This window comes from Vigna unguiculata, chromosome 1, assembly GCF_004118075.2.
Source record: "Vigna unguiculata cultivar IT97K-499-35 chromosome 1, ASM411807v1, whole genome shotgun sequence".
NCBI lineage: Eukaryota > Viridiplantae > Streptophyta > Magnoliopsida > Fabales > Fabaceae > Vigna > Vigna unguiculata.
In genome coordinates, this window is record NC_040279.1 from 40,850,508 (window position 1) to 40,922,596 (window position 72,089).

The window sequence follows — 72,089 nt, forward strand, 5'->3', positions numbered from 1 at the left end:
ACATGTAATAGGTAATTCAGTTACTTAATTGAATTCTCCAAATTTCACACTCATATTAACTTATTCATGGAAGATGAATTCTCCAACAACTAGATAGAGAATTGTGCTACTCACACGAAGTTTAACACAGACATTTAATACTTATCAACTCGATTAATTCTTTAATTATACATATTCCATTCAAATTATTTTGTAATTCATACTTTACTTATATTTTAGATCAATCCTAATTGAGTATGACAAAAGATTTATTATCTTGTAAATATCACTGGAAAAAAATCATTAAATAACAACTATATTTATATATAAAAAAATTAATCATTATATTAACTAAATTAAAAACTATTTTATAAATCAAAAGTTATTTGTACTATTTAAAATAGTTTAAACTAAATTTTTTTACTATTAATAAAATATTATAATTCATTTTTGAATTAAAATTTAAACTGATTTCTAATATTAGTTACTAAATATTTAGCTACTTAATTCTATATTAGTCTATAATTTAAAAATATAGACTAATTTAAAATTAATAATAGTAATTAAAATTTTGATGATTAATATTAGAGATTAATTTAAACTCTAAATTATAAATCAATTATGTTTTTTTATTAATAACAAAAGCTATTTAAATATCAATAATTTTTAATTTATAAAACAATCACTAATTTAGTTAATATAGTTAATATAATAGTTAATTATTTTTATCTTTAATTTAGTTGTTATATTTAATTTATAGTATATTTCTTTTTTCTCATAGTTTGATTCAGTTTGTCACTTTCCACGTGTAGTCCTCTGAATTTCCTTTGGACCATCTGGGGCATATAAAATTTATGATTTATCGTCAATAATCATTCTACAGACTGGGTTTAATCGTAATAGGTTACATCATCTTATACGTTATACATTCATCAAATTACTCATCTTCTACACCTTCATTTCCACGAACCTTTGTTGCACTGTTGCAAACAACAATGGAAGTCACATGAGTTTGTGAAGAAAAGTTCATACTACTACTCAGTTTCCGACATGGTCAATAGTTTGACATACTTATATTCTTCTATAAAATATCACAAAACAATGCATGTTTAGTCACATGGTCAAATCAAATATATTCACACGGTCACCTTTTAGTTACAGATAGAGTTCTAAGGTCAGATATTTCCAGCCCAGTCAAGTCAAGCAACATTCTATATATTACGACATTTTATATCGCACTCAAATTTATATTTTGAGAAAAGAAAATTATAACTGTGAATAAAATGTTACAAATGAAAAAAAAAATACATTTTTAACAAGTTATTGTATTCGTACATGGTATACCTCAACATATTAAATTATATAAATTTACTGCATTATTTTAATTTTTTTCACTAAAGTAAACTTTTCCCTTAAGAGAAACAAAATCCAAAAGCAATACTAGATAGATTTGTCAAATTCCTAATGGTCAAACATATTCTTTACTTCATATTCATATTACTCTGTCCCATTTGTGCCCTACGAGATCATCAACTATTTGGATAAAGCAATTGTTGTGTACCGTTCCCATTGGTCATAGCTGAATGAATTAATATATCTATAGATTAATTCGTAGTTATATCATGTATAAATGCACACGATATTTTTATAATATTATTTGTATATTTTCTTTCTATGTCATAATTTATTTTTTTCTCTAGTTAATTTTATACAAATAAATAAATTGTAAGAAGGTAATCTCTTAATTCAGTCCATATTTGTTGCAGGAAATTAAGCAACACCCGTGCGGTCAGAGATTTGAAGCTTTGCGTTTACATTTTACATAGTTTCATGAAAAGCCCGTGCACCCTTGAACTTTTTCGCAGCCAAAAAGGAACAATGCACTGATATCATGGTGTATATATACAAGGTACCACAGTCCTCATATTTTGCATGTTATAAATCATCTCTCACATTTGTTTTTCTACACATCAAGTCTACCCCACACGGCAATCTAGTACTTGGTTTCATTAATTAAAGTTGAGTACGAGGTTCTGTAAATGTCAGTTGAAGCTTTTGCAATGGCTGGTATGGATTACATGGAGAACACAATCAATGTTGGTGCATTGGAACAGAGCTTGAAACAGTTGCAGGCACCGCAGGTTATAATGTCTGAGACTAATGAGCAAAGTTTAAGTGGCGAGGGTGAGAAAGGTCATTGCAGCAGTTGTTTAGGGTTGGACAGTGAGATGGCGATGGAGTGGGTGAAAATGAAGATGCGCGAATGGGCCATAGCTGTTGCTTCAGACAATCACACCAAAGCTGAACTTAGGGTTTCGGAGATTCTTCTTATAATGGATAGTCATCATTTGATGCACGCCAGTAATTAATTAAAAGCGATTTTTTTTTTCTTTTTTGATCGATTGTATTCCATTTGTTCTTTATAGTTGTATGGTCCCAAATATTCTTTTCATTAATCAGCTTTGTTGTGTATACATGAAGAACTTTTTGTTGCATTTTTATGTTGTAGTTACATTTCAGTTTCTTCAATTCAATGGTTGAAAAAAGTATAACCGTGTAAACTCGTGAAAAAACAATGGAAGAGAAAGGAAGAAAACTGGGAAAATAGTTTGTTTTAAAATAATTAAATAAAAGAATTATAATGATATTATAATTCCTAATTTTTATTTTTATAAAAGAAAACGGGGAAAATAGTTTGATTTTTTTTTAAATAATGTAATTATTTCTATTAAATGATATTAAAGTCAGATTTTAAAGTATTACGTGTTAAAATTCAAATTTATTAAATATTAAAGTCTAATATATTATACTTAAAATGTGTCTTGTATCAAAATCAAAGATTTTAAAATAATAAATAATCAAAATTTTGACACATAAAACTTTCAAATTATGCTAACACTAATTTAAGATAAAGGACCACATTAAATATTTTATAAAAATAGAAACTCAATTAAATAAAAATCAAATATAATAACTAAAACAAATTAAAGATTTAGATACAATAACTAAATTACTAATATAAAAAAAAAAACCATACTCCCAATTATTTGTTATATATTTCAAATAAAGAGTAGTGGTGCTTGTAATCATCAACCCGACTTGAAGTATAGAATAATATTCATTTCATGTTGTATATATTTATGTCATATAGAATTGTATGTAAAATGGAATTCAAAAATTATAATTATTTAACAACAACATTATATATATACTATATATTATGTTTGGAATCATGGTTGTATAATTATTCCGGTGAAAAGGACACATAATTATAAGTCTTCCATAAATTCAAGTGACTTATTGAGTTATACATATAGTAAGAATGCTAAAATCAACTTTTTTTTTCTATAAGTTTATACTGTTTTCCTTCATTTTACTCGATCTTGGTGAGTACTTACTAAATATTAGTGCATCCAAAAACTTGAATAGAAAAGGTCCTTCCTCTCCATTTATTTGCGAAATTGGTCACATTTAAAATTACGTTGTAGATATGCATAGACAAGCACGGGTTTAACATGCATGTTCTTGCATGGCGTTTCAGGCATTGACCGAATAACGATGTTGGTGTTATAGTGACAGATGACGTTATTGCTGATCCATGAAGCAACAGTATATGAGAGATATCACGTGTGGAATTGGAGACTCTAAAACAAGTGAAGTTATTGAGCCATGCAGCATCCGTGACTTAGTTTATTTTTAGTTGCCTAAACCTAAAAAACCCTTTGTATAAATTGGTTTTGCGGCTATCGAAGCAATTCACATTCACACTTAGCATCGTTTTGGAAGCATGTCTTTCGAAGCTATGGCAATGGCGGGCATGGATTACAAAAAGTGTGGCATTTCTTTGGAAGAGTGTGAGACCCTTTATCCACACCAGTCTCTGCATCTTCTGGTAGAGCCTCATCAATTCCCTAATTTGACTGCAGAAGCTGTCAAAGCAAAGATCCAAAAGTGGGCAAAAGCTGTTGCTTCATGTTCCAACCAACACACTGTCACAAATCACAAATAACTCCATGCATTTTAGCTTAAGCTTATAACCTACACCATGTTTAATTCCCTACCATTAATCTGTAATACTTATTTCTTCTTATTGTATTATGTTGATGCAAATTGAAGCTTGGAAATTAACAAATCTCTTGTCTTTATTTTATTACTCTTTTTCTTTCCTTTTACCTGTACTATTTTATATTGTTATTCGTGTAAAATTGATTATTTACTTTTTTATTATTACATATGTTTATTATAAGAAAAATAATTTTTTAACAACTAAATTTTAATAACATTCTTTTGTGACCTTAACCAATTTAGTTTTCATAACTAAGGTAGTAGAAAAGAGGGTGGAAATGTACTTCTTGCATTTTGTTAGGAACAAGACAATAAATAGCACAAGAATTTAACGTGGTTCCACGTACAATGTGTATATCTAGATCCACGACTATACTAGGAAGTACTTTTATTTTTGGTGTATCTCAAGCTTTACATATGATCTCTTATATAGTAAAAGAGAGAACCACATCTCACAATTCTTAGCGATGGGACTAAATCAAACACCATAACAAGTGGTATCAGAGCCGATGGTTAAAACTGGCTCAGACGAGCGCAGGTCCCTGTATCGAAAGTCTTCCTAGAAGGAGTTCCAGGTAAGCGTGTCCCGTTAAGATGAACGACGGTACGAGAATGGATATTCGTGGTTGGAAATGCTTTCGCTGGAAGGAGAGTGTACCAATGTGGTTGAAGGGAATCACCCTTATGGGGGAAATGGTTAAGAATCCAAGTGTGAGTTTAAGTCTCACATTGACTAGAAATGAGAAAGTAGAGCACTATATAAAAATAAAGACTCATAAACCCATTACCTTAAAGGTTTTGGGTTGGGAGTGGTGTTAATGCCTTATGTGGCTATACTCAAATCTCATTGATGTTGTATCTCCCTAGTGAAACTCCGTCTGTAAAACCTTACAAATGATATCAAAGCTGATGGTTAAAACTGATTCAAATGAACCTAACACATTTGATATCATAATATGAACTGGTTTTCAGTGGTAAGTTGTCAAGCTTTGTAATCAAGTCAGTATGAGAGAAAGTTAATAATTATAATTAGTTAATCACAAAGTTCAAATGTCTTTTTTTTCAAAAAAAAGAGTATGATATATATATATAGGCGATAATATTAGTTACCTATGTAATAGTAAGATTGAGTTCAAAAACTAAGATGAAATATTTGCAAATTTTGAAGATTTGGTTAAATTTATTTAGTTTAGATAGTATGATGTGTCATGTGTTTTTAGGAAGCAAAATGATGATTATAGTTTCAAATAATAATATTTTAGAGAAAAGTTATACTCACTTCCTATGTAAGTTATCATGTTAGAGGTAATGATAAATGGTACTTAATGTCTTGTTGTTTTAAAAATATATATTTTTAACACTCGTATTTTATTTAATTTTTAAATAAACGTTACATATATTTTAATTTTAATAAATTATAATTATCTTCTCATATGTTTTAACTAAAAGAACATTTATCTCCCCTACTTTATTTTAAAATATTATATAAACTAAAATTCAATAAAATATTGATCGATATATATTAAAGTATCATTAAAAGTGATAAGGTGGTTTAGAAGTAAAATTTGATATACAAATTTCTTAGCAAAAACTACAAATCATCTTATGCAATTTTTTTTTTTTTATATAAAAACTACAAATCTTTCCAAACAACTTTGGTAGCAAAAGTTGCAAACCTTTTCATAGATTTGTTTTGGCCAAAATTTCATATCTTTCTGTGAGACACAACAATCCAAACCTCTTTTACGTTCCAAAAACTTGACAACATTTAAATCAATTCTTTAGTTTTAAGAAATATTTTACTTTTTTTCGTTCTTATTATCCGATGGAACTGTGATAAATAAACACTTAAAAACTGACATTAATAAAAGAGAAAAAAATTCAATACATTTCTCTCTATATTTAAGATCCTTTCTTGCAAATAAGAAAATACAACTGCTAAGAGAACTTAAAGATTCAAAGGAAGAATTATTTTTCTCTCTTAATTTTTTCTTTCGAGCACTACAATAGTTAAAATAAAAGGAAATGATTTTGAGGCGTTAATATTGTTTCTTTTGTAATTAAAAAGAACTACTAGAGTAGCAATATATAACCCAAAAGTTTAGCATTAAACTGAAAATGCATTATTTCAACTTCATAATATTTCAACATTCTAATATAAAGTCGTAAAGTTTGATATCAATTAAAATATCTACACACAAGAATCTTAATTTAACTAAAAATATTTTTTCAAATTTCAAGTAACTTTTTAATTATTTTAGCCAAACACAACAAATTGAAATAAGTCTACCGGCAAATAATTTAATTACTTACACTATTTTCAGTAATTAAAGAGATAATTCCAAATTTTAATAAGAACAAATAAGCTAAATTCAATAGTAATTTGCATTCTACGTACTAAATATAAATATACCGTGGGTTAAATATATTTTTTATTCCTTAATTATAAGAAAAATTTGAATTTGTTTATCTTTAAAACTTTGACACGATTTAGTCTTAAATTTTAGAAATTTGTGATTTAGACATTTGGTTCTTGCTAGAGTGTCTTAAAGACACTGTTTAAGGTGTAATTAATGAACATTGAATTTTGTAAGAGTTCATCGTTAAATGTGATATTAAATGAATTATGACCTTAATAAATATGAGTGTAATTTTATTTTATTTAGATGACAAAAATGTCCACAAGTGTTATACATATGTAATTGATAATTTATTTGTTACCTAAAAAAAAGTTAAAAAATAATTAAACAATAAAATAATTATATTTTAATGTTATTAAAAATTAGAAATAATTAAACGTAAAAGAAAATTAATTAACAGAAAATTAAATATTATTTTTAAATAAAGAATAATTAATATAATATTCATTAATTACACCTTAACCATAACTTAGAACACTAATTAACATTTTCCAACCATTTTACTAATATTTGTTAAAATTATTTGACGTTTTAAATATATTTCTGAGCTAACATTGGAGTAGAAATATGTGAAACGATGTGAACAACTCAAATCTTATCATAAAACATGTTTGAAACGTCAAGTAAATTTAATAAAATTTAGTTAAAAAAATTACATTTACATATTTCTAAACTTGAATGACTAAATTTTGTCAAACTTTTAAATATGAACTAATTTCAATTTTTACCGAAAATTAAGAATTAAAATTATATTTAACCATGTATGATTAACACACCTTAAAATCTCAGAACTGGTTACACCATGCCATTCCTGTGTTGGCATACATATCCCTCGGCATTTATTTCCAAATTGATCACATTTTAAACTTGGCTTTGGTGCACAGTGGAATAGTAAGTAGACTGACATTAACGACCACCACGGCACGGATATGACATGTTTCTTGCAATTGCATGCCCTTCCATTTCGGGCATTGATGAATAGATGTGAGCTTCATGAGTTATATGACGTAGTTGCTGACCCAAGTTAAGTACCAAAAGTAGGTCTAGATAATGACACGATAATCAAATAAATATCATTGTGATAGATTTTGAATAAAATTCATATTATTTAAATTTAATATAGCATTACAAAAGGATACATTTTGTATTTGTTTATATACTATAAAATAATCTTATCTAATTAATGTTGGATTTCTACCACCAATTTTTTTTTCTAATTCCTAGAATTTAGGGACACAAACAATCACATGTAAAAAATGAATTTGCCCGTGCAACACTCGTGAATCGGTCAGTTTTCACAAATTAAAGCACAACAACCTTAGTTTCCTCTGCTATATAAATTACTCTCATGGCTAGCTGCTACCTCAAATCACAAATCACAAATCACAAATCACAACTCTCACTTAGCATTCTCATATTGTGTACCCTCATCTGATCCCTGTTAAAAATGTCCATTGAAGCTATGGCAATGGCGGGCATGGATTACAAAGAATGTGGCATCTCTTTGGAAAAGTGGAATCCCCTTATCCCACAGCAACCTCCTTTGTATCTTGTGGCAGTGCACGAGGAATTGGTTAATTTGCGTGCAGAGGGGATGAAAGCAAAGATCCGAACATGGGCAAAAGCCGTTGCTTCAACTTCCAAACAACAAAGTGTCACAAATCACCAGTTCAAACTACTTGTCTTTAGCTAGTTTTTTGTAGCAACAAAAAGAAGCATAAGCTGGACCCAGAAATTTAAACTACCATGTTTAATTTGCTAGCATTAGTAAGCAATTTATACAGCAGATCGATTTGGTGCATACTATTCCATATTTTTCTCAGTTTCTGGTTTTGATTCTGCAAACGATACTCCTTAACCAATTCTTTTATACAACTTTTTTTGGTGTAGAGATTATTGAAGCAAGTAACAAATATCAGACATGTCTAAAGAACAATTACTCCAATCTACCAACTTTGTTAACCCTGGTTTGTTTTTGCATAGATATTTGACCTCACCACAACTCTCTGCTTCCAGTAATTTCCTAAGAGAAGAAAGGTTAAAACCTCGTTTAAATAAATGAAAGTCATAATTTTCAGAATATGAAGTTTATTACCTATATTTTTACACATGGAAAACAATAACCCTATGTCTGTTTTCAATCGGATTAACTTCTTATGAACGGTGGTAGTGTGCTACAACATCAAGTGTAATGGTCTAAATTTCTCATCTTCCTCCTGACAACTCAATGGCATCTTGGTTATTCATTGAATCTTCTCCCCACTTCATTCTTCTCTGTAGTCTCTCGTAATCTTGCCTCGTAGCAACCTCCACATGCTGCCATTCTTCCCATCTTTGGGCAAGCCCTTCTCCCTCTAACATTCTTACAACTTCTGACATCGCCGGTCGATCCTCCGGCGACGCTTGTGTGCAGAGCAATGCAATTTGTACAATCATTTCAACCTCTCCTATTACGTAATTTTTCTTCAGGTTGCTGTCCACAATAACATCTAGCCTTTTCTCCCGTTGCAGTTTCTTAACCTATACCAAACAAAATATGGTAAAAATAGTAACCAACTGGTATAGCAGAATAATTCAGAGCTTATGTAAGAAGATAACTAGCACAAGCACAACACAAGCACATGTCCTTAACCTTTTGATCATCAACATTATAGAATGTAAAACCATGACTTAGAAAACATTATAGACATAATCAAGGCACCAACAGGCATGCAACAACTTCCATGCATGTCGACACTTATGAGAAAAAAAGTGATGCTAAAATGAGGTTGTCTCACATGGTCAAGCAATAACACGTCATCCTCCTCTTCCAAACGTGAAAAGTCAATAGCACGTTGACCTGTAACAAGTTCCAAAAGCATAATCCCATAACCAAAAATATCAGTCCTTTCTGAAGATTTTCCTGTGGACAAGTATTCTGGAGCTATATGACCCATTGTCCCTCGAACTTGAGTTGTCACAGTAGTATTTCGAACATCAACTAATTTTGCCAAACCAAAGTCACCAACAACTGCTTCAAAATCTCCATCTAGTAATATATTAGCTGCCTTCACATCCCTATGAATAATCCTAGGATTACACTGCTCGTGAAGATATTCTAGGCCACGAGCTGTTCCTAGAGCCACTCGTTTTCTAGTAGGCCAATCCAAAACGGGTTCCCCAGGTCTGAGTTCTGCACCAGTGTCAAAACAGAGAAATTTTCACTTAAAATGCCAAAATATGAAAGCAAACTTAAAGACAATGCAGAGGGTCAAGCTACCCTCAAATTAAAATATTGCCAGACAAAGATACGGAATTCATAAATCGGACACGGTTACATTTGATGTCACATCAGGCTTTCAAACATGCAATGTTACTAAATACCTCGTAGACGATAGGCAACACTTAAGTTTTGCATGAAGGGATAAACTAAGAGACGTTCTGTTGGAGTAGTACAAAAACCAATGAGCCGTAACAGGTTCCTATGGACAGCTACACTTATCAACTCCACTTCACGCTGGAAGGCAGCGTCACCCGCAGGACTTTCATAATCAGTTAACCTTTTGACAGCAACTTTTGTACCATCTGCTAGAACACCTTTATAAACCTTTCCAAAGCCTCCTTGTCCTAATATATTTTTCTCGCTGAAGTTGTCTGTAGCTATCTGTAGTTCTTTCCAGGAAAATCTTTTTATTTGACCAAATGTAATTCGGCGATCGACCTCACCTGAAAATACATGAGAAAAAATATATTCAAATAGCTTGTTAGCAAGAGAAATTTTCAAAAAATGGTAAAATAGATAGTTCATATCAACCATAGTTTGAAAAATGATGGTAAACTAGAAAGCTTGACCGTTTCTTTGTTTTATTTATTTTTTCTTCAGCTCTTGAGCATACATTGTCCTTGTCTCGGTCTACTTCTCTTCTTTTTATAAAATTAATGTTACACAGTATTTCAACTAGTTGTCACAATTAAAAGCATTACAAGATAGTTCAACCAGTTAATTCTTCATTCATCTCACAAATATTTAACCATATGCCAAAATGAAGGAAAAGCATAGCCAAAACATATTTGCAACACTAAAGTTTGAAGAACTAAGCCTAATCAATAAAAAATAATATTACATTAATTAGACAGATGCTCTAAAATAGAAAAAATATTACTGCAGACAGACAGATGCTACACACATTAATACTGGATACCAGTATTTTTTAAAAGAAAAATGCAATTCCAATAAAGAGATGGTGCATTAAGAGCTATGGAGTGCACCATTCATAAAAACTAATCTAAATGAGGACAACAATGACTTATGTCATAAATTCACGATTTTATAGCATTAGATCAACTTTGAGCAGAATGTGCAGGCAGTTTCACCGGATCAATAGCTACTAATTCTGAAGCTACAGACAATCTACAAAAACTTTGTGAAGGCTGAAAAAGGAACACAAACCTGGAACATCTACAAAAATTTCACGCTTGCACCCCTTGTACCAGAAGAACAGCAGACAACCAAGAAAAAGAATAACAACTAAACCTGCAACTATTCCAACTATGAGGCCTACTTTTGTTTTATGAGACGAACCTGTCAAATGAAGGAAAACTAGTTTTCAGCTTGTTGCCTGTAAATGGAGGGGGTGGGAGACGGAAAACACTTTACAGATCAAAACAGTATTAACAAAAGTAACCTTGAACTGCATTATCAGATGAGCAAAGATGATGATAACTCACTCCACAATTCAAATTATTTCCAGTGAAACTGCAATGGGCAATACAGTGGAACATAAATAAGCCTATTTAAGCAACGGATGAATTTTTTGTACAAATTTATAGTTTTATCCAAGGACACCATAAACATGAAAGTTAGATGTGTGACGACACAACAAAGAACAAGATACCAAATAATTCCAAACAAGCAGATATTAGTGAGACTTGTATGAAGGATAAAATGATGGACAATCAGCTTAGGTTTGAACATGTACAAAGAAAGCCACTAGAAATAAGGAAAGTAGATTTCATGGCTTTTAGCCTTGAAAAAAGGGATAAAGGGAGACCCAAAAAGACATGGCAGGAAATTATGGAAAAGTATCTCATATTGAATAATATCACTGAAATTTTGGTTTGTTACAAACTCAATTGTATTGTACAATCCATGTATCCAACCTCACCTAGTGAGAAAAGGCTATTATTATTGTTTCCTTAACAATGGTCCTTAGGAAACCTGATCAGTATTTGCCAATGAAAAATTGTATTTCTTTTAATGTGACAAAAAATTACCACCTTAAACTTCTGCCATTCAATATTATATATTGGGTATATGGAAAAAGTCCGGCAATGAGAATTCTAAATTAGGTTGGAGAAATTGAATAAGTGATGATTACAAATCTTTCAAAGGAAGATCAAAAAGTGGAACCAGAAAAGACCATTAGAATCATAGACTACCATTTCGTTATGTAACAATGTTGAATGAAATTGATGACATAGGTTCTTTAGGCATCCACTTTCCAAGTGTTTGAACCTTTTAGGTATAGTCCTCGGTCGGGGATACAAAATTACTGTCAAAAAAAGTATTTGACGAATTTCACATTTTGGTTTTAAGGTATCTAATTCTAATTTACTGTACATACTTGTATGTAGGAATGCTGAACAACCGCTCCGGAATCTTCCCACTAAGATCATTTGAATCTAGCAAACTGTAAAAGAGAAGTTTGAACAATCCATCAGATATCAAATGATAATAAAATGTACTTGAGATCAAAATACGAGTATAAAAAATATTAACATACACATTGATCAAGCTTGGGAGACTGGCAAGTGATTCTGGAATAGTTCCATTAAGATTGTTTTGACTCAATGTCCTAGTTGAAGACCAAAATTAGATACTGCCGGACATTACAAAAGTAAAATAGATGCTAAGACTCCATACTTACAAGAATTGAAGCTTTCTAAGACTACCAAGTGAATATGGTATTTCACCAGTTAATTTGTTGTTTTCCAAATCTAATCTGACCAAGCTTGTAAGATTTCCAAATTCTTTTGGAATGTCACCAGTGATGTTATTACCTTGCAAAGAACTTCACGGTAAATGTGTAAGAAAAAAGGTGAAAAAGATGAACAATTGAAAGCGTGAAGAATAAAATCACAAAATTCACCAAAAAACATCATATGGTTCTTGAAAAAACAACCAAAGTTTACATAATTCCATACACACTACAAATGCTATATGCATTTTTCCATTCACTTTCTTAAATTAACAATTAGAAAGCAGGAACCCTACTGATTGATTTAATAGTGTACTACAGTTCATCAGATACACAGAAGATAGTAATATTCAACGGTAAAAGGTTTTAATATAACCATGTAATTTAATGAATCTATGCCTCAACACTTAAATGAAACAAACCAAGAACGTTGAGGCTATGAACTGAAATATGGGACAGGGCAGAGGGAGAAGGCAGTTCTGTGGATCTTTCATACTAAATACTTACAGAGTTTCGAGACTTTTCAGGGATGCTATTCTTGGTGTCAACGATCCTGTGAATCCCATAAATTCTAGTGAACTGCAATGAAGTAATATGTATAATTATACGTTATGAATGAAATATCTAGGTACCAATGAAGTTGAAGCTGTCACAATCTTCCTCAAACTAAATATTCAAAAGAAGAGAAGGGTTAGGAACATACACTCTCTTATTAGTTATATTTATTGAAAACTACAAAATTAAAAGAGAGATTGTTGAATAAGATATAGAATCCATAAAATTTTGTCAATTTTAATAAATTTCAACTAGCAAGAGAGAGTATATTCACAAGACTAAACCAGAGAAATTGTTCTTAGCATTTCTCTTCAAAGAAAACACAGCCAGTGGATGTTTCCAATATTATAATAAGAATATCTTACACTCGAATAACGTTGTTATTCTGGTCACATTCAACATTTGACCAAGTACAAGGGTCAACTAGATTTTTATTCCAGTTTGTAAGCTGGCTGGGAGAAGCATTCAATGATAACTTCAACGCATACAGCGCATCTTCTGAAATGAACATATAAATTATACATCTATTAAAGACTGAAAGTCCAAATCCACTTGCAACTTCGACAAAAACAGAAAGGCAGATAGATGTAAAATCCATAGCATTTTCTACTGCAATATTATAAAAGTGATAAGGTTATCATATGTCGTCAACGAACATGATAAATGATGTGCAAAGGTACAGGTTGCTCACACAATTCTCGGATAATGATTCTATCCAGTAAGTACATGATCCCAATTTTCAAAGTTTCATTAATTTCCAAGCACTGCTAACAAATAGTTTATTCCGTGGTTGAAGTAGGATCATTCATATGGAGCATATTTAAATAAATTGAAATAACCCAAATGATTTTTCTAAAAGATAAATGAAAAGGGCAAAATGTTGATGGATCAAAGTGCCACCTGGTCAACCAAACGTGACAGTAGTGTAACAGAAAGGATTATGAAGAAATTAAATCTCAGAGAGGCAGAACAATAATACCAGTGTGCTTAAACATGAATGAATCTCAAATTTCTATTAAGTTGAAAGCCAGACCATGACAGAGAAAAGGAAGTGAAGAAATAAAAACTACAGCTAAATCTTTACATAGCTTAAAGATTAACAGGAATAAGTTTGAACAGCAGATTGAACCTTGTGAATCAAGCCCAGCCAACGCAGAAGAGCACACACTAGTCAATAGCAAAAGAACAAATGCCAAATCCATTTTTCCACTCTCATCAACCACTCAACCAGTGACAGAGTGCATTATGCTCAAGTACCACAACATAAATCTTCATCTGTCTAGTGTAGAACAAACGAAACACCCCACTAAGTTGTAATCGGTGAAGACAGACAGTAAATATCATACAGAGATAAAAGGGGACAAATGAAGAAGATTGCCGGAACCAAGATGCGATATGAGACAGACGTGTCAAATGACCAACCGTGAATTTTCAACCATCGATGGAAAAAGCTTAAGTACTAACAGATAGGGGTCAACCACCAAAAGAGAGAACAAATGAAACCAGGAACAGAAGTGGAATCATTTACAAGACAAAAATTAAACATGGTTTGAACCGGTCAAAGTCAGTTTTTTGTTTTTCACTTTTTGTTAGTAAAATAAATAAAGGGGTAGCTTTGTGGAGATGATGAAGAGAAGAGATAACACCTGAGTAAAGTTGAAATATATAAACAAGACATAGAAGACACAGAAATTGTGAACTGAAATAGAACCTAATGAAAAAGGTTTCTGATTAAAATTGAGTGAGTCTCAGCATAAAAGAAATTATACTGTGGATTGAAATTGAAGTGTTGATTTCGTATTTTACTAAATTAACTTCCAGCAGTGATGTTATACCAGCAATTTGGGCAAAAATAAAACTAATAAATTAACCCATGGAGGATAAAATGAAAGAGAGAACAAAATAAAGAAAACCCTAGATATTACTATGATACTGGATGATGAGATTAGCATAAAGCAATCCAATGTGCTGTGTCCACTAGTCGGTAGTACTTTGAAAACAAAGACCAATCATTGTCGTTCAATCACTATCATTGTCCCCATTTTATGTCAAAGGCCAGTCTTTGATTTCTTTTTCTTTTTCTTCTTTTGAATATTATTTAATTAGACGGAAAACAAAGAGAAAAGAAAATATGCGATATAAAGACTTTTTCTTTTATTCAATTGAAGATAAAATGGAAACAAAAGAAAAGTTAACTCCAAGATATATAAAAAAAAAATCCTTCTTACCCTTTTAATTATAAATTGTTAACGTTTGTGATTTTTTCTAAAATAAAAAAAAAAGTGAATATTAAAAACTAGTGTGCCAATAGCACCTATTTATTAGTTTTCGTTATTTTCTCTCTTATTTATCCTATCACTTATCATATTCTTGTATTTGTCTACATTATATTTGTCAATAGACATGTATTTGTGGAAGGTCAAAAGTCAAAAAGAAAAAACTACTGTCCCAGTACTCCTGCCCTTTTGAACATCAGTGATGTTTTTGGACATAATGATTATTCTGTTTTTTAATCATGCCATTAATACTAGGGGTGGCAAACGGGTCAGCTCGGCCCGTTTTGGCCCGGCCCGTATGTGGTCCGTCAAAAAATGGGTCGGGACGGGCTGACCCGTCAAACAGAAACGGGTCAATATTCATAACCCGTTCTGTATAGGACGGACTAACGGGTCGGGCCGGGCTGGCCCGTCTAGTTTTTTTTTTTAATTTTTTTAATTAGTTTTCAAATTTTTTAATTTGTTTTATTTTTTAAATTTGTTTATATATACATATAAATTATTATTAAAGTCATATTTAATCAAATAAAATATTATTTTAACTTTTAATTGATTAGTTAATGTTTTTAATTAGATAAGTTAAAATAATTATTAAATTTACATATTAAATTATTCAATTATAACTAATAATTCAAATTTAATTAGTAGGTGTTAATGATTTAAATTACAATACTATTATATATTTCTACATTTAAAATATATAATCTAAAAAATTAATTTTTTTAATTATTTTTATTGTATTTTATTTTTTTAAAACGGGCCAACGGGTCAGAACAGGCCAGCCCGTACTTTGCCCCGTCAAGTTGACGGGCTGGACGGGACGGGTCAAAACGGGCTGACGGGTTGAAATCTTCAACCCAGCCTGTTCCTTTTAGCACAGGCTGACGGGCTGGCCCGTTGGGTCCAACCCTTTTTGCCACCCCTAATTAATACATGTTAGAAGTGTTAATGTTCTTTTAACATAATCTCAACCAACCAGTATTTTCAGTAAAAAAGTTGTAACATGAAAAATGATGTATCTAAGTTGTTTCTTTGTTTTGTTAAATAAGAGTAACATGAATAAAATAAAAATTGATATACAGTTGCGGTTACTATATATTTTTGCATCATGTTTTTCATTTTCCCATATACTTTGTATTTAGGATTATGGTTAGGTTTTTCATGGAGAAATATAAATAAGATTTGCTACGTCGTGATAGACATGTATGGGATATCGACTCTCGCGGTAGATACATTATTATTAAAGTGTTTAATTTGACAAACATTTTTTTATTTTTAATATAATTTTAACAAGATTCTGACACAATTTTAATAACAAAAAATGTAATAATTTTTTTAAAAATCATAAATTTTATATAAATTTTTATTATGATTATAAAAATAAGGATAAAATCTTGTATAATAAATATTTTTCGTTTTTTTTAAATATTAGTAAGATAAATTAAATTTATTATTTTGTTAGTTAAAAATTTGAAATTAATATATATATTATTTTATGTTTTTTCAATTTAATTATCTCTCCATATCGTAATTCGGACTTTATCTTTGTCAACGATTTCATTAAAGCAAGTGACTTTGTGTAATCTTCCTAAGATCAGTGTTGTCTTTTAGAAATTCAAGTTCATTATTGAATTTATCTTCCAAAAAACCTCTTCCACATTAGTGCTGAAAGATACAAAACTATCCGACCTGCCGGATTCGAACCAGCGACCTAAGGATTTCAGGTAGGAATAACCCACTACAGTCCTCCGCTCTACCAACTGAGCTAAGGTCGGTTGTTAGAAGAGATGTTTTCAACAGAATTAATATTTCTAGTAAATAATGAAATTGATGAAAAGAAAGCTTTTAGTTAAACAATTTAAGTTAATTAAAATATTTAATAATGTAAAATTATTAGTTTTTAAATATTTTATTTTGATTACCTAAATTATAATACATTTTTATTGAAATTGAAAGATAAAACATTTTCCGACCTGCCGGATTCGAACCAGCGACCTAAGGATTTCAGCTAGGTATCACCTACTACAGTCCTCCGCTCTACCAACTGAGCTAAGGTCGGTTGGTGAATAGTAAAGAATTTTATATTTAAAATCTGAGTACTTGAATAATGCCTGGGTTATTATTACCTATTTGTTCCATTTTGAAAACGATACCTACAAATACAATAATCTAATCTATTCATTTTGGCATTAATTAGTTCTACGATTTAATTAATAAATAAATATTTTTATTAACAATAAAATATTTATCACAATAGAGATAGAAACATATATTATTTTTCAATAAACCATTACATTGCGCGTTATAGTTAACGTTATGATTATAATATTTTTTATGTTGTGATTATAATATTTATTTTTTCTGTTTTTGTTTTTAAAAACATTTAGTGCAAGCTTTCCCACTATTAATGACTTGATAAATCTATACATGTAGTTTCACCAAAGTCCATGGGAGAAAAGTTAGAAGTTTCACCACAATCCATAATAAAGAAAATATGAATGGAACAACATCCATGCATTAAGAAATAAATAATTACTCTTTGTTTGTGAATTCAACATTCTACACGTTTGAAACTTTTTATTTAAAAGCTTTAAAACCATCTAATAAAGCAGTTTTAATGACAATTTAAAATCATTTCATTTTATTTGAAATTAACCAAATTTATTCTTCAATTAAATATTATTCTTGATTTAATATTAAATTTACAATGTATGGATTACAAAATAAGAAAAGGCACCACTATATGAAAATTTTGATGTTAATTTTTGTTTTTTAAATGAAATTTTATAAAATAAATTTCAATATTAATTAATAAATCATGAACCCTAAATAGTGGTATATCATAAAAAAATAAATTACCGAGCCATATAAAAAAAAATAACATAATTTTTTAAAATTAAAATTTGCCATACAGAAGTAAATGACATTAATTTAATTTCAACATAAATATCTCCTTGTGAAAAATGCATTTTTGCATTTAAAAAAGTGAACCAAACCCAAATAGTGGCATCATTAGGGTTCTAGAAGGAGCGTTGTTGCTAAACCAAAAGAAAAGGTGAAAGAAAACTCAACCACGAGGGAGGTTTGTGTAATCCTCTAAAGCAGAGGAAATACGAGTGTTCTATTCTCAACACTGTATCCACATCCTCCCACTCCTTCTCACACACTATATCCTCTTCTCTTCGCTAAAACCTTGCTCAGCTTACGATAGCAGCAGCGGTTAAGGTTAAGCGCCACAGGTTCCTCTTCCTTTTCCATTGTTCTTGTGTCTCAGAATTGTGATAAAAACATGTTTTTATTCATCCCTTCTTCCTAGATTGGAGTATTATTGTCAATTTTGCTTCTTGTTTTTATTCCTCACAACAAACCAACCTGTTTTTTAGACCACTAATTATTTCTTATCTCTTCCTGTGCGTGGAATTTAAAGTGTTGTCTACAGTGTATGTTTTTCTTCGTTCTTTTCTTGTATGCTGTATTGATTATTGAATTCGACCGTATTGTAATTCGTTACTCATCACCAGGTTCACTTAAGTATAAAAAAATTGCTTCTTTCAGCATCATTTTATTGTTTGTCTATTTAGTTATTTGTTTGTTTATTTTATTGATTGCAGAATTTGATTGAAAAATTTTGTATTTGTTGGCAGATTGTATTGCTGAAAATATACTAGATGGCAATTTCTACTTTTGCTAGTACATCAGCTACTCAATGGGGAATTCGACCTCAGATTTTTGCGGGATCGACTGGGATGGGGAAGATTGCATCATTCAAGAACAAGTTAGTCCTATTATTTAGTATTTTTTGACTAATCTTGTTGGCTTGTTGCTCTTGCATAGCTAAAGGAGCTAAATTACTTTTAATATAGTTTTTATCTATTTCATATCTAAAGGAGCATTATTTTTATATTCTACTCGACACTAGATAATGAATTTTGGAAATGACTTTCCCAATCGATACACACGATATTTTCATCTTCGTTCTTTGAGCTGGAGAGTGTAATTAAATTTAGTCATTTTCCTTGCAGTGTCTCAAGCAAGCTAAGCTTCATGTCTGCCCCAAATTCAAGCTTCTTTTCCCGAGATTCCTCGCGTGCACTTTTTGACAAAGTTTCTTTGCAAAATTTACATGGTCGCCGGGGATCAAGGTTGATAGTTAGAGCTGATGCTGTAAGTTTCAAGTACTTATGCATTTCTAAGCCACTATGATTTCCTTTAGTTTCTCTATATAATTTTACCTTTTAAAGATGTGTCTCCTTAAATTATGGAACTCTCATGAACATTCAATATTGACTCATTATGTATTGTGTGCCAATGTGCAGGATTACTATTCTATCCTTGGGGTCTCAAAAAATTCTAGTAAATCTGAAATTAAGAGTGGTATTTTTTCTATGGTCCTTTCCTTTTCAGATTGATGTGCTTATGCCTCTACTGTCATTGATTGATATGTTCAAATATATTGTTTTACTCTACTTCATGAATGGCTAATATTTAGTGTAGCAATGTAAAGGAAAATCAAATAGCCTTTCAAAACAAAACATCTTTGACTGAAATGGTGTTAAAGTAGTTTATAACTCTTTCAAAATATTCTTGCATCAAATTTTAAAACATAAAACGATTTTTTATTCCATTTTAGTTTTAAAAAGCATCTTTCATAGCCACTGTGGCCATGATATACAGCCCATAACAAAAAGCCCAAATAGATTACTAAGAGACCTGATAACTTGAAGGACTTTATTTAACTGAAATGGAATGTATGAGCTGTCCCTTGATAGATTTGGTTGTAACTGCCATTTGTGTTTATGCTCTTTTGTAGATTATAGATATTCAGTTCCTTCAAATGTACTCAGCCAAGGATTGACTGATGCAAACAGTTTAAATACTGCCATCATGAATGAAAGTAGGCAGTGGAGAATCATTCATTTATTATTAGTATTAGTTATAAGGAGGTTGCCTTGGCCTTGAATGCTAGAAATATAACAATCTTCTACCCTCCACCACAACTATCATTGCCTGACACTCCATTTCTACCATGATGATGTCTACCACCTTATATGCTTCCTGAGCATCATATCACCTGGTGTCATCGCCTCCACCATCAACCCCAGTTTCTCTGCCACATACATGTATAAAGCATGGACAAAAATATTTTAGGCCTATTAATTTGTCAATCGGTAGATATCCAGATTAGTTCCATCAGAATTGTAATGACATCGTCCGTCTAATTTGTCCTTCATCAGAATCAGAATTATATACCCCTTGTTGTACACCCTGTCACTTCCCACTGATATTTCTCAATCATTATAATTCCTTAATTGTATTGGACAATGATTTAACTGATTCTCAATGCCTTCCTTTGCTCTGCTGACAATGATTGCTTATACTGATAAGAGGTTTATTTCAAAGTGGTTTTGTAGATCATTGAGAAGTATTGGGCCACTCTTCAGTTATTTGTGGGTTGCGTCTCCTATTATGTTCTATTTGGCTAGACATGGTTTGTAAAACCGGAAACCACAAACAAGTAAAACTGGTTTTAGTGATAAAATATTTGAAAACCGAAAACCATCCTAGAAGGTAACTAAAACTCTCAAAGAAATCTACCATACTTAGGTTGGGATCTAGAGTAATTACACTACTAAAATTTGTAGGATTTATTTGTGTAAAAGGAATTTATGCTTTTTTGCTAAGACTTGAGCGCTTGTTTTTTCGGCTCGCTTTATTTTGCGTTTTTGGATGTTGATTGTCTGTTCTAACATTACAATATCATATTTCTCTATACTTTCGACTTTTCAGCATATCGGAAGCTTGCCCGGAGTTATCATCCTGATGTGAACAAGTGAGTTCTTTTTACTTATTTCATATTGAACACCACTGGCTTTCTGATACCCTTTGCTTTCTTTGTTCCTCACTCTTTCTTTTTTCTTTTAAAATTTTAAAGGCTTTTATTTTGCTGTTGATATGAACTAAGTGGTTTGGGTGTCTTTGATATAAAGCCCATGACTTGTTCTTTTAAAAGTTTGTTTTTTTTTTTTTTGCATTTTTCCTGATTTGCTTATTTGATAAAGTTTTTTGCCAAGAACCTCTTCACATCAAAGTCAATTTTACTAGTTGCATAGTCTTGTGTTGTCTTCGTGATCATTTGGTTAATGTTGTTTGAACTGTTATGGATGTTTGCTTTCTGCTGCAGAGAACCTGATGCAGAAAAGAAGTTTAAAGAAATTAGTAATGCATACGAGGTATAACTACAGCTTGTTGAACACAACTTACTCTTTTTCATGTCTTCTCATAATTGATCTTATGTAATTCAATTTTGTTTTTTGCAGGTCTTGTCAGATGATGAGAAAAGATCCATATATGATACATATGGAGAGGCTGGTCTTAAAGGTTCAGGAATGGGCATGGGGGTAAGTTGTCTCCAAAAACAATTAAGACTTTTACTTTGTTACCATATATTCCTGTTTGTCAACTGGCCATCTTTGTAATTTCAGGATTTCAGCAATCCTTTTGACCTGTTTGAGACACTGTTTGAGGGCATGGGTGGCATGGGGGGCAGCAGAAGTTCTTGGAATGGAGCAGTTGAAGGTGAAGATGAGTATTACAGTCTTGTTTTGAACTTCAAAGAAGCTGTTTTTGGGGTGGAAAAGGAGATTGAGATTCGGCGATTAGAGAACTGTGGAACTTGCAATGGTTCAGGGGCTAAACCAGGGACTAAATCATCTAAATGTAGCACTTGTGGTGGTCAGGGTCGGGTTGTTCAATCGACGAGGACTCCATTAGGCATCTTTCAGCAGTCTATGACTTGCTCTTCTTGCAATGGAGCTGGTGAAATTTCAACACCTTGCAATACATGTTCTGGGGAAGGTCGAGTGAGGAAGACAAAGCGGATAAGTATCAAGGTTCCTGCTGGTGTGGATTCTGGAAGCCGGTTAAGGGTCCGAAATGAAGGTAATGCTGGAAGGCGTGGGGGTCCTTCTGGTGACCTCTTTGTTGTTCTTGAAGTTATCCCAGATCCAGTGCTTAAACGGGATGACACAAACATTTTATACACATGTAAAATATCTTACATTGATGCAATCTTGGGGACTACTGTTAAGGTTCCTACTGTAGATGGCATGGTGGATTTAAAAATCCCAGCTGGGACTCAACCAAGCTCAACACTTGTTATGAGTAAGAAAGGTGTTCCCCTGCTGAACAAGAAGAATATGAGGGGTGATCAATTGGTTAGGGTGCAAGTTGAAATCCCCAAAAAACTGAGCAAAGACGAGAGAAAACTTGTTGAGGATCTTGCTGATTTAAGCAAGGGCAAGACTGCTGCCACCAGTGGTAGGAGATAACTTATTGAGGAACCTGTATTCCTTTGTATTTCTAGTCCATTTCCTTTTATGGATGCTTCATTCTTGACCTTGACTCAACTCAGGGTTGCTATTAATTTAAAACTGGGGTATGGGTGAGCTTATGTGGTAGATGTAGGTTACTAGTCATTTTATTTTATATAGGCAGATATGAAGAGCAGAAGAAACTAGATATCTTTCTTTTTCTTTGGAACATATATATGCCTTTTGCAATTTTGTTGTTCTTTTACTTGGTGAGGGGGTTGAAGGACTATAGCTTAGATGCAATGTCATCTTTATTTTTCATAAATGTTGCTTTTAGACAAAAGTGAAAATACATATTATATTTGAATTTGTTTACAAAGCAAAAAACCTTTTTGTTAACATATTTAGTTTGCTGCAATTAATGTATGCTATTATCGGTTGGTGTTCTAGCACTAGCATTGTTGATACATTTACATATCAAAATTTCGTCAGTTTTAATTATTAAATAAATCAGTATTTTTTTTTTTTGAAAATTTATTTATTTAAAAATATTTGGTTTTACATCATTCAAAAAGTTTCTTAAATTGAAAAAAATTTGCTAAATAATGATGTATGGACTTATAATTACAATTTTTTTATTGTATATACATTAACGTTTAAAAATTGTATACAACTTAAGCGGTTGTTTTTAACACAGCTCTTATAGTTGCTATACTTCAGATTTTTTCTAATTTCTGTAGTATACTAGACTTAGAAGCGTAAAATTAAACCTTTCATAAAAAATAGAAAACAAGAAGGGGAAGAGAGAAGCTCGAACTCTCGACCTCAGGATCACTCAATAAACTATGAGACCCACACGCAAGCCAACTGCGCCACCACGACAATGATATTTAAATACAACTTCTGTAATATATTATAGTTAAAACATATTTTAAATCTTATAAAAAACATGACGGACATAAAAATTGGGGTGAGGGAGGAACGAACTCCGGCCTCAGGATAACTAAGTAAGCTATGAGACCTACGCGCTGACCAACTGCGCCACCACCCCAATGGTATTTAAATATAATTTCTGTAATATATTAGACTTAAAAACGTAAATTTAAACATTATAAAAAATGACGGACATAAAAATTGGAGTGAGGGAGGATCGAACTCCGGCCTCAGGAAAACTAAGAAAGCTATGAGACCTACGTGCTAGCAAACTGCGCCAACACCCCGATGATATTTAAATATAATTTCTGTAATATATTAGACTTAAAAACGTAAATTTAAACCTTATAAAAAACATGACGGACATAAAAATTGAGGCGAGGGAGGATCGAACTCCGGCCTCAGGATAACTAAGTAAGCTATGAGACCTACGCGCTGACCAACTGCGCCACCAGCCCAATGGCATTTAAATATAATTTCTGTAATATATTATACTTAAAAACGTAAATTTAAACATTATAAAAAATGACGGACATAAAAATTGGAGGGAGGGAGGATCGAACTCCGGCCTCAGGATAACTAAGAAAGCTATGAGACCTACGCACTAGCCAACTGCGCCACCACCCCGATGATATTTAAATATAATTTCTGTAATATATTACACTTAAAAACGTAAATTTAAACATTATAAAAAACATGACGGACATAAAAATTGAGGCGAGGGAGGATCGAACTCGGGCCTCAGGATAACTAAGTAAGCTATGAGACCTACGCGCTGACCAACTGCGCCACCACCCCAATAGTATTTAAATATAATTTCTGTAATATATTAGACTTAAAAACGTAAATTTAAACATTATAAAAAATGACGGACATAAAAATTGGAGTGAGGGAGGATCGAACTCCGGCCTCAGGAAAACTAAGAAAGCTATGAGACCTACGTGCTAGCCAACTGCGCCAACACCCCGATGATATTTAAATATAATTTTTGTTTCATAATTTCTGTAATTTTTTAGACTTAAAAACGTAAATTTATACCTTATATAAAACGTGATGGACTTAAAATTGGGGTGAGAGAGGCTCGAACTCTCGACCTCAGGATCACTCAATAAGCTATGAGACCTACGCGCTAGCCAACTGCGCCACCACCCCAATGACATTGTAAATTATTTTATGTTATTAATATTAAAAAAGAAAAACTATTCTTTATACCAAACTTAGACGAAGAAAACGTACATTAACTACCGCAGGTACCATCTTTTTTCTTCTTCTTTGTCTCTTTTTTTTCTTTTCTTTCTTTTAACTCATTAGGCGTCACAGTGTTTTAAGTTTCACCCTCTTAATACTTAAGTGTTAATCTCAATCTATTATATTGCATTTTTTATAAATTCAACTCAATTTAAACTGATCACATCTCTCACATGTAGGATATTGAAACCTACATTTTCGATACTTTATGATAGGCTCGTTTCATATTGATTTTTTTACAAAAGTAGATACATTTCTTTTAAAAAAGATATAAAATATTAAAATAAAATTATTGTTATAATATATATATATATATATATATATATATATATATATATATATATATATATATATATATATATATATATATATATATATATATATATATATATATATTGCAAGATAGACCTACAAAACTGACTTGTGACTTTTACGGACCAAATATTGATCAATATCTTCAGAAAAATTTCAATACTGAAACAACATATCATAAACTGTTTGCAATGCAAAACAATATCTCAAAACTAATAACTATTCCAATGTTTGGTAATTGTACTATTTTCGACATAAAAGCTCAATCACTTGCATTACTCGTACTACATTCGTATGCACATACTCGAATCCATGTTCATTAGAAGAATGAAGTTAGCCAATATTATAATCTTATTTATTTAATTTGAGCAACAAACTATAACACTAATCCTAATTCGTGAATTCGGGAGAGAAAATCCCTTTTAGCCTAAGCCAATTACAACGATTACTTTTTTGAAACAAAATAGTCTACATGAAAATTAATTCTCAGCTCATCAATATTTATGTAATTTATTTAATCCATTTCCGTGACCGTCTATACGGAACTCAAATTCAACAATGAAAAGTGGGCAACTTCTTAATTTAGAAATAGGAAACGATAATAATAAAAGAAAGTGATATGTAATTAATTAATGTATGAAAAAAAAAGGAAAAATAGACCCGAAATGAGAATTTGAATATGTATTAATAATTGAATTATTTTTCACTCAGAAATCAATAGACTAGGGAAACGCAAGTAATAATACTACAAAGAATGTCATACTTCAGTCCCTTGAAAAATATGCAATTAAATTAATTTAAATATTTTAAAGAAATTGTTCATTATAATCAAGAACGAGATCAGCGCAGAAAGTAAAAGGATGAAAGGAACAAGAAAGTATCAAAACGAATATTCTACCATAATGATGTATTTCTGTTCATCCTCGAGTGCGTATGTACAAAATTTTGGAGATACTCTACAAGCAATTTCCAAAAATGGGCACCGCTAAGCTAATTATTCTATAAATTCTTTCTCTTTTTGTTAGCAGAAATTCTAAAATTCCCTTTGGCATTACGCATCGCCATGAGCTTTCCTTCTTTCATTGTCATAATCTTTCTCTTTTTGTTAGCACGATTCTTGGCAGAAATTTTCAACTTTCGTTTGGCATTACGCATCGGATTGATCACTGCCATTTGCTTTTCTTCTTGTCTCCTCTTGTTTCTTTTCAACATAAGGTTCTTCCTGGTAAGGTTGTAAACTTGCACAAAGTTGTGAGTTCCCAAAATATTCTCTAGTTTCCTACACGTGTCTTCCGCCAACTTCTTGACATTCTCTGGTAAAAAATAAACATGCACATTAATACGTCAAACAGTATCAACAAATGGGAGAACAAAATCGATAAACAGATTCTAGAACACTTCAGGAAGATGACTACCTATCACAAACTAGAACTTTATCTACTATGTACTGTACAGAAAATTAGGAAACAACACAATAATTTAGACAGATTTATACTTTTCCTAGTTGGAAAAACTAACCAGTTACAACTTTTCCAGCAAATCCTTCACAAACTTTGTATAGAGGTAACAAGATCACGTGTGCATAGTGTAGGCAGTCATCCTGACTAATCTGTGCCATAATATTCCCAAAACTGTTGAAGACTATTCCCATCTGCGTCCAGCAAGAAAAATAGAATAACATATTAATCACAGGCACATTGAACAAAAGACTATGCAAAGAGCTTGTGTACCAACCTGAATAGCATCCATTTGAAGGGCAATCTTTCCCATTTTCCTGAGCAATAATGTGACTAATGCACGTTGAGCATTGTCAACATTCAGCTGATTGCTGTGTTCAAATATAGAAGCAGTAGATGAAGACATGAACATGCTTCTTCCTTTTCTTGAATCAAGTAAGTCAAATGCTTTAAGAAATCGATCCTTTTCTTGTTGCGAAAGAGTAGACCAGAAAGCAGGGGGATCTATACATGCACTTTGCCCCATCAAAGAATGGACACCACAGATAGCAAAGATGATAATCTGGGTCATCAGGCTGCTGTCAGAATCATTTATGACCGGCATTTTTAAATGGCAGCAAAGAGAAGTAGCTATTAGAAATAGTCTACTTGGACTCATAATAAAATAACTCCTTAACGAGGTTCCATGATTTTCTCTGCTAGCATCTGTTACATGCGAAAAGTAGAGGGCTATGAGGCGAACTGATATGCTTCGTATCCATGAATGTGGGTGCAACAGCATTTCACATATTGCTTCCCATATATCCTGAAATCCCAGCATAATATTATTACAGGTTAGTGTGCTTGTTATGACATGTACTAAATAAAGTATGAAGTTAAATGGTAAAGTTATGACTATTCCAACATCAGAAAAAAACTGCCTAAACTATTTAGTACGGAGGAAGCTAGGAACCACAGCAGAAACCATTTAGATATAAAATTTTCCAGTAAACTGATTCCTAATATTGCTAGTTCATCATAAAACTATTATTGGGCTTTCACCCAGCAGTGAGTTTAATTGAGAGTTATTATAAAACATTCTCCATTAGTTATAGGAAACCCGCATGTATCTATTTAACTTGCGTACTAAGCTTATTGCACCCCTTTCATGCTTTTCCTAGCCAGAGCGTAAAGCCCTCAAACTGTGTGAAAGTCCTCCATCCAGCAATTTCAGCCAGTCCACCCCTATCTATCACATTGCATCATAAGTATCTAAAAATAGTTAATAGACTAACATGTCGTAAGCAGCGCATTTATACACGTCAATATCTAATAGACACAGATTTACCTCAAGATACTCTGCAAAGCATAAATCACCGAATTGGTTGATCATCTTTTCAAACATAACAAGAGAATAGTAAGCCTCATTCCATAGAGGAATGACAGACTCGGTTGAAAAGCCCTCTTGCCAGTTGGTAACTGCATCTATGGCAGACCTAAAGATGTGTCTAGTCACAGGCAAGATAGAATTTATATGTTCACGAAAGCCTTTCTTTTTCACTTCAATTAGCAGCGCCAGAACCTGTGTCAGCAATTTCAGAGCTCAATAAAAATGATGCAGACAAATAAAAATGTTCTACACCAATATTCATGTTTACTGTCAAGCAAAAAAGGACAATTAAATAAAACAGAATAGGTTGGTTCTAGACTTTTCATGTGATTACTGAAGCAAGCCGTTCTCCCAGTTTCTTACTTTGTAGAGAAAGATTTCTGACAAAAATGAATAACCAAAGCAATCTAAATCTACGATCAAGTATTTCATCTAAACAGTAATTCTTAACAAACATTAACACAAATGATTACTATGCATACACTACACAAAAGTTCCTTCCATAAAGTGCATTAGGTGTGATTCTTCTATAAAAGAGCAATCACTAATGTAATTCTCAGCAGCCATTGTCATTTAGAACTGGTAACTGCTAGGTGTCTCATCCGTATTAAGAGGCATTTCTTTCCATCAAAGATGATATAATAATAAAAAAAAAAACTTTTTATGCCAACATGGCAACTATAATGTTTTTTTTGGAGTACTTGATCATAAAGGAATGTTTGTATTTCCAAAAGTTATTTCTATTCACGTTTATGCTACAATAAGAATTCTTTTGTTGCTTTGTCGTAAAGTTTGGCTGAACAGCTTCTTTTGTGTTTGTGATTCTGCAAAAGCTCTTTTAACCATCTCCACTGTATTTTTTTCTTTAATAAATTTTATTTTTCTGTCAAAGAAAAAAACTTCATTTCAAAAGGTCATGTTTTAGATAAATTTCAAGATGTTTTCAAATTGTAACATAATCTCAAGTCTTGGTTTTATACTAAACAAAAATCCAAAAATCTCCTCATATATGTTATTCTGCTCCAATTTTCTTTTAAGAGGACCAGTCGCTTGATGCACAATATATAAAAAATAATTGATTCTAAAAGACCATTTAGCAGACTCAAAGTTTGGTTGGGTGAATTTAATGAGAAAAATAACAAAATAATGTGTCACGTTCTCACTTTCCTCTATAACTTTAAGCATTCATTTTGCATAACTGCACCATCTCTACTGGTAGGAATAGGCTGGAGCTTATGAAAAACTTTATTAATCCTGCTACTTTATTTATTTAAATTTAAATATAATAACAATTAATATAAACATTATAATTTAGGAATATCATAAATTAAAATTTCCGTCATAAATAAAATAAATATTTAAGATAGAAAAAACGGATTATAACTTGTTAGGTTTAGTGTTTTTTACTAGGCCTAATGACCTACTTAACTTGGATTATTTAAAATTTGATCTAATGGCCTATTTTAATTTGACTGTTAACCTATTTACAGGTTGTAACCGGAAAAAAGGCCTCTAAATAGGCTAGTAAGCAAGGCCGGACTTTTATAAAAGGTCAACCAAGCTCCAAAACAATCCTCTAATGGGTGAATAAGTCAGACCAAATCTTTAATTTTTTATAATAGCTCAGGCCAGACCTTAATCTTTTATAATAGACCATAACGGACCCTATTATTTCATAATAGGTCAGGCCTATTTTAAAGTAATACCCAGCCTAACCTGACATTGTCACCCCTAACCATCACACTGATTTTCCCAAAATCAAGGGTAGTTTTAGTTGAAAAGTAAAAACATCACTCGTTAGTAATATATGAACTAATTAATTGTGGTTATTGATTTGTTATAATATAATATTTATATAATTTTTAAATGTCCCCCTTATGTTGAGGAACACTTCCTACATGTCACCGCCGTTCCCTTGTCCCATCTCATAATACTGCTGAAATAAAACACCTCTGGCAATAGTTGCACACCACATCTAGGGAAGCAAGTATTACCTAAAACCCTTGGACAAAAAATAACATAAAAATTGAACTACAAAGGATGTCGCATAGGCATGATACAGTAAAGACCATGATACATTACAAGCAAACCCAAAACAGATATCCATATACTGAGACAACATAACATTTAAGTTTACGCTTTCTAATAAACTTATGATTCACGAGACATTTTAGAGAACAATACCTGGGCAGCTGCACCGCATAGTTGTTGCTTGCCTCCCAAATACCAACAAAGAACATAATCAAGAATAGAATTAAGTGAATTAGGACTGACAGAACTAACAAGCTTCTTTATAGCATTTCCAGCCATAGCACGAACAATATAATCATTATCATTGGCTAAGCACAATACCAAACGGACAAATATTGAATAAGATTGTTCATCCAAAACACTTGTTGGAAATTTGACAATAATAGTATGAATCATTTCAAGAATAGATTCCCGTCCAGTTGAATGCTCATAACTGCAAAGGATTAAAATATCCCCAAGGTTAAAATCAAAATTTAAAAGAAAAGGAAAATATAGTATTAATAACTAAAAAAATACTAGCTGAAACACTTGCCTCAAATTTAAGAGCAGGAAATCCATATGTTGTTGCAAGCGTTTCTCTGAAAGTCTATAATCAAGCAGAAATTGCAACAGAATTTTACTGCATCTTTTGCGGATTGGTTCAATTTGACTTGTCACCATCAATTCAGCAACCCTAGTAACAACATCATATATTTCAGGCACCACCAGCTTGCGGCTGACAATACCCTTTAGAAGTGATAGGGCTACCAATGATGGATTTTTTTCAATATCGAGAAATATAGGAAGGTGAATTAATGAATTTATTTGATCTGAAGTGAGAGAAATTTTAGTGTTCCTCAAAAGCACAGACAGCAACTTCAAACATGACTGCATTAAAGAACTGCTAGACCTGACTGAACCCTGGGCAATATCCAACAGAGAAGCCTTTAATCTCCCGGCATGTTGTTGAAGGGATGGTAAAGGCAACCTTACAAGTATAGCAAGGCATTCAAGGGAAGTTGACAGGATATCTTCATACTTCGAGGACAAGCCATCACATAAAAGCTTGACAAAAGGATCTAATAAGGATAAAGTATTTTCATCTTTTACATCCTGTTTCAAACTCTTCATACGTTTATGAAATATTCTGACACCAAACACTGTAATAAGGTGTGAACACAACAAGCCCTTAGCAACAACAGGGCCTTTAGAAATTCTTTTTGTTTTAACACGGCTATCTTTATCTTCCAATAGCAATAACTTATTTTCATGCCAACTAATTTCGTCTTTTAATCCATCTTCAACAATGCCATAAATGAAGATAAATAGATCAGTCTGATCTACAGAGGGATTGCTTTCAATACCAGTAGCTATATGACTCAACATATTTTCCAATTTTCCTTTTACATTTGGTGTGATGTGCTTCTGCAAATGAGAAGTCACTGGTGCAAGAAGCTTCAGGGCATAGCTTTTGAATGTTATATTTTGGGCCACCAATTTCAAGCTTTCAAATGACTTTTTCTTCCGTGTTTCTTTCATTTTTGAAGCTATCTTTTCCACCTCTTTTTGATCGGCAACATCTCCAAGAATGTCATTCTCTATTACAGAAAGCAGATCCTTCAAACAGTAATCTATCTTTCCAACAACTGGAGTTGAAAGACACTTGGACAAAATAAAATTAAGTGTGTATCCTAAGACATGAAGTTCATATCCTCGCTTCAAGGTAGATTGCAAAACCTTGACAATGAACTGCAAGTATTCCAATCCAAGTTCTTTCAAACAAGTGGCCAATGCAGACCTAGCTTCATCACGGATGCTTTCTAGATGCCTCTTCAAGAAGTTTGATATCCGATGAACAATTGTTGGAAGATACAAGTCCATCACATCTCCAGGAAGTAATTTAAGAAGCTTCAGTGCAGCAAGACTGATATTTACATTGACCTTTTCAGATTCAGAATCCAGTAACTTTTGTATATTTGGAAGCACAATTTTATATAGGCATGCCTGTATCTCTTTGTTCACATCAGTATCCCTCATCTCCATGTCAGAAACCACATCCAAAGGTTCCTTCGGTTGTTTATCATAAAAGTGAAATTTATCCAAAATACAGCAAATTAGGCGTATAAAGAGTTTCTGTTTATCTGGATTACTGGATGCACCTCGAAGACATCTGATCAATAATGTATAGTATGATTTCCATCCCATCTGACCAGCTACAGAAGCAATGGTCTCTATGCATGCATTTTTCATATGTTCTGCCTTTTCTTCTTTCTCATCAAACAACATGTTGAAAAAGAGTCGCAGGAACACTTTCTCAGTGATGAACTGAAAGTAAACAATAATGCAATTAAATTTCTATATTTAGAAAGAATGCTTCCATTTGAAAGGATAAAGCTACTACCTCTGAAAGCTTGTTCACACTGACAACATTTTGAAACCATGACAATGCCTTAACTCTCTTACGTATCTGCAACATAAAATGTACTCACTTGAGGCATTCTGCAAGCATCTAAATTACTACAGGAGAACTAGTGAACTATCAAATGAATAACAAGAATTATTAGAGGTCTAGAGAAACACAATGAGATTTTAAATTTAGAGAGAATGAAAACCCCACTTACAATGATGAGACTCATCTATATATAGCCGTACAAAAGAGAACTAATATACTAACAATTGAAAGAGTATATATGAGAAAAAGAGCTTGATAGATCTAAAGATCTCTCTACTGATTCAGATTTATATATAAGGATATAAGGATAAGTGGCTAACAATAGAAGCTTAAGAAAAGAGAAAGAAATTTCCTTTTCCTCCATGATTCTAGGATATAGATAAATAATATAAATCTCATTGTAGTACGAAGTGAACAAACAGACTACCAAACTCTCTAACTTTGAGACAGCTACAGATTACAACCATCTTACTAACAGAACACAGTGCTCAGATTAAAACTCAACTCTTAAGAATTAAAGTAGATATTGTTTCTGATTACAATAAGCAAAGGCAAAAGAAAGTTGTTTAATTAGAAAATAATGTGATGCTGAACATATAGCCATAAAATGTTCGCAATAAAAACATACCACTGAGTCACTTATATTGTCAAAAAAAACTGCTTCACCATCTTCGTTGCACAAGACCATAAGTGATTTAAGGTTTGACACTTCTGGAAGCTTCAACACCATTTGATGTAACAATTTTATCCACCCCTGCAACAATGTAAACCAATGTGTAAACATAAAAGACTATACAACTACTTATTTAAAATTTAGGTCGTGTCACATCTAAAAGTTTATTATTCTCATTATCCTTGCTGTGATAAAATTTAGGAATGGCAACAAATTGCCTAGTAATGTGAGACAGACTACTGCCAGAAAGGACATTGGAGAATGTGCAGTACATCTACAGTCACATATATGATACCGCAACTAAAACTTAAAAATGACTTATGACGCCATGCTTAAAATTAGGAATGGGGACAAATTGCTCCCTTATATGAGAGATGGACTAGTGCCACAAAGGTAGACAGGGGATTGTACAATACAACTATATATACACAGACTAGTTCCACAAAGGTAGACACAAGAGAAAGTGTGGTACAACTATATGAACGGGTATGCCTGAACTTCAAATAACTATGATATGGTAACTACAAAGGATTTATGACAGAAGTTTAACAAACACCTTTATAACCGAAAGTGATCCATCCATCGCATCTGCCATATGCTTCAAGAGAAATTTCTTGGCCACACGCTGGATGCAAGATTTTGTCCAACAGTTATCAGTGTTTTTCATCACTGAGATATGTTCTTCACTATTTTCTTCTTGGTGAAGGATGAGAGCAGAAAAATCAACAAAAGACAGTAATGAACTATGCGCACTACACATAAAAGTCGTTTCTTCTGATGACATGTCATGCACACAATGTGATAAGATAAGTAATGCTTGCTCGACTTGAACGCTTCCGAAGAAATCAATATTAATGATTCTGTAAGCATCTAAAATAGCATCATGATCTAGCCAACCCAAAGTAGATGTTGTATTCAGCTGACGGAGAAGTTTTGCCTGCATCCCAATGAAACAGCATAGAAAAATTAAAGAAAGACAGGATGCTGTATGCTTTGCCAAAAGTATCATGTATGGATCAAGGGAGACAAAAGAATAGGGATTACCACTGGGAGTATAGATGTATTGGAAGCTACAAGAGCATCAAGAAGATCACAGATTCTCAAACGCATATCCAACTCAGCCGAAATATATAATGGAGAAACAGCACTTAGAATTTTAGTGGTACTTTCATGTCCTAGTGTAGGTAAAATGTTCTGAATGACTTGCAAAACTTCAACCCAGACATCTACAATATAACCATATATGAGTTTCAATAGTAGTGCAGAAATTAAGTTGGAGAAAATACAATGGATAAAAACGGAAAAGTGTGGATATACAATACTCTCTCACCAGAATTTTGAGTTTTCTTTTCCATAAACAGCAGCAATATCTCCACAAATTGCTTTGCCAACTTTGTATCTCTGATGTACTTGGGTAAAAATTTGAAAATTCTTATGACCGTCTCCCCAGGAGATTTGATCAGCTTTCTGCCAAACAATAAAAGAGAGAAAAATATTAAGTATTGAATTCCTCATTCTCCGATAAATGTTCTGCATACATAAAAACATGTTTCCTTCATATGATAAAATTATCATTTGCACACATTTCCTAGATATGTTGTACTTAATCTTGTTATTAATCAATAATCTGATTGAGTTCACTCACTCTGCTGCCTTGACTCGTGCACTAAACCTCCAAATATATTATGTAAAAGTATTAGTTCCACTTGGAATCCTAATCCTATTGATATAGGATTATTTAGAAGAATTGACAAAGAATGTGTTCTTTATAAATAAAAACATATTTCCCCCATATGACAAAATTATCATGCTCACACATTTCCTAAATATGTCAGTACTTAACCTTGTTATTTATCATATAATATGATCCAGTTCACTCACTCTTCTGCTTTGCATCACGCACTAGAAACTGCCAAATGCATCAAGCAAAAAGTCTGTTCCATGCGGAATCTATATGTCAAGGATCAATTCTCCTAGCAGGCTTAAATTGTTGGGTCAACACCCGTGATTGTTCTATATCTAACATAATATAAAGCCCTTTGCAACCCAAAAAAACAGCAAGCTTTGATAACAGAAAATAAAAAAAATGCTTAACAAAAACTAATGACTGGTTATCCAGTTCCATTAGTCCATATTTTCAAAATTGGTCTATGGGAAAATAAATCGGACAAAGACTCTTGACTATGTTCATCTTAGATACTTGGTCACATGTGACAACTATGTCTTGTGCCTCCTGCCCTTTGCAGTTTGTATTCATCATTGTTGTGATCCCCTTGTCAACCAAACAAAATTCTATTTTGCAGTGAGAACCACAGTATATCATTGTTAATACAATTACCATACCCAGTCCAGAAGCTGAGAACTAAGTTAGGAGCAACAAGACCACTTACAAGGTTAAAATAATTAATACCGTAACAAATAGTGAGAGCTAAAGTAAATAGAACTAGTATACCTCTTGATTGCATTATCTCTTCCAAATAAACAGCACATGCTGTCCATCAGTACTTCTATATTTGAAAGTAAAACTGTTTGAGCAGCGTTGTCTTCACCATTAAACTGATGGTCAAGGTTTAACAAGTTTTCAACAAACTTTAAAACACAATATATAACAGTTTCAGAAGCCGAATTGACAGAAATAATGGAAAATATATCCGGTACAAGACTTTCTTTCCAGCATAATAGTGCTACAAGTTTATTGTTTCCACTCATTGCCGTAAAGCAAGATAACAGTGAACTTGGTTTCTCACTACTAGCAGTCTCCTGTTTAAATTTCTCAATAAGTGGTTTTACTGCAGAAAAGAATTTGTCCCACCAATCAGAACAAAATTCATGATCTTCGTACTTATTGAGTACAAGAGAAATAATTTTCAGGCATAGAGATCTCATATCCTTCAGCTGATTCAAATTACCACTGATCTGCACAAATAAATTGAAAACGATAATATTGAATAAAACCGACAATTAAGATCATAAAACAGACAATTAAGATCATAAAACAGACAATTATGATTCCATCCAATAGCTCAGCCATATGTGGCTTGCCATCAAGCAACAAGAAGAAAAACAATCAAAACAAGCAACATAGGAAAGCAACAATCACTGGCACTGAAACATACACAAAGATTGATAAACAAAGACATTTTTACAAAGTGAACTTAAGCATAACTCAACCACATAAAACCAGCTCACAAGATGAGGTGTACACCCACTTACATACTATAATTTAATCACATCTCTAGTAGATGTGGAATATATGATAGATATTATAAAGTATATACAAAAAATTATTTTATTAAAACAAACCAATTGTCAGTGCTAATCATTATTTATGCCAATATCAACCCTTAACATTAATTTCATTCACAAGCCGATATAGGATCTCTAACAAACATTAAAAACTACATGTATAAAAATCATTAGTTATGCCAGTATAAGCCCAGAAACATTCATTTCATTGTCAAGTTCATTTAGATAGTTCACTATACAAAACTGAATCAGCATGAACACAATATTACCTGGATTTGGTCTGTTGGCACACTGTCCTCCCCAATAGAGTTTGAATTAGGGCTACAATTATGCTGATCTGAAGGAAGCCTGTTCAAATTTGCACTAAGACTTAAAGTGCAGCTCTCTAATAACCGGACAACACAACCCACTAGAAGATCAAGAAAGGGCCTAATATGCAATTCATCAAAAACCGCAACAATGTCTTCAATAACGTGCAAAAAACCATATTTCTTTTTCCATGATAGATTTGCTATATTGTCGAAAGTGAAATATTCCAACAAAGCAGCATCTTGAAATTCGTTAATAGAACCTGTAGGTAAAGTCCAAAACAAATTAGCAGGCCCATCTGTTTTCTTCACTATTCGCAAGGGCTTTATCAGTAGCACAAAGAAAAGAGGCAACTCAATGACATCAACTCCAGCTACGAAACTCAGAATAGCTTTCCGGTGACAAATGCTCGCTTTCTGAAAATAAGATGACAAAACATTCCTCTACAAAGTTAAAGGCAAATGAAAAATATGTGTGGCAGATCAAAGAAATAGGATGACATAAATATAAAACAACCTCAAGATACTCAAATTAAGTATACCTTTCGAGATGCAAGTCCTTTCAACTTTCTTACTCTTGGCATCAAAAGACGGATAACTAATGGCACAAGATAAGATCGGTGGCATTCTTCAATATATTCAGATTCTCTCGACAAACTCCATGTTGTCAGTTCCTCCCTTAAATTTTTGGAATTAATCAAGCTTCTTAAATGCTCAATATATGGTAAAATGTAATCATCCTTCCAGATTAACAAGCAATCCAAAACTCGCATCTGTATTTCAGGATCATTTTCTTCTAAAAGCCTGCCAAATGGCAAAAAACAAAAAAAACATACAAAAAAATATGTTTAAAATAGGAGACACTCTAGATAACTGATGAACAAAATATAGCAGAATTTAAAAAATACATAATTGAATTGCTCATCAACCTATTCTGCAGAACCTCCTTAAGAAACTGGCTACAGTAAAATGACTTAGGATTTTTCATTAGCTTCAACAAATTTAACCATTCTTTCAAGATGGTCTTCCACTCTTTCCCTTCACAAGAAACAGAATCAAACAATCCCACGCTGCAATTTCATTTGCAAAGGAAAAAGAGTCAAGTACAACAATTTAGGTAAAATTTGAGGTTCACAAAATTCAGTGTCATGTTTCACAAAGGGGATAAAATACGGAAATTACTTACCTTGCAAGATCAAGAGTGTTGTAGCCCAAAAATTTCAAAAATAAAGGAATAAATTGCCGAGAGCGAGATTCAATAACAGCTGGAATTTTTTGCAAAGCTTGCAGTAATAGTTCTAATATTGTTACAGTTGGTGTGCTATCAGATGCATGACAGACAAAAGATTTGAAACAATCAAGTAGACCTGAGAAGAAAAATCAACTTGATTACAAAGCCTGCAGTGTGACATATCATTAACATAATCTCAAAAAACTAGATTAAATGGTAACCGTTTTGTTACATAACACCCACCCCAAAATAGAAACAATTAAAATTTTATTTTTATTTATATTGGTATTTTTAAAGGTTATGAATTTAAACTTTTTTTAAACATATATCCTTTCTTTATAAAGTATTACCAACTCAACTAAATGCAAACATATAATTTCACAGAATATATTAAGCTCAAGTCAAATTCCCCAACCAATTACCAATTATATATAAAATAGTGTCCAAGTTTCACACCTAGGATATCCTGTACACAAAAATAAATGGGAGATTAATGAGAAAAATTATGGACATTGTCGACAAAGTTCAAACATACCAGTTGGACGACCAAATAAAGCACCATTGTCACTCGCGTGTAAGTTACAAGGGGTAAGAAATATTGCTTGACACCTTTCTATATAATCAACAAGACTATCCCATACATGTGTAAGATGTATACTAATCAAGACAGCAATACATTCTAATACAGGATCCCATAGGTATCTAAATCGATTATTCAAGACGCCCAGCAATCCATTCAAAACCAGAGGCACGTAAACATTAGGAATCCTTCCAGCAGATAGTTCCATCTGAATCTTGGAAATCAATAGCTGAACGCTTCTGCTTGTAGAAATTGAAATAGGAGTTGTTTCAAGAGAAAGGAGCAACAGCAGAGCCTGCCATTTCATAGAAAAACACAATAACATACCAAAGCTTAAGTTAAAAAAATGCAACATTATTTAAAAGGTACGTACATTATTTTCTGTGAAATCAGCATTGGAAGTTGGAGAAACTTCAGTTTTATTTTTCATATCAGCTGCCTCATCCACTGAAGAACTTTCCCAAACTATAGGTTTATAGTGGCGTAGTATTTTTATAGTTGAAATGCGAATCTCCTTGTCAGAGTGATGCAAATTATCAGAAAAAATTGCCACTGCATCTGCTGTCTTTCCTTCGAGCTCTGGATGATAAATTCTACACCCATTGTTTTCCAATGAAAAACTGTGATATGAAAGTGAGAGAGTTACACATGTAAAGAACTATTACTAATAAACATACAGAAAAAAATGGACCACTAAAGAATGGAAGAGAGCATAACACCAAATTATTTATCGAAATTATGTGAAGTATTCATTTTAGCCCCTCATATTACAAAAAATATCATTTTAGAAACTGAAATTACCAAACAGTATACATATAGTCCCTGAAACTACGAAACAGAAGTTGTCACTTTAGTCCTGAAAATACCATATACTAAAATGACTGATATTTGGTGATTTGAGGACTAAATTGTCCTATGTTTTACTTTAAAGACCAAATTTGGTAGAAAACAAGAACAAATGTCTAAAAGCAATTAACACATGTTCACCTACCCGTACTTGAATTCCAAATAATCAGCAACAGCCAACAACACTGGTGGAGACAATTTATATCGTTTTGCAAGACTTAAAAACTTCCCAGTTTCATCAGCTCCACAGAAAGTGTGGTTGCACAATCTGTTGTAAGAACTTAATGCTGCACCTATAATGCTTTCCAAGGCCCTTTTAGACATATCTCCAATGTAACCTGCAGGCAAAAAAGGATAAGATAAGAAATTATAGTTTCTACTTTTATTACCTAGAGAATTCAACAGTATAACAAGCAAATTAGAAAAATAATTATAATATTAACAGATACAACAATCCCAAGTGTAAAATCAACCATATATTTTCATTCCTAATACGGTCCATTCCACACAACAGGCCCAAGAGGATTCTACTCTTCCAAAATAGTCCTCATTCTGTTACAACAGCTGACTCCCCATGTGCTGTTTTCTCAATTCTGTTATGCAGCCTGGGAGCGTTGCAATACTCTGATCATGTTATTGCTCATAACTTTGCACTCTCCATCCATCTTTGAAAGCATCATATACTTTGATAAAGCTGATTATATTTGGAACGATATGAAAGAATGGATTTCTGAAGAAGATTTGCTCCTCATAGCAGAATTTCATGAAGAGGTGTATAGCCTGAAACAGGGAACTTTCACTGTGACAGACTACTACACATACCTGCTCAGCAAAGATTTATCACAACCAGAACTTCATCATCCACTTCCTCAAAGTGCAGTGAGAAATTACAGTCATTCAATCTCAAGTGCTACTAATGGATCCTTTGCCTCCAGTATAGAGGAGTATCACGATGGTAATCCAACACAAATGACAGCAAGGATCGAATCAAGTCCCCATGAAAGACCCAACCAGTTTACCACTGAGAAATAAAACAACACTTCAGCAAAGGAAAAACAGCACACTGAAAACAGAGGAGACGATTTTTTGTGATAGAACAGGGACAATTTTGGAATAGTAGAATCCTCTTCATGGGCCTGCGATGTGGGCTTACATATCATTTCTTAATAAGGTCTGTTCCGGTTCAAACTATGAATGAAAACTCAAACTTGTTTAAACACATGAATACGAGCTCTAATATATCCTAGACGTGAGTTTTACACAATTATTCATCAGAAAATCATATTATAAACAATAGAAGAATGAAGGAATACCAGCTTTAGCAGTCAAAAGATGATCTAGAGCCTCCATGAGTTCCACCATCAAGGATGGATTGCCACCTACAATAGACATATGAGAATAGCAGCTCACCGCTCCCCACAAATGTGCCAACATTCCTTCATCAATTTCACATAATACATCAGCACGAGCAATATCGTTTATTTTTTCCTTCCAACAGCTGATTATCTCTTGCAAACGACTGCAAATTCTAGCCAGCGGTTCTTCTTCACTTGTTCCATCGACTAAGTCACGTTTGTCTAATTGCATTTTCTCACAGAAAGACTGTAACAAATGTATGACCTCTTCCTCTGAAATCTCCATCAAACCATTCATTGCACTAAAACCAAGTCACATAAGTCAAATATTTATGTATGTTGAGTGTGATAAACAATTTGATCATGCAAAGTCACGCTAAATTATGAGGTTACCTTATAACATTACTCCTGAAATGAAATAAACAAAGATCCTCTTGCAGCAGTTTTCTAATGAAACACAGCAAACTGGAACCCAAACTCAAACATGTCAAGAGGCATAGAAACAATCTAAAGAGAATGCCAATATCGCAATTGCACTGTTGCAGTAATTACCTTGAGCTTCCAGATCTAAAAATTGGAGCCCACTGGAGGGCACACTCTGGTATCATTGAGGTATTGCAATTACAGAGTCCTTTGAGAATGGCCAGCATTAATTTCAAAATTCTATGAACAACTAAATTCATATCTTGTGAATCAATAACTCCACAAGGTTTGGTAAATGTCTGCACAAGCCGCAAAGCTAGTTTCAAGACAGGCTTATAATCTGCCAAATGTAAATGCAATTAAAATCAATGAAAAACATATCAATAACTGGAGCAACTTTCTAAAGTAAAGAAAATGTGCACTATCCCTAAGTCAAAAACATTTCATCAAGGTAAAAAATTACTGTAAAACACAATCCACTCTCCGGTCAAAAGAAAATATCAGAGATTATCTAAAACCATCCCAAAGCAGAAGTGAACACAACTCAACCAATTCCCCAACTCCCATTTATTACCAATTAGTATAAGTACTCTAAATAAGTGATGGAGATAAGCCAAAAAGCACACAAGCAGAAGCCATACATATGACCATATAGAAAAAAAGAAGGAATTAAAATGGTAATGATAACCAATAAGGAATTGGATACTAATAGACAAAACTGTAGTCTTTAAAGCAGAAAAGGTTCAGTCCAGATCCCGTAAGCCTACCTTGTGGAAAGGGATTAACCATACATTTCAAGGACCTAAGAGATTAGGCACATGCTCTTTCCCAATAGTACAAAAAAAAAATAAACAAGAAAAAAAGTAAAAAAGTATGGCAGATTCCCTTAACAAACTTAAATTTAATGTATTGATCAATCCAAGTTTATCATTATCTCACTATAAAACTACCATAGTTCATTATCACAGTCAACGGGCTCAACTTAGCTGAACTGATAAAAAAGAAACGTTTGGTAGCATAAAGTATTTCAACTTACCAGGCACTTTTTTACCATTTTGCATCTTTATAGCTGACACAAGTACTGATAAAATATATTGCAAGTGCCTAATATTTCCAGTATTAAGACATCCATCTGCTTCCTTATATAAACAATTCCATACCAAATTCAGCTCCTTAGACTCCATCGTTTCACATAGTTTCTTGAAGACAGATTTAACAATTTTCACAATGGCCATTGAATCTGAAAAAGAAGCAGGTAGGTATAAGAAACAATACAGTACAATGGATAACAAATCAATCACAAATTTATATCTACATAGACCACCGTAAAGAAAACATCACTATCCTATACGAGAAAATAATGTCACAAGAATCCCACAAGTTGTAATAAAGATTATAGAGAAACTTGTGAGATATAACAATAAAAGGCTTATTATCCCACTAGGTGATGACAAGAGATATATAATGAGAAAAAGAAAAATCCATGCAACAGTCAATTACTGATTACCTTAACAAAGTTAAAAATGCAAGAGTATCTAACAAGAGAACAAGCTTACCTTGGCTAACTTTATCACCCACAGCATAAATTGCTTCGCTGGTCAACAATTGTAACACTCGCTCTGCTTTTGAATGGAACCTGGATGTGTAACCTTTCATAATATTAAAGAGCAGTGCCTCAGCACCTGATTCTCTACACGGTGATGGCTTCTTCACAGCATCATCAATCACTCTCCTGATTCCTGACCAGTGAAACAAAACACGAGTTTTGCAATCACAAAACATATTAACAGAAGTTTAATTACAGAGAGAAAGATTTAACAAGAAAGCAATTTAATTCACAAGACCAAGAAAATCATGGGAACTAGTTAAAAATGGCATGAATAGAGCAGAAAAATAGAGACAGAAAATAGAGAAACCGAAAGTAGTCAATGGCATGCATACCTCTTTCCAGCTGCTCGTCTGGGGCATTCCTTAAAACAAATGACATAGCTTCTGCCATGAATTGTCGGACATATTTGTTAGGATAATACCTTAGTTTTGACGTGACCCTTGAAGAATCCAAGCCAAGAAAAACAACTCCAAAGTTAGAAAAATCATATTTTTAATTCAGTTGTTGGTTTTAGGATAAATGAACAATAAACAAATATATATATATATAAACAATAAACTCTCTGATCAAATGAGATAAACTTAGTGTAAGTAGTTAGTCCTAGTCCATGTTCAAACTAATGCAAATTAAATTAATCCTTCTGATTTAACAAAGTGGGGCAGGTCAGCTTACGCATTCCAGAGAATTTCAGGTTGCAGAATAGTTAAGTTCAAAAACAACTAAAAAAACTACAAGAGCAAAACTCAATCACTTACTTGAGCACCTCTGATGGGTTGCGTACTAGATATTTTTGCAGATACATCATGATGTAAGACCATGACATGAATATCTGTATAAAAAAAACATTTTAAAAATTCACACTGAACTAAGGAAACTACCAAAAAAGAAAGGAATAGTAAGATACCCCCATAACACTATTTTCCAAAATCATAGAATATACCTGCTCAATGATATCTGGCTCCTTGTCACCACCATTCTCAAGAAGAGATACTAAAGAATCAACAATTCTCGGCAATAGCCTAGAAAAACCCATACCCATGATGAATAAGAAACCATGAGAGAATTATCATTAAAATATAATTGTGCAAGTGCTATGCAAGATTTGGCAACTGACACCGGAAACCCTAGAGTGCCAAATCTAGTCAAAATGTTAAGCAACTTACGGAACAAACTCCTCAAGGAGATCCCTGGATAAAGCAGCAATTAACCTGTAAAAACAAAGACTTGAGATTTATTGGCAGTGGCTGTCAAACAATAGAACACCAGAAAAAAAAGAACTGAAAAAGGAAACAACCAGCCATTTATTAACCAAGTTCAAGGCTACCTGGTTGTTATCAGTCAGCTGTACAAAATAAGAGTTACAAAAATCAGCTCAAACTAGCCAACTGAACCAATTTGATCAGGAATCACTAATATTGTTGATTGTGGATAGGAAATGCTATAGAGGAACCATTGATGTAATTGTTTCAAGTTGGTTGTTGGATAGGAAATGTTATAGAACCAGTGTGAACTGACTGGCTAGACATGTCAGGGTGGAAAAATTTTAAGTTAGCCAGTATGTTGTTAATTTTCCCAGATTCATGATTTTTTTTATAATTTTTAGAGGTATGAAATTTAAAAGTTAGGAAATTTTAATATATATTGGTCCATACATTTTTACCAATGAAACACTTGACACAACCAGTGATACATTAACCCACTGCTCTGACCAATCTATAACACTAGTATATAAATCAGAATACATAAAAAATAATATTATTTAATATTTACTCCAGTATATTGTAATTAGAACAGAAAAATTATACAGCTAGATTCCAATACTAAGAAAATCAACAATTTACACATCCAAATTTAACCACTCAAAAAGGATACCAAATGAACTAAATGAACCAAATGATGCTCAAACTAATAACTGGTCCTCAATGAAAGTCAGGAATGCACCAAAATTGTTGTTACTACAATAAATGCAAAATAGTAGCCAAAATCACATTCAAGGTTACTGAGTTCAACATTTTCCAAAGCAGTCATAAGGTTCATTCATAGTTGATATTTCGACATATAAACCAATACAATTCCGAGTCACGCAAAAATGAAGTAATTCTTGAAAAAGACTGGCATTTGCATACCTGAGAATTGCATCAAGGGATAGCCTTGCTTTAATGTGCAACCTCGAAAGAAGCTTTGAGATTAAAGATTCCTTGTGCAACAGCACAAGGGGCAATGTTTGTGTATAAGGCATCATTTCTTCATAAAATGAGATAAAATCTTCGGCAGTGTTCAACTCCTGTATTTTGACAAATTACAATATATATATATATATATATATATATGAAGATTGAGCTAAAGGGACTAGACAATGACGTTAAAAACAAAAATCAGCAAATTTTTCTATTCATGCTACTTTTATTCTACAAGAATCAATTCAGGTTAGCATGCAACTACTTATCATCTGTCATTGCCTAAAGTCATTAGTTGCTAATAACAGCAGAATAAAGTTCAGCAAATGCAAATAAACAAAATAAACATTTGATGAGAAAAGAAAAACAGATAGGAATTATATATCAAAACATACCCTCCATTCTATAAGGCAGTCTCTAAAAAATGAAGAACCCTCAGATGGCTCGGCTTTGACCTTCTCGAGACTTCGATATACATTGATATCAATCTCATCTACTCTCTCGGAGAATGACTTGAACTGTACATTCAAACGTCTTTTTTCAAAACCATAAATAAAAATAATACAAATCATCGGAGAACACAGAGAACAAATTTCAAATGAAACCTTCAGGACCATTGCAACACAGAGTTATATGAATTCAAAACAAAGAAAATTCTAACAACGGCGAGGTTTAGGGTTTTAGCAAAACAATAAACGGACTCATAAACGAACACATAGAATGAGAGAAGAAGCTTACGACAAAACGTCCTCGACCAGAGGACTTGTTGAGAGACTTCACAGCTCGAGCATGTGAAGCCGTCGCCATGAGTTTGAGACTTTACAGTTGCAGAGATGCAGAGCAAGGGAGAGTAGGGTTTTTCCCTTCTTTTCTCTTATGAAAGAAACAATTGATGGAGGGAACCAACCATTCTTTTTTATTTTAGTTTAACTTCTGCTTGCTATTATACTAACTTCCTTTTAAAAAACTTAATTTTATTTTCTTATATTATTTCTTGTATTATTTATAATTATATATATAACAAAATATATATATATATATATATATATATATATATATATATCTATAACTATATATAAAGGGGATTCCCTATTTTGTGTCCACATTTCATAATTCCAATTTTACCCTTTACAATTTAATTATTTATTAAATTTTTAAAAATTAACGGTTAATTTTACAAGTTTTTATAAAACTATTTATTTATCTCCTTTTTCTTTTTTCTCATACTATTCATCAACAATTATTTTTTTCATATTTTCTCCATACATTTCACTTTAATTTTTATAAATATACTTTTATTTTGTTCATTAACTTAATAACATTACAATATCATCAATTATAAATATAATTCGAAAAATGTGTACACGCAGGCGCGATAGCGCCTGTGTTTACACTAGTAATATATAAAGATAATTCTCTCTTTTGTATCCATGCTTTATAATATCAGTTTTATCCTTAATTATTTCAAAAATTAATGAGTTAAATATGTTTTTTTGTCCCTTAACCTTAAGGAGATTTTGGAATTAGTCAATTTTGAAATTTTAGATTAATTTAGTCTTTCATCTTTCGAAATACATGGATTTAGTTTTTTTAATCAAATTTTATTAGGTTTATTTGATGTTTCATACGCATATCAGAATTGTAGTTGAGTTGTTTATATTGTTTGACACATTTTAGATTTATTTGATGTTTCATACACATCTCAAGAAGGATTGTAGTTGAGTTGTTTATATTGTTGACACATTTTTATTTTAATGTTAAGTCAAATACTATTACGAAACACGCTTGGAATGTTAAATAAACATAACAAAATTTAATTAAAATAACTAAATTTATGTATTTCAAAATATGAATGATTAAATTGATCAAAAGTTTTGAAATTGACTAATTCCAAAATTTACTAAAAGTTAAGGGACCAAAAACATATTTAACCCAAAATTAATTATTTTATAAATAATTTATTTTTAACCATTATTCTAAAAACCTCTTTTATCTTAAACTATTATTTTATTTTATTTTTGTACATATCTTTCTTTTTTATTTTATATTTAACAATTATTTTAAAAATTAATTATACATTTGTTATTGATCTTAATTTAAATTTTTTGAAAATTAAAAGATACGAATACGGAGATTTATTTTTAAATATATTTTTCTAAATTTAACAATATTTTTATTTTAAAATAATCAGTTTTTAATATTTTTTATAAGCACAAAGTAAATGTTGGCATATACAGTATGTATCCATCTGTTTTCACTAATTTTTTATCATTTAAATATATTTTTTAATTTGATATGTATTTATGTGACTAAACAATAATTTAGTTAGGAAAAAAATAACTTCCTTACTTAAATAATTTTAATAAAATCGGTGACTGGAAATTAAAAAGTAATATTTTGAAAATATAATTCTATTTAACTAAATATATAGTACTTTCTATATATTTGGATCCATTCTTGTTTTCTATCTAATATGTTTTATTCTGTTATTTTAAACAATATCAACGATTAAAAAATAACTAAAAAGACAGTTAACAAATATTCCTGTGAATTTTTAATAATATTTTTTTTGCATATTATATTACCATACAATATGAGAAATTATAACAAAATTGTATGAAATAATAATTTTATTTATTTTATTATATCTCATTTATATTAAACATTTTTGAATCTGATTTTTTTTATATACATTTGTTCTTCAAAATTACTATGATTAATTTTTTACGTCAAGTTAAAGTACACTAAATATTACCAAAGTTATTATTGTTTTTCTTATATAAAGTTAAAATAAAAATATATATTTCAAATAATCATAAATATATATATATATATATATATATATATAAGTAAAAAAATTATTATTAAATATTAAATTACAAATACTATTTTAGTTTGTCTTTAATTTGTAAAACTTTCTGATTTTTTTTATGTATATTTGTTCTTCAAAATTACTATGAAGAAAGTTTTGACCTATGACTAATAACACCTGGATGAAACTATCATACACAAAGAGAGAGAATTTCATTGCAGTAAATTATTTCTCTTCGGTTAAATATTTTGTATCTAGACATGCACTGTATCATTTGGTGATTCATAGTATCATTTGGTGATTCATAGTTAAGCTATGGTTGCTTATGCTAATTATCAACTTTAATAGCTTTTTTTACCGTACACCTTAACATGTAACCTTTTATCTCACATGGATAACCAACCAACAGATATTCACTTATGTGTCACTTTTTTAAGCTTAAATATACTTGCATGATCATGTGCAAGGCAACCACAAATTATTGGATTAGAATAATTAGCAGTAGAACGAAATCATACCTCAATAAGAGTTGTTAACTCAATTGCAATTGATAAAGATTGATTCACTAAATAAAAAATCATTAATTATTTAAGTCAAAAAATGTTTTTACAATCCAACATTCAAGAACATGCAACAACAATCTCTAAAAGAGTTATACAAATTTACAATTTTAACCCGTCCCATTAAAGGAAGGATCAGCCTTGCTATTTTTTATTTTTTATTTTTTAATTATATATAGGTGTGTATATATTAAAAGTACACTGTGAATAATTTTTAAAATTTTATTTGATTAATGTTTCTATTCCAATAAATTAAAATAATTATTATCATATTAAATTATTACATCATAATTAATAATAAGAATTTAATTTGCAAGTGTTAGTATATTAAATTATACTATTTTATTTGAATTTTCCAAATAATAATATAATAAACAAAAATTAATTTAATTTTGTTTTAAAAAATATTAGGAGGTCGATTTATATTGTCTTATTTCTGACTTGTCAAATTGGCGAGTTAGGCAAAACAGATCACAACAGACAAATAAATTAAAAATTTTAATTTGGCCTACCAAATATTATTAGTCGGCAGGTCGGCTTGCTAGATCATGCTCATTTTGTTATTCTTAGCCATGGACCCTTTTCATTTTGTAAAAGTGTATAAGATATCATTCATGCGCTAATAATTTCAACTCTTCATAAACTTAACATAACCTTTTAACATAACAAAAGTAAAGCCCCCACAAAATAAAGGAAATATAATCAATTGTATCAATGGTCCTATGGACAATGATGCTAAATATTACTTTGTTTACCATAAACACATCGCAAAAGTCAATTTCACTAACTTTATTATCATCTAGCAAGCAACTATTGTTCGAAATAAACATTCCAACATTTTACTGACTTTGAATCACGACAAGATGATACAACTATAATATCAATAACTTCATTGTTTAGTAGCAAGTGGAGGCCATTGCTTAATTTACCTTTTATCATAGCAATAGTACTTTTCAGAATTTTAGTGACTTCACATCCAATAAAAAAAACTTGTATACTTGAAAATTAAGAGTACCTAGAGAAACAATATTTTTTTTATAGTCCATGACAAACATTAGTCATTATTTTCACAATATTGTCACGCAACTGATATTCAAATATAGACCTTATATGATTGTTTATCACAAGAACAACACCATTGCCGACAATTTTGTAAGTAGTAAACTAATATCAATTAGGACACATGCCAATAGTAACCGAAATGAATAATCTATATTAGTTAATGCGAAAGATAATATTTTTAACAACTTCAATTACACTTTTTATGACTTCAATTTGTCGTGTTTCTTTCTTTGATTTTTGTATGTTCAAAATGTTTTTCTTTATTATTGATACATTCTCTTAATATCTCTTGATAGTGTTAGATTTGAATTTAGACTTTTCTTTCTTAAAACTACTCAAGCTAACCTCTCTATACATCCCTCTATCATAAAAACTAGCAACATGATCATCACATGCATTTAAATTCCATAACTAGCAAAGTAATATCATAAACACATACTTTGACGAAAGACACTTCATCCATATAAAAAATACAATGGTCATTGTTTTCATCATATTAAGTGCTATAATATTATTGAGAATATTACTTAATATTTTTTTTTATTTAAATTAGATTTTAAAAAATATTTCAATTTTAAAAATTAGTTATTATTTTATATTACATTGCAATATAATTTTATCACACGTGATCCAATTTATGTGTACAACATAAATAACATTGCAATATAACAACAATACAGAATAGGCCATGGGACCGACCTACTACAGTAAAGAATGCAGGCGTATCCTACGAATTTTTCTCAAAAAATATGTTTATAGTTTATTATGTGTCAAGTGACACGAGTACATTTGTGAAATTATTATTAATTAAGTTTATTTTTTTAACAACTTTAATTATTTAAAATTTAGTTTTCATTATTATTTTTATTTTATACATCTATAATAAAAACTTTAATAGACTTATCCTAAACAATTAAAAATTATAATTACTACATATTTTAAATATGTTTATGAAATCTGTTATTTTCAAAATTAAATATGTTTTTACTTTTTTAATTTTTACTGAAAATTAGGATTAATCCATTATCAAAATTTAGTTCAATTTAGTATCTCAATTTAAAAAAATTAAATTGTATGATTTTGATATTTTTAACAAAATTTTATTAACTTTATTTAACATTTAAAATTGAAACAAAAATGTGTCAAATAAAATAAATAATATAATTATGGTCAGAAAAAACGTTTGAAACATCACATAGACTTACAAAAATTTGTTAAAAAATTAAATCCACACATTTATAAAGATGGAAGACAAATTTGAACTAAAATTTTTAAGATGAACTAATTTTAATTTTTACTAAAAATTAAAAAACTAAAAAAATATTTAACCATTATTTGTATTAATTAAATTAAATAAAAAATTTATTAAGATTGACAGCTTGATATACGTACCGTAGCTAAAAAGAGCAATTTACACACAAAAAATTCCTTATGCAAGAAATTATCCCGCATTTTTCATGTAGACCAGCTTAACTTCTTACATATCAAATACAATAACCCACATTGCCATTACTACATTAGAGTTAACATTTGGGTTTTCTCTACATTGATGGGTGCTTTAAGATATAAGTTCATAATTGAAAAAAAAAACAACTTTATTGTTTATTTAATTGAATATTTTCTAAAAAATGTCTAAATGTCTCATGATATTAATCAATCATTGCATTATTTATCATTGTTTAATACAGTAATACAACTTCGTTTTTTTTTTCTTCTGGGGATTGAATACTTCAGTGTGGTAAATAGAAGTGAATAAAATATACAATAAAAAAAATTCAACGGACTATAATATTTTAATAAAGCATTTTAAACAAGGCTATTTTTGTGAATTTTGAATAGAAGAGTTTTTAGTTAGAACATTGACATCACACCTCTAACTTTTATAATATACATATTCTTTCGTATAAAATTACTCTTCTCCATAAACTATGTTTGGGACATATAAAGCTTGAAAAAACAATTTCTGATATAGGGTCAACCAATATTCCATTTTACAAACAAAGGTGGCAGGAACCATATGTCTACAGGGAATTAAAACTGCAATTCATTATTCTCTGTTACAATTATTACAAGTTCCATTCAGTACAGGGGATACAACTACTTCTATGGCATCTTACCGATACAAACAGTATTCGATCACTAATCTAATAATATATTTGGAAGGCTTAAATATCTTTTTTTCCCTCAAGTTTTAGTAAAATTTGGAATTAGTCTATTTTTAAAATTTTATATTAATTTAGTCATTCATATTTAAAAATGTGTGTATTTAGTTCTTTTAACTAAATTTTGTTAGGTTTATCTGATGTTTTAAAGGCATTTTTTTTAAATTGTTTACATAATTTGACACATTTAAGCTTCAATGTTAACTTAAATATTATCATAAAATGCGTTTAAAATATCAAATCAACTTAACAAGAAGGACTAAATCTACACATTTATAAAAATGAATGACTAAATTAATATAAAGTTTCGAAGAGAAACTAATATCAAAATTGACTGAAATTTGAGAGACAAAAACATATTTAATCCTGTTTGGATTTCGGTACCTACTTAAATATTTCTCCAACAACCCATTGCATTATTATTATTATTATAGATACCAAAATTAGTGACCAGTATATCCAAACCTTTACAAAAAAAAAAAAAAATTCAAGACACAATCATAAAGTCAGATTGCAGGTTTTAACAAATTCTGTCCAATTTCAAACTTCAATACAAGCAGATAAATGCTGCGGCAAATGACCCTCTATGCAAACCCAAACAATCTCATTGACCCTTCAACAAAGGAAAAAACTAAGATACAATTTTTTGAAGTAAACTTGATATTTTATACCATTATTTATTATAAAATAATTTCACAAGGTGGTGAGAAGAAACTCTCCTAATTCAAAAAAGAACAACATAAACTGCTAGAGAAGTTTACACAAATGTTGTCGGTGACTGACTTATCAAATGGAGAACAAGAGGAACAATTTTCATTCTACAGCTGTGAGAGTAATCTATCTCCGCGAGAACATAATACAGTTTCTAAGGGTTGTAAAAGTGGTCACCACAACGACATTTCCAACTCATTGGCTTGTAATTGGAATAGCTGTTACCTTGGAGAAGAAAACCCTGCATTGCAGAACTCGGAGAAATAGCTACAGGGTGGACTCGGTTGTGACTAGGAATGGATGGAACTTGCACTGCCATGCATGGATGACACTGGTTGCACTTGTTGTGGCAAGTAGGAGGCATTGAACCTAATCTGTTTTTCTCCTCATACGAAGGGTCCTGCATACAAAAAAAAAAACACCAACAACTCAGTGTTTTTAAACAACAACAAACACAAAAACTATGACTTGTATTAAAGTCTACCATCTGTGGTTGCATGAAACAAGAAACAGGACACAGTTGCAGCAGAAATGTAATAATAATTGTTGCAACAAGTAAGATAGTGGTGGTGGGGTTCTGAATTGGATTGAGTGAAGCCATGATCATGAATGCCTATCATGTCATTTCTTGATGTCATTCCCAATCTATACCCAAACACTTATAATAAATTTAAATGTTAACTGAGCTGTGTGATGCTGATAATACTACAAGTTGGAGAGGGAAAAAAATAAAATGGTTTTGGAAGTTTTTTTCAGCTTTGTGAGTGATGAATGCTTTTTATTCCTGTGGCCTATGGAGAGAAGAAAGAGGGTTTGCATCGATCAGAGGGTGCGCGTTGTATTGGCAGTGTAGAGAGAGAGAGAGAGGGACAGTAGAGAATGGACAGCGAGAGAGGGAGCAGAGTGTGACAGAAAAAGTGAAAGGAACAGTTCAATAGAGGTAAACAAAATGGGAGAATCCAAATCAGTATCAAGGACCCCTTGCCCAGTGATCTATTAGTAGTTGTGACTGATTATAAGTGGCAGGGTGGAAAGAGAAAATTTTCTTGTGTGTATGAGTGGGTAAAATTTAAAAACACACAATGGCAGGTGGTAGTTAAAATTGTCATTTATTAACCTATCTAATTTTTGTAACAGTTCTTGGAGTGTCATGGTATTGAGCAATGAGCATTGAGTGTCTTTGACTTGATTAACGTTTTACAATTAGGAGTTAGTTTTGTTTTCAATCAGATTATGGCTACTCATGCAAGTAAAGGGGTGCTCTATGCTGTGGAAACAAGAAAGTGGCATTAACACTGAGAAGAAAATGAATCTGTTTGACATAAAAGACAAAAAGAACTCAACTCTGTACTGAACAAAGTTGTGTGAAAGAAGAAACTCATAATGTGTAATTAAGAAGTTACAATGATTTAGTGGTTTGACATCATAAATGGTACAAGTACATGTTGAAGTTTCGTGTACCATGTTTAATACTTTATGAAGGGTGAATAATGGTGTCAAACTTCATGAAATTTTGGATCATAATAAAGAGTAATCAAGTTGAGCTTCTCTGAAAGTGCAAGTATGTGCTAAAAGTGCAAAATATAAGTTAATACAATAAATAGAAGAGTTGGTTATGTGTTTTTACATTATCTAGCAGCATGAATTTAAAATAAACATTACTTTGTTTATTTAGTGATTAGTGACCTTATCCCTTGTTCTCAAGAGTTAATTGAGTAGTTACAACAAGGTAAATTTATTGTTCGACACTTTTAGGTGTTATTAGCCAACATCATTGATTTTTTTTTTATCTGTTTTACTGTCTTACTGTCTTTAGTGTAAAAGAGAAATAACAAAAGAAAAAATATTCACTTTTGCCTTTATTTTTTTATTAGATCATTTAATCCCATGTGTCCTGACACATTTTGAGTAAATAAACATTTTTGATAATATTCATAAAATACTCTATTACCAATGTCCTAAAATTACTTGTTAATAACAATTATAAAAGGCATGTATCAATAAGGTAAATATTTGACCACAGGAAAATAAGATTTAGATTGTCTCACTTTTTAAAAAAGTATAACATCAAATTTATTAAATTATCCCTTAACTTTACACTAAGTATAAGTTACTTTTAGTATTATAAAATTTATGACATTTATATCTATGAAAACAAAAAAATCTTTTTAAAATAAAGAACTAAAGCGATTAATGCTCGTAATTTGAAAATGTTTAGAATTTACTCAAATATAAAATAACAGATAAACAGTTTATATTATAAAAATTAAAACAAAAATAAAGTTAAAAAGTACATATGACTATTTTGTTTTCAGTTTTCTTTTTCAGGTTTGAAGATTCTTGCTGCGACTACACAGCTTGCAAATAGCCAAAGCTGTCACTGAGAAACAGATAGGGAAAACGACAGTGAACAAATTAGACGTTGTAGATATCATTTTACACGTACATTATTAAAAAATATTTATTTACTAAAAACAGTAAACTATTTCCATTTTTTTTTAGAATATGATCTTTTTTTCTTAGTTTTTATGGTCACTAAAAAAAGTACAATAACATATTGTTTTCTATAATTCTTCTGAGATTTCCAATTTGGAAATCAATTAAGTAAAATTGGCAGACAAAAATGTGAAGCAAAAGACAAGGTCATTGATATTGTCTCTCTAATATGTACATGAACCGTCCTCGATTTTGAGGAACCATGTTAATTTTGCATTTTTATAGCATAAAACTTATTATGCCATTTAGGAGATGTAATAAATTGAAATCAGGTATTAAAAAGTAACAATAATTATAATTATTTAATTAATATATACTAACAAAAAATCATTGGAAAATAGATTTGTTTTTCATAAAAATTCGGGTACGTGACCTATGATAAAACTCAAATGGAATCGGTGTGTACAAATTACTCATGATAACATTTCTTTTACTTAGTTTACAATAATGCTATATTCTTTAAATTTAGTTTTAAAAAACTATGATTTATTTGTATTTAACTAAAATACGTGCTGAATTTTTTATTTCTTACAGTCCAATATTTTAAGAATCAACTTAGTCAGTTCAGTATTTTAAGAATTAACTTAATACATGATTGGTTTAAGTTATGATCTCACTTGAACATAATTTTATATAAATATTTATATATGTGATTTTAGATTGAAAAATTAATCATGAGTCTGAATTAATTTTGACTTAAAATAATTTTAGAAATTTTTTCATGAATTAAAAATTTTACACTAAGTTTTAGACTTATTTTTTATAAATTAATATTATTCTAAGAAGTTCTGTTACTTCAAAATCAACTTTACTCGGTCAATTTAATAGAATCAATTTCATTTAATATCATGTCCTAAGTGGACATTATTTGATATAAGATCTGATCGCATACATTTTAAATATTTGTATAACTTTAAATAATCTCTCCAGTCACTAAGGTATTGTTTATCTTACATTAATAACTATTTTAAGATAATGATAGTACCTAAAGTAACATGATTAAATTGCATGCAAGGTCATAAAGTGATAAGAAGTTCTTAATAAAATTTGAAAAACTAAACTATAATAAAAGCTAAGTTCACATTAAATCATCTATAAAAGATGAAACATATTTCAATCTTTTTTTCAAGTTAATCATGAGCATCCAAGTTAAGACAAATTTTTTATTTAACTGTATCAAACCTAGAATATAAATTTTATACAATCCATCACGTTTTTTTTTATCTCTCTTACCTTACTCTTATTTTACACTTTTTCCTATCTTTCTTTGCACAACACACATTTTTTCTTTCCATTTTGTGCCCATGTAAGATTAAAACACCAAAAGAATCCTTATATAGTTCACATTATTGATAAGTGATAAAATCAGAATGAATTATATATGCATTTGTTTAGTCTTATTAGAACGATCGATGCTATGCCAAATACATTTTATCTTGAAAGAAAACTTTAGGTCAAACTTGAAATTAATGTTAGTTACAATGTTGTTGAACTGATTCTTCAGATAAATGCATTAATGGTGAGTAAGATTACTTTTGATTTTGTTTCCCTTATAGTTCAGATGCAAGCATCTACCTTAAAAACCAAAAGAATAAAAATGAAAACAATATTTACTTTTCTCACGTAGTACCACTATCAATAACTCGAACTAGAGAAAAAATCAGTTTGAATAGTAAATAGGAATCACTAACATAACTTTGTTAAATTTATCTTTTTGCAAGTCCCATATTGTATTTGTCTATTTTCTCTTTTAATTTCTAACATATCAAGTTGGACTCATCACTTGTGCTGGATCCTGGTTTCATCGGGAAGACAAGAACACTAGGTGAAAACATTAGATTTGAAGGATTACCTGATGGATACAGTTCAAGTTCATACTCATCAAATATCTGACTTCAATTTTAATCTATACGATTCCTCATCCTGAATCACGGTTGGAAAAGTCCAAGTGCCAAGAGGGTACTCTGATACCTTTCCACCTAAAAGAGTTCAATTGCCAGTGAATCATGGAAGGACATGGTTATGTTATCTTATACCTATACTGCTATAATGACTGACTCCAGAAAATTACCTTCTTTAGTGGCTTCTGCACATCTTTTCTGGTAGTTCAAAGAGAGATGTGGATCAAGTGATTTCAATAAACATTCATACTTTTCTTCAGCCTCACTAATGTGTTTTGCCTGGAATTCAGAATTTGACATTGTATCTCAAAGACATTAAGTATATGTTACATAACTACTATGATTATACCAATTAACAGGCAGGAATAAAACAAACTCATCAATATAGGCAAATCAACAATACAGACTCTGTAAAAAATTATGACATACAATTATAAAAATTAGATTTATAGAATTTTTCTTCTCTCAATATGTGTGAGAAATGACAATGCTCACTAAGGCTTTAACAAGAATATTATATTATTTCTCTACACAGTCAGCAAAATGCATTCTTGACAAGGTTTGAGTCCAAACTCTAATTGCACCTCCTCTCCCTGTAAAAGTGGGTGGTAGAGTGGTCATAAATTCATTACTCCATCATTCCATGTTTACCACTTGAGTTTACGCATGACAATAAGAAATAACATGTCACATTAGTTTAGGTATTTAGTTCAACAATCCTGAAAGAAAAAGAAATATAAGAATGCGAAATGCTTGACCACGCTGTATCTATTTGACTGCAGATCAGCAAATTTTGAGACAAATGTGAGTACATTAAATGATACTCTATTTTCAAGACAGGTCTAAGGCTAGTCCTGCTAAATAATAAGGGCCTATTAGTGATGATGTGTGTTTAAAAAAAGTGTCAGAGTGTTTTGCTGGAGTATTTCTGATTTTAATAATAGGTGGATATTAATCTTGCTGCTGCATACATTATGAAGGTCGTTCAGCCAACCAATAAACTTCAACAAATCATATGGACTTCCATTAGCAAGTATATAAATTAGCAGCACCATTTGTAAATAGTTTGACATTCTCACCAGCATAGCAGGAGCAGCTGAAGGTCCATATATTCGGATAAACATGCGCAAAATATTGAAACTGTTCTCTAAAACATCATCCTGAACGAGGGTTTTCAATCAAATCAGGACTCAGAAAACATTACAACAGATGGTGGTTAAAAGATTAGGAGAGTTGAACACACCTCATAATCATACCTGCAACATCAGGACAGAAAAATTATGTAAAATTATAAATAGAAAAATAACTAGACTAAGGCTGAAATCTAAATCAGCCTGTAATTACAGAAAGAAACAACAAAAAAATTAAGGATAACTTTGGTATTATCTGAAAATGATAGTACTTACAGATCGTCAGAAACTTCCACTAGGAACTCCGAAATTGAGAGAAATTCCATATGCAATTCCTCTACCTTCCAAAAAGATTCAGAAATTATCCTGAATTCATACAATTAGCTAAAAATATTTTGTTATTTTACATAGAGATTCATGTTGCTGACAATATTTTAGAAGAAAATTAATGCCTACCTCAGAGAATGTGTGTGTGCACATGTCAAGGGTGAGATGAATAATGCAAATATCTACTAAATATTGCTAATTAGTTATACCTTGGTCCCTTGCAGTTCATAGAGAAGAAGATTTAGCACTCGATAATCAAAAGACTTTAAATGAACAGCCTTCATCACATCCTCAACAAGAATCTGAGTACCAATAACTAATAATTGAATATATTACAAAAAATCTTTAAAAAGGATTTGAATCAACATATAAGCACTCTGAAGAAAACGAAAAGTGCATATGAATTATGTATACCTCCTCCTTGTTTATTAGCGCAGAACAAAGTTTTCTTTCGAGAGTCCAGTACTCTGCTCCATGTCTAAGTTCTTCTCTTATCCTTGTCTCATCAAGGAAAAAGAACATTGAACCAAATTAAGCTAAACCTTAATTACTCCATGGGAAATGTAAGGTAAAGAGTGCAGAATCAAAACCTTTCTGTCAAAAGGCCTTTGTGTTCAAGAATAGTCAAAAGTGGTCTAAGTGGGTCGTTTGAGAAGCAAGAAACAAATAATTCGGTTCCCCTCTACATTTAAAATTAAATTATATGAGAAAACTTAAAGTTATTACCTAATCATCAACATTCAAATTGTCACTGAATAAATCAATCACCTTATCTTTTTCTCCAGATACATGCTTTTCATTGTTGGGTGTTTGCAGCAATTTCTCATTCATTTTATCAAGCTGCATCATAACAGAGACGGTTTCTTAGAAAAAGTAGTAGCTTTTGCAGATTTCATACTTACTATTGGAATATATAAGCAAGTCTCAAAGTAACACTTACAAATATGAAAAACAAATGCCAAAACATATGCTTCCTAGTTGGAAAAAAATGGTTCACTTCATCCTCATGCATTTGTTGAATGCAATATTGCATAAAAATACACCTCCACAAACTCAAAGGCCAAGTAACCCACCAAGACATTTAGGTATGAGAATAGGAATTTGAGCATCTTAATGCAAGAAACAGTCATTGAAAGGCTGCCCAGGGTAGTCAAATTTAAGCAACCAAATCTTAAATTTGAGGAGTGCGTAGTTTCTTAATAATAGTATTCATGTGTTAGAGTGCATTACTTGACCTTTGCTTTGCTTAGATGAGACACTTGAACAAAAATAAAATGCAGATAGTTTCTTAATAATAGTATTCATGTGTTAGAGTGCATTACTTGACTTTTGCTTTGCTGAGATGAGACACTTGAACAAAAATAAAATGCAGATAGTTTCTTCATAATAGTATTCATGTGTTAGAGTGCATTACTTGACCTTTGCTTTGCTGAGATGAGACACTAGAACAAAAATAAAATGCAGATAAAAGCGCTTGTGCACCTAGGTTAAACATCAACCCCATTGAACACATGTGCATTAGGACTGTTATTAGGAAGATAACTGAAATGATGATCCTTATTTAGGCCAAGCCCAAAACAATAAAGAGCCATACAGGTCAATGTCAGTTATCACCATTGTTACAAGTCACTCCATGATAGCACTAAATATCTGTCATTTCAATTGCTATAATGACATTAATCCTGAAACATGTGGAATGGCTCTGCGTTGCCTTTCATCTGGCTTGAGGAGATCTATCTATTTTCCCCTTTTGGGACCATTGATTAGCTCCACAGATGCAGTGGAACCACATTTACGAATCCTACACCTTCAAAACAGTAATTGACTTGAATAATAAAAGAGTGACCGAATTTAATAGCATCAATCAAGCATATACCTGATAAATATAGCTCTCTGTGAATGAAAGAATAGGTAAGTGTTTGAAGATTGATTGTGGCTTGCTTATATCCAATCCATGAAACATAAAATAAGACCTGCACTGAAAAAAAAAAGTTCACATTAACATACAAATCTCAAAACAAGTTCTAAAAGCATGAAGTGTTAATTAAATGGTATCAAGCCTTCCACAAAATTACTCTCGTACATTGTTTGTTGTGAAAAAAGCTTCAGTGCAGACCGGATGTATGCCACTTTATTCATCTAATAACGAATGTGGTAATTGATGGCAAAAACATGATATTATAACGATACCAATAAAGTTTATCTGTTACGAATACTCACATTTACTACCTAATCAAGCATTATAACAAAATATCAAAATCACAGCAAAAGGTTATTTTTTAATATACACTTACAAAATCCTCAAGGGTAGAATTTGCCATTTGCATGGAGTCCAACCCAACCACGGGCATGTTGTCATTACAACTTTGCAATAAACTGTATTCTTCGGTCTGATTGCAACTAAGCAAAGGATCTCCTACAATACTTTGTTGAAAACCTAAGGTAAAATTAAAAAAATATCACAAAAGTAGAATTAAAGCATGAAACAAAAATATGATCAGCAAGTTTAAAAAATATTGTATGAAATGAACATCAGCACACGCCATGGTAATGCAGCAGTGGAAGGCATTTAATGCACCACCACCCGCAATCATTGATGGTTAATATCTTTATCCAAGAGGGTATGAGTATCAAAGACGTGTAGGATAATTATGTGTGAAATCATGAAACGAGATAGAAAATCGTACTACTACTATCTCTAAGCAAAATAAATGATAGTGCCTTATAAGTTTTGAACAGGAGCCAGATAAAGAGCGATTCTCAATACAGAACGTTCTATCCGATGCAAACAAAAAACAGTAAAACTAATAAAAAAGCACACATGAACACGATAAAATAGGCATAGCAGTGCAGTACCAGAACTTTGTTCATTGGTGGTGGTGGTGAAATGGTGGTGCTTGTACGCGTCCTCGAGGAATGAAGATGAGAGCTCCAAGAGGGAAACGAAGCAGTTTCAATTTTCAAATTTCACTTTGAACCATGAAAATGAAAAGAAGGAGTGGGACTTACAGTGGGAATAAAATGGGAAAGCACGCAGCATTTGTCGTTGATGGCAAGATCTCCGCAGGGTTGGATCATGAAGATAATGAAATTAGCGAGGAAGCGGTTAGAGTGGTGATTGGAGTTTGAAACACCTCGTGATTCCATGAACTCCAGCATCCTCTGTACCTTCTCTAGTTTCCGTAACTCTTCCATGTCCCTTCTCCCACCCAGACCAAAGTTTTCACACAACAACTTCTCTCACACCTAAAATTTACTTTTATGTGAATGAAAAATTTAGGTAAAATTAATCTTTTTATTCTCAGATTTTTTTTAAATGGTATTCCTGTGTTTTTTTTTTATATTTTATTTTTTCTACAGAAAATAATTTTATTTTACCAAACATATCATTTTATAAGAATAATATTTTGTTTAAATATAAATTATAACATTTCTAAGTTATTTAAACTTTTCATTATTATTTTTGTGTGTTGGATATTCATATTCTAGTTGTAACTCACTCTTGAATCCAACTTATCAGTATCTCACACGCATAAAGTCAGAGTTCTCGTCATTATTTCCCTGCTTCTGTGCTCTAAAATTAGTTATTGGAAATGTTTTGACAGAATAAACTTTAAAAATAAGAACACAATGAAACAACTATCTCAAAAAATAATATTGAAATGTTTGACATATTATCACATATTATCAAAATATAATATGGAAGTTTGTTGAATAATTAAACTATCGATCCAAATTTTAATTATTTAATTTTTTAAATAAATGTAATGTTTATCGAAAATGTGTACGGAAATCTAGTTAAAAATTTACAAAATTTTAAAATGTAGGGTCTTCCTAGAGTTGTATTAATATTTAAAAAAAATGTGTAAATCTTATAATATTCAATAAAATTTTTAAATGGTATAAAATGTCATGTAAAATTAAATTAAAATAAAATAAAAAACTGAAATTGTATAGAACTCAATTAATTTTTTTAATTTATATAAAAATGTTATATTCAAGAGTATATAAGTTTAGATATATTATTTGCGCAAAAAATACATGTGACTTTTAATAAAAAGTCACTAAAATTCTTCAGAATTTATAAACCTTTTATCTCGTATGCTGGTTATTGAACTTTTGTTTCTCTCATCACATATAACTTTTCTTTCTTTGTTGAAGGGAATATCAACATTATGGTAAATTTTTCTGTAACAAAAATCGTTTATATAAATTCTCAACTAAATTAGTGAAGAAACCTTGTAGCAAAAATGGTGACTTTAAACTTAAAACTGAGTCATGAATGAAAAAATATTCAAATATAGAACTATTGGAAAACAAAATAAAATGATAACAAGTTAATTATTAAAAATAATAAAAAATTGTATTGATTTTATGTTTTAATTTTGAATTTTGAATTATTTAAAATATTATATTTCAAAATTTTTTATAAATATAAATATTATTTTCTTATTACTTTTAAATTCCTATAATATAGATAAGTTAAAATTTATAGTACATTAAAGATCTTTTAGATAATAGTTGTTTTTTTAAAAAATGAGCCGTTTCAATAAAATACATTGTTTGAAAACATTGAAATTTAAAAAAATTTATGAATGTAATTTATTAATTACAATTTAATATTTTTAAACTTCAGTTAAAAGGGTAAAAAAAATATTAAAAATTTCTTGTCTTTCATATTTGCATTTTTATTTTCTCTCTTAATTGACTTAGTATTGGAAGGTTATCTACTCGGCTTTTATTTAAAACTCATGTTTTGATCTAGGTTGAGATGCCATAGTCTTATTAGAGATTTATTTCTAATTGAAGTTAATCACTATTATTTTTTATGATTACCCTTTCTTTTATATGAGTTATTGTTATTTGTTTATGTGATATTACTTTTATATGAGTTATTGTTATTTGTTTATGTGATATTAGACTTTTTTTTTTCTTTGATAACATGTTTTGATTAAACACAATCTTCACATTAATATATCAATCAATATTATTTTTTAATTAACATTAATCAATTTTTTTTAATCAATATTTTATGTGTGATTATTGTTCTATTGACGTTAGTTGTGACTTTTTATTAATGCCACAAATAATGTTGTTTGAGTTATGTATAATGTATGTATTAAATAGATTCTCATATTGTGTTACTTATTAGACATTTGTTGCATACATTCTTTATGGTCTAAATAGAAAAATCTTAGTTTTCATTAGCATTAATTTGAATTGAAAATGTCATGTTTTGTGGAAAGGTAGGGATAGAGATCCTCATCTAATTGGAGTTCAACACCTTCAAATGATCTAAATGCACATGCATGATAATTCCTTCATAAATAATATATATAGTACTTAAATTATTTTTGTAATCTTTGGAGCATATTATAATGCAACATTATGCATCTTTTTCATCTTAATTTCGAACCATCATATTTCCAACACCTTTACTAAAAGCATACATAATCTCATAACATAATTATACTGAATTTTCTACAATTAACAGGGTGTTAAGAAAACACTGACTGAAATATCATTACCATTGTTTTCGCATTGTATTATTATCATTAGGATAAATATAATAAAAATAATATTAATACATTTCATTTTTAATATAATAAGGAAAAAGTATAATTTTGTACATTTTATTTTATTTTATTATCATTATTTGAATTAAATTAATACTTATACCTTTCGTGTTTATTAAAAAGAAAATTAATGTTAATATACATGACTCAATCATTTGTTTTACTATTTTTGTAAATTTAAAATAATTGCATACCAGATTAAATTTTGTTATTAAATAAATATATATTTATATATATAATAACTAGTAAAAAATGAACGCACACTTATTTATTAAAAACTATACTCAATTAAACAAATAAAAAATATTATATTAAAACAATAATTGAAATATTTTTTATTTAAATAATTATTTAGGCTTATTTATATTTTATATATATATATATATTTATATATTTATATTAAAAGAATAGAGATTACATTTCCCCATGTGTATTGAATAAAAAAATATAAAGAAGAAATTGCCGTCAAAGACGATCAACGAGATAACTCCACCCGATGCAAAGACATTCGCTGGCCACACTTTTTGACAACTGTTATCACTGTAATAAAGCTGTTTTCAACCATTCTTCCCTCCCTTTCACTACACAATTTTATTTTATTTTATTCTCAATAGAATCAATCAAGCTTATAGGGACCAGCGCCCAATACCATGCGGCCACGTGTCATGTGAATCCCACTACTACTCTACTCCACACTTAACAAACCTCCAAATTAAGCTAAACATTAAACAGTTGCTTAATCAATCGCCGACCAAGCTCAATTTGAAATAGAAAGAGCCACAAATTTGGGAGTGAGAAAGAAGGAGAAAGTGCATTTTACCTGAATAATGGCTACTGCAGGAGGCTACGGAGACGCGAACCAAAAGGTAGATTACGTGTTCAAGGTGGTGCTTATAGGCGATTCAGCGGTGGGGAAGTCGCAGATACTTGCGCGATTTGCCAGAAATGAGTTCAGCTTGGATTCGAAGGCCACAATCGGTGTCGAGTTCCAAACCCGCACGTTGGTGATTCAGCACAAGAGCGTCAAGGCTCAGATCTGGGACACTGCGGGACAAGAACGGTTCTCTATCTCTTCTACTTCTCTTCAACTATATCTACACTATACTCTGTTATTTTCTGCTTGTTTCATTTCGCTGTTTGTTTGAAGTAAAACCTAGAGGATTTTAGTGGAGGATTTTGTAGATCTTTTTGACTTGTTAGGTTTCGCGACGTATTGTATCCGTTGCTTGATATGCCTTTGAAACAATAGTTACTGATTAGTGCGCACCTTCTGTATGCTCTGATCGCGGCGAATTATTACGCAGTTTAACTCTGAGTTAGATACTTAGATGTTAGATTTGTTTGCTGAGTTGATCTACTCGTCTGGTCGTGGCCGACGGAAGAATTGATCCTTGGATTTGTTTTTTTAGTGACCACCTTCGTGTTTTCCGCCAACTTAGTCTGTAGTAGTAAGTCAAACTGAGTTTGACTTGGAATGTTTTGCTTGTGGGAGAAGGATCTTGAACTTTGGAGTTTAATATCTGTGCTATCGTTGATTGCATGTTCCTTGAAATAGTTTGACGAATGGCAACTACAGAGGTTAGAAATTAAAACCTAACTTCATATTGTCACCAACCTTTTTGCACTTGTTCGGGACAAACACAAGGGTAGGGATCGTGTACCTCGATGTCTTGTTGGATGTGGCAAGAACTCTACGATTCTAGTCGGTGGATGTTTGAGTACGGAGTTGAGGGACAAATAGATAGCCTATCTCATGTGAGTTGATGAGGTATTAGTCTGTTTGAACTTATTCTTAGTGATAAGTGAATTATCTCCATCTTATCTTTAAAGGATTAGAAGATTATCTGTTGATTATTTTACATATAAGATAACTATCTATTGTTATGGATTGGACGTGTGTGGTCAGAGGGGTGACCTAATTGGACCATTTGGAACCAGAATTGGGAAGAAATTATTAGGACTCAAACTATTTAGATTTCCGTGTCTTTGGTTCCCGTCAATGTTTATGCAATACATTCAAGTTTTATAATTACAAAAAGGAATTAATAATGCTTAACTGTGTCTTATATATAAAGATTAATAGCGATCATAATTGTCTAAGATCACCTGCCAATTTCGTTTGGACCAAGTCAGAACAACATCCCTTTTCTCAACTTGTTTTGGGGCTGTCAAGGTTTTCTTTGAGACAATTTGAGTATTGATGTGCACTGTGATGAACTCAAAGGCAAACATACTTATGAATGAAGGATAATAATTTTCACAAGTAAAGATGAATGTGCCACCCGACTGCCCTCTCTCAGTTTATACGCCCTTTCATGGGACGTATTAGAACTTCACTTGGAAGTGACATATCTGTTAGAATATTCCTAGTTCATATATAGTGTGCTATTAGAACTTCGAGACTATAGTAATCAGATTGAATTGTCTAGATAACCTAATAAAATCCTTAGAAATGATTCCTACAAATTTCTGTTCCGTGTTTGAATCTGTGTTGCACTGTTAATGCGTGTGTATTTGGGAGGAGAATACCTGTGTAATGGACCTGAAGGTCAAGAGTTACCTATACAAACTTTTGTGTTAAACCTGCCCATTGAAGGAATTCTGGTTGTACACAAAGTGAGAACAAACACGTTGTTAGTAGGTAGGCCTATGATTATATTTTGTACCATTCTAAAAACCGTTTTTTCAATTTCTGGTATCTTTTGTGAAATAATTCTTGTTAATGCCTATAGATGCAAAATTCATGTGCGAATTTGTTTATAAGCTTATTTCATTCCTCACAAGAGAGAGAAATCAAATTTATAAAGCAATTAGGAGTATATTGATTTTTTTTCTACGTTTATAATTAGCTGTCATCATTGCCCAATTTCCATGGGATTGTTCTTTTAAAATAGTTATTTCTCAGCTTTGTAGTATAACAGAATCGTTGGGTGTAAAACTCACGTACATTTCAACAGAAACAGAAGTATCTGTGACTGAACTTACCATCCACATAAGTAGTGTGTATAGATTATGAATTTATGCAAAATGTTTGCACATGAAAGGGGCTCGTTTGTGTTGCTAAAAGTTTAACCCACAAATTTAAATTAAAAAATTATCATTTTCTTACTTCTTTGGCCGCCCACTATATAATATCCTCTGCAGTAGACAATCTTACCAGAGCATGTTGGATGCAATCTTATTTGTAGAGAGTACTTTAGTTTTATTTTTTTTTACTAAATCGGAAACCTGAGAGCTTATCACTCAATTAGTTTAACTCTTTCGAGAAAGGTTATGTATATTTCTGTATGGATAATCATTGGTATATTGTCAAGTTTAAAGTTAAAGCAGTATGTATATTTTCAGCCTAGTTATTTTAATATGCTGTGTTTGTGATCTTTTTGTACGGTGTATATTTTTAGGTTGTATGTGCTTTTTCAATCATCACACTGTTGTCAAGTTTATATCTCTGATCATTTTATGATACCCAATACCCATGGTTAACGTACCATTACTCCGAACACTGATTGCGGTTTGACCTGACATATAAATGATTTTATTCTACAGATATAGAGCAGTCACAAGTGCATACTACAGAGGTGCTGTCGGGGCAATGCTGGTTTATGACATCACAAAACGTCAAAGCTTCGATCACATACCTCGCTGGTTAGAAGAACTGCGAAACCATGCAGATAAGAATATAGTCATTATTCTTATAGGAAACAAAAGTGATCTGGAGAACCAGCGTCAAGTACCCACAGACGATGCAAAAGAATTTGCCGAGAAAGAAGGCTTATTTTTCTTGGAGACTTCGGCACTGGAATCGACTAACGTTGAAACAGCCTTCATGACGGTTTTGACAGAAATATTCAACATTGTTAACAAGAAGAACCTAGCGGCTGGTGATAGTCAGGGAAATGGCAACTCAGCATCTCTGTCTGGCAAGAAGATTATCGTTCCTGGTCCTGCTCAAGAAATCCCCAAGGGGAACATGTGTTGTCAGTAATCCTGACTTTATTTATAATTTGTTTAAATTTTCTAGATTTCATGCTTGTGTTCTTATCACCAATTTTTATTAATTTGGTGCATTTCGTTTTGTATATTTTTACATTATTTAAAATTTATTTTGCATGAGTTGCTCATTAAGATCAAGAGAGGGAAGTAATTAAAATTTTCGTGGTATAACATAGGAGACAACTTAATTGCGCTGTTTTTATCTGTTAGTAGGAATAGAATACATGTAAGGCGGACAGACAATCATCATCCTGACGGTGCTGGTCTTCCTTGACTTTAGACGTGCTGTTTTAGATATGTTTATTGTTATTTTTTCAATTAGATTAAAGTTTCATCTCATTAATCAATGCTCACCTTTGTTATGCTGGATTTTAAAATAAAACTATTTTAATCAGAAAATATAACAAAATAGTGGTACTGATTTAAGCTTAATTCTTTGGTAGTAACTTTGTTAGACTCGGAATAGAGTTTATTATAAAATGCCATACCCATAGCCTTAGCTTGATGCCATAATTCTTGTTAATTTGCACAAATAGTTCTTTAAGTTCAAGAATCAATTTAATCAACATTGTTGTAAGATTTGTAAGTTTGTATAACAAAGGTCCCTGGTCTTGATAGATCTAGAATAATAAATCTTGTGGGATTGATACCAAAGTCCTTGGTCTTGGATGACATTTCCAGATAAAGCTACTGTTTTAATAGCACATACAATAATATAATTCTAATATTTTAAAGACAATATAATTTGTTAAACTTTAAAATAAAACAACATAATAATAAATAAAATGTATTTTAAATTTATAAAGTAGTAATTATTATAATCTTAAACAAAAATAGCTTCTCGTTTAAATTGAAAGCTGATAATGCATTTGTAATAATAGTACTTCAACTATTAAAAATTTGCAAGATTTTAAATTAAATCAATTTCAATCTTGTGCGCTATGCGTGAAGATCACTATATAATACTGAGAAAATACAAAAATAAATCTAATTGACAACGAGAAAAATGAAAGTTTAACTTTAAAATACCCAAACAGACATTGGTTAAGACCTTTTTTTTTTTCACAAAAACCAGTGATCTCGCGTTTCCCTAACATGCAACTAGAACAACTTTCCAATGCTCATAAAATGTGCTGGTTAAGTAAAATGGACGCTTCTGTCAAGTATAAGCAATTCTGGTAAACTCACTAAAAGGTATTAATACAAATTTGAGCAAAGTCTGTGTGCTAACTTGGCTATATAAATAACACGACGAGAAAAATGAATAGAAAATAAATTCATAACTTACACAGGTGGACCAACGGCCTTAATTTCTGCAAAATGCCTTTTTGTAAGAAGGATGAGAGAGTTAAGTTAAGTGGGAAACATGAGGATACGAGCTGTGAATAAATTAGTAAAAACCTAGATTGACTACTCCAAGTAATCAGTGAAAAATATTAAATATCCGTTAATTATTCACCTTTTTCTAACACCCAGTAACTCCCACGTCTTCAATTTTACCGTTTTCCACTTGTGCTTCATCTCCCTTGGTACCAGACGGTTGGTCCTCATGCATGGAGGAGTCCTTTTCTGTTTGTGTATCTAGACGCATTAAAAGCCTTTGGAGCAGTTCTTGGCATTCCAATGCACCAACCATCACAGTCAAACTTGCTCTACCCTTCCAGCATCCAATGGCTACAGTAGACTCGTCCACTTGGAGGGTCCCTGTACCAGCTCTGCTTCCTGCGAAGAAAGAAGAAGGTCAAATAGAGTCTGGCTGATTGGCATTTACTCTTTGATCATGCCGGTGCATACCTTCACCCAGAACTATCACGCAACAGCCCGGCATTAGGTTTGCAGCATTTTCTCCGAACTTGGCATCCACAAAATCTGCAAATTTTACAGCTCTATACTGCAGAAGATGCTTGAAATCTATCGCAGATGCACATAGAATCTGTTTGGAGATGTGAGGGAGAATAAGGGGCAATCCTTCAGAAGTGATCCGGAAAGAACATTGTGCAGACCTTCCTTCACATGAAGTTTGTCTTTCCTGTATGATGATGACATTGGCAAGCTTTTTCACTTATTCACAAGAGAGCTAATCAAATAACTCATTTGTCACATACAGTTGAGGGCAGGCCACTGATTGTTTACAAGTAATTAGTTTTTTATAAAAATTCAAACAAACTATCAAGGCTTTATATCACAGCAATCCCATATCAATTATCACGGCAAAAAGAAATCTCACACCCCAGTTGTTTACCATGATTCATATCCCACAAAATATTCTAAACTGAGTCAGGAAAAACAGAAATAGGAATCTTAACACTAACAAGTCATGCTACTATTTTAATATTTGTGTTTTTATACACTATAATTTTGTCAATGTAACTCAGTTTGACTAAATTTATTTATATAAATAGATGGTAACCTTTACCCACACAAGTTTCAACCTGATCTGTGTCCTCAAATGACACTGTTTTCACTACTGCATAGGGAATTATTTAAAAGGATTTTGGTTCTCTGAAAAGAGAAAGTAAAGAGAAAAGAGAAAGTTTCCATCTTTTAGTTGAACTAAATTATCTACAACATATATCTACGGTAAATAAATTACTACGTTCCCACTTTATACATGTTCTCACTTTATTGAAAATAATAAGCATATGTTATAAATAAATCAACTTAAAAATTACAATAATAACACAAACATTTATAATTGAGATGATAATATACTTACAAAAACCTTCAGGCCAACAGAAGTTATTTTAAGTTGCTGCCCCACTGAGAAGTTCAACTCCAGAACATCTTTGACTGACTTGGATATATAGTAAATTCTTTTCACGTGACTTGTATCACTGTTTCTTGTTACAAGGTGACCATTAAATGGAAATTGATCATCAATGCCATAAAATGCCTTTATGCTGTCAATAACTCCTTCATCTTTGAAGAAGACAACAGGATCAATGCCTCTCCATTTTCCTTGAAACTGTAGCTTCCTTTTGCCTGGAGTATTCTTTGTTATGATTTCTACACTGCAGGGTTCTTGGGCTTCCTTGAAATCCGCTTCTTCACATGCAACAGAATTAACCTTCAAATCTGTTTCATTAGGTTCATTTTCATCTATATTAGCCTCTGAAATTCCTTCAGGTATACTTTCCAATGGATTAACATGCAGTTCGTGTGAATCCTCATTGCCCTGGTTTGCTGTGTCAACCTGTTTCCCAACTTCTTTTCTAGGTTTTACCTGGATTGCTGCAAAAAGGGACAACAATCACAAACCTATTATGGCAAGAAAAGGCATAGACTGGACACAAAATATGTTAGCATTTAAAAGAGGCTGCTTGAAGGAAGAGTTATTCCCAATATCCACTAGAATTCCTTGACTCTGTTAGTCAGGATTTGAGAGAGAAAAACAACTAAAATCATAAAAGAAATTACCAGGAAGAGCAGAAACTTTCTGCAGAACAGCAATAAAGAAGGCCCCAGTGTTCTGATCATGAGGCACAAACCTCATGCACCGCTCTAGTGGGAAATCAGAATCTTCCTCAGTAAATTCGAGCATAGCAGGGTTCTCCATTGCTTGGATATCATCTTCACTATGTCCCTTAACATCATCAGTATTAATATCACCTTCAATGATGACATTAGAATTACTATCACCAACATCCTGATAGCTTCCGCCATTTGGAAACATGCTGGGAAGAACTACATTTCTACGAAGCTTGGGAACGTCTTTGCTGGAGATGAACCACTTGCCTCTGTCACATACCTGCACATCCAAACCATCTTCAGACGCATGTCAATGCACACAACAGCATAACAACCTTAAACCCTTCTATTCTAGAGTACTGCATTCAATTAACTACACAATAATCACACATCTTCTGTTAGAAATGCAAGTTTTATTTGGGTATACATAATATTTTTCTATTCAGAAAGTTTGAAATTTAATGTTTTACCAGGAATGTGAACTTGGGTACAAGTTGACTGACATCCCAGTAATCAATTACAAGGAATTAACAACTAAAACACAACTAAAAAATGAGCCAACCACAAGAATGACAGGCCATGTGACACAATAAAATTGAAATAATTAATTCATTATAATAAGTAATGAAGACATTTTCTCCTTCTAAGCCCCAGAAAGAAGAGTCATGCATGCTCGAATTTGCCATGTATAAGCCAATCAAAACATCCATTGGTAGTCATTACACGTTTTATCTTCAAACTTTAAAACACAAGGCAACAAATAGTCACAGAAAAAACAAACCTTCCATCTCTTGAGACCTGGTCGACGAGTGAGTTGGGAAAGTTCACTAGAGACATCTACAAGTTCGATGGACCCTCCACACCTTCGCAAAACCTGCAATTGGTACGTAAGGGAAAATACTTAAGTGCTACAAACAATGTTAATATATTCTAGTAGGTGCCAAGACCAAAGCATTGAACATGATTTTTTTTTTAATAAGGAAAAACTCCAACTATTTTTTCAAATAAAAAGAAGAACTATTAATGTTGAATAAACAAAAAGTAAATTCTTATATTGTGGACAAATTATTATAAAGTGGGGACATCTCAGATGGAGTTTT

General features: G+C 31.5%; 6 protein-coding genes and 2 non-coding genes across 12 annotated transcripts in view; 2 read left to right on the forward strand and 6 right to left on the reverse strand.

The window, feature by feature from the left end:
* Positions 1-8,390: 8,390 nt before the first annotated feature.
* Positions 8,391-14,859, reverse strand: LOC114185680 (probable LRR receptor-like serine/threonine-protein kinase At5g10290). Of its 2 annotated transcripts, XM_028073551.1 has the most exons (11): positions 14,106-14,859; positions 13,342-13,474; positions 12,929-13,000; positions 12,371-12,514; positions 12,227-12,298; positions 12,068-12,133; positions 11,129-11,199; positions 10,894-11,025; positions 9,828-10,169; positions 9,242-9,636; positions 8,391-8,984 (listed from the first exon to the last, which is right to left on the reverse strand). In XM_028073551.1, exons 1-11 carry the CDS (start codon positions 14,176-14,178, stop codon positions 8,670-8,672), a joined length of 1,815 nt encoding a protein of 604 aa, XP_027929352.1. In that variant the 5' UTR covers positions 14,179-14,859; the 3' UTR covers positions 8,391-8,669. The 2 variants fall into 2 exon arrangements, with proteins under 2 accessions (XP_027929352.1, XP_027929360.1); XM_028073559.1 differs by lacking the exon at positions 13,342-13,474 and having other exon boundaries at positions 14,106-14,857.
* Positions 14,860-16,935: 2,076 nt separating this feature from the next.
* TRNAY-GUA lies at positions 16,936-17,027 on the reverse strand. The gene is given in 2 exon segments: positions 16,936-16,971; positions 16,991-17,027. It is a non-coding gene; the product is annotated as a tRNA-Tyr (tRNA).
* A 192-nt stretch (positions 17,028-17,219) lies between these two features.
* Positions 17,220-17,311, reverse strand: TRNAY-GUA. The gene is given in 2 exon segments: positions 17,220-17,255; positions 17,275-17,311. It is a non-coding gene; the product is annotated as a tRNA-Tyr (tRNA).
* Positions 17,312-18,256: 945 nt separating this feature from the next.
* On the forward strand, positions 18,257-22,944 carry LOC114185454 (chaperone protein dnaJ A6, chloroplastic-like). 2 transcript variants are annotated; one of them, XM_028073185.1, is made up of 8 exons: positions 18,257-18,491; positions 18,897-19,027; positions 19,275-19,416; positions 19,569-19,626; positions 21,040-21,082; positions 21,434-21,482; positions 21,570-21,650; positions 21,735-22,944. In XM_028073185.1, the coding sequence occupies exons 2-8, from the start codon at positions 18,921-18,923 to the stop codon at positions 22,578-22,580; spliced, it is 1,326 nt and encodes a 441-aa protein (XP_027928986.1). In that variant the 5' UTR covers positions 18,257-18,491; positions 18,897-18,920; the 3' UTR covers positions 22,581-22,944. The 2 variants fall into 2 exon arrangements, with proteins under 2 accessions (XP_027928986.1, XP_027928996.1); XM_028073195.1 differs by having other exon boundaries at positions 18,259-18,477.
* Positions 22,945-25,916: 2,972 nt separating this feature from the next.
* LOC114192181 (small subunit processome component 20 homolog) lies at positions 25,917-45,692 on the reverse strand. 3 transcript variants are annotated; one of them, XM_028081824.1, is made up of 31 exons: positions 45,530-45,692; positions 45,187-45,309; positions 44,741-44,898; positions 43,778-43,822; positions 43,555-43,633; positions 43,370-43,443; positions 42,947-43,053; positions 42,562-42,744; positions 42,042-42,245; positions 41,135-41,345; positions 40,976-41,047; positions 40,541-40,884; positions 39,379-39,565; positions 38,755-39,001; positions 38,337-38,676; positions 37,757-37,937; positions 37,500-37,640; positions 37,113-37,374; positions 36,532-36,987; positions 35,469-35,932; positions 34,347-34,483; positions 34,061-34,242; positions 33,573-33,953; positions 32,972-33,097; positions 32,293-32,358; positions 30,445-32,216; positions 30,066-30,345; positions 27,840-28,073; positions 26,790-27,317; positions 26,574-26,706; positions 25,917-26,368 (listed from the first exon to the last, which is right to left on the reverse strand). In XM_028081824.1, the coding sequence occupies exons 1-31, from the start codon at positions 45,596-45,598 to the stop codon at positions 26,055-26,057; spliced, it is 8,100 nt and encodes a 2,699-aa protein (XP_027937625.1). In that variant the 5' UTR covers positions 45,599-45,692; the 3' UTR covers positions 25,917-26,054. The 3 variants fall into 3 exon arrangements, with proteins under 3 accessions (XP_027937625.1, XP_027937619.1, XP_027937634.1); XM_028081818.1 differs by having other exon boundaries at positions 39,373-39,565; XM_028081833.1 differs by lacking the exons at positions 42,947-43,053; positions 43,370-43,443; positions 43,555-43,633; ... (2 more) ...; positions 45,187-45,309; positions 45,530-45,692 and having other exon boundaries at positions 39,373-39,565; positions 41,135-41,304.
* Positions 45,693-52,258: 6,566 nt separating this feature from the next.
* On the reverse strand, positions 52,259-61,186 carry LOC114171301. The gene is made up of 14 exons (XM_028056429.1): positions 60,962-61,186; positions 60,809-60,881; positions 60,247-60,389; positions 59,829-59,930; positions 58,721-58,792; positions 58,543-58,634; positions 58,367-58,448; positions 58,162-58,254; positions 57,902-57,966; positions 57,739-57,751; positions 57,575-57,655; positions 56,666-56,774; positions 56,447-56,573; positions 52,259-52,498 (listed from the first exon to the last, which is right to left on the reverse strand). Exons 1-13 carry the CDS (start codon positions 61,145-61,147, stop codon positions 56,476-56,478), a joined length of 1,209 nt encoding a protein of 402 aa, XP_027912230.1. The 5' UTR covers positions 61,148-61,186; the 3' UTR covers positions 52,259-52,498; positions 56,447-56,475.
* Positions 61,187-64,233: 3,047 nt separating this feature from the next.
* LOC114184761 (ras-related protein Rab11A-like) lies at positions 64,234-67,694 on the forward strand. The gene is made up of 2 exons (XM_028072102.1): positions 64,234-64,588; positions 67,075-67,694. Exons 1-2 carry the CDS (start codon positions 64,356-64,358, stop codon positions 67,511-67,513), a joined length of 672 nt encoding a protein of 223 aa, XP_027927903.1. The 5' UTR covers positions 64,234-64,355; the 3' UTR covers positions 67,514-67,694.
* A 986-nt stretch (positions 67,695-68,680) lies between these two features.
* LOC114184678 (tRNA (cytosine(34)-C(5))-methyltransferase-like) overlaps positions 68,681-72,089 on the reverse strand; it is a 6,472-nt gene continuing 3,063 nt past the window's right edge. The window contains exons 11-15 of the mRNA XM_028072012.1: positions 71,771-71,863; positions 70,939-71,269; positions 70,238-70,752; positions 69,316-69,550; positions 68,681-69,243 (exon numbers count right to left, since the gene is read on the reverse strand). Coding sequence (XP_027927813.1) covers positions 68,987-69,243; positions 69,316-69,550; positions 70,238-70,752; positions 70,939-71,269; positions 71,771-71,863 — 1,431 coding nt within the window. The 3' untranslated portion in view covers positions 68,681-68,986. The remainder of the gene's footprint in view (positions 69,244-69,315; positions 69,551-70,237; positions 70,753-70,938; positions 71,270-71,770; positions 71,864-72,089) is intronic.

Bases quoted from the DNA above. Each gene is read 5' to 3' on its own strand.
- LOC114185680 (XM_028073551.1), bottom strand. From the start codon at position 14,178: ATGGATTTGGCATTTGTTCTTTTGCTATTGACTAGTGTGTGCTCTTCT. The intron at 12,134-12,226 runs GTATGTTAATAT...TCTCTTTTACAG, and splicing joins CTCCCAAGCTTGATCAATGT to TTTGCTAGATTCAAATGATC. The intron at 11,200-12,067 runs GTATGTACAGTA...TGCCCATTGCAG, and splicing joins TTCAGCATTCCTACATACAA to TTTCACTGGAAATAATTTGA.
- LOC114185454 (XM_028073185.1), top strand. From the start codon at position 18,921: ATGGCAATTTCTACTTTTGCTAGTACATCAGCTACTCAATGGGGAATT. The intron at 19,028-19,274 runs GTTAGTCCTATT...TTTTCCTTGCAG, and splicing joins ATTGCATCATTCAAGAACAA to TGTCTCAAGCAAGCTAAGCT. The intron at 21,483-21,569 runs GTATAACTACAG...TGTTTTTTGCAG, and splicing joins AAATTAGTAATGCATACGAG to GTCTTGTCAGATGATGAGAA.
- LOC114192181 (XM_028081818.1), bottom strand. From the start codon at position 45,598: ATGGCGACGGCTTCACATGCTCGAGCTGTGAAGTCTCTCAACAAGTCC. The intron at 39,566-40,540 runs GTATTCCTTCAT...TTTTGCCTGCAG, and splicing joins TCTTTTGACTGCTAAAGCTG to GTTACATTGGAGATATGTCT. The intron at 30,346-30,444 runs GCAAGTGTTTCA...AATCCTTTGCAG, and splicing joins TTCCTGCTCTTAAATTTGAG to TTATGAGCATTCAACTGGAC.
- LOC114171301 (XM_028056429.1), bottom strand. From the start codon at position 61,147: ATGGAAGAGTTACGGAAACTAGAGAAGGTACAGAGGATGCTGGAGTTC. The intron at 58,449-58,542 runs GTTTTGATTCTG...TGATGAGACAAG, and splicing joins AAAGGCCTTTTGACAGAAAG to GATAAGAGAAGAACTTAGAC. The intron at 57,967-58,161 runs GTATAACTAATT...TCTTTTTGGAAG, and splicing joins ATGAACTGCAAGGGACCAAG to GTAGAGGAATTGCATATGGA.
- LOC114184761 (XM_028072102.1), top strand. From the start codon at position 64,356: ATGGCTACTGCAGGAGGCTACGGAGACGCGAACCAAAAGGTAGATTAC. The intron at 64,589-67,074 runs GTTCTCTATCTC...TTTATTCTACAG, and splicing joins GACACTGCGGGACAAGAACG to ATATAGAGCAGTCACAAGTG.